This window comes from Coffea arabica, chromosome 9c, assembly GCF_036785885.1.
Source record: "Coffea arabica cultivar ET-39 chromosome 9c, Coffea Arabica ET-39 HiFi, whole genome shotgun sequence".
In the NCBI taxonomy this organism is placed as follows: Eukaryota; Viridiplantae; Streptophyta; class Magnoliopsida; order Gentianales; family Rubiaceae; genus Coffea; species Coffea arabica.
This window is the reverse complement of record NC_092326.1, coordinates 32,046,219-32,117,847: the sequence shown is the minus strand read 5'-3', so window position 1 is coordinate 32,117,847 and position 71,629 is coordinate 32,046,219. Positions and strand designations below refer to the sequence as shown.

Sequence of the window (71,629 nt, the reverse complement as noted above, 5' to 3'; positions counted from 1 at the left end):
AATCTTTCAAGAAATAATATAAAATCTGGGCAGCTTTTTCTTGACGTGCCGCAATGAATGGAAGAAAGGGACTCTTAAGCAACACTCCTCCTTTCTCCTGTCTTGCAATGGTATCAGCAGCACGCGACACCACCAAAGCAAATTTGCTCTGAATCGGATTCTGCCATACAGCTTTCTACTATATCTTTTCCGCTTGAATGAAACTTCCAGAACTCAACTCCCCCTTTTCTGAACAATGAAAGGTATGTCTTCACTACTAAAGGCCGTCTCATGTTGCAGACTGTTCTGAAGGGTATTCAATCACAGAATCAAAAACTAGGATGGAAAATCTTGCGATACCACAGTCCCTCTTTCATCAATGTTGTTCCTACAGACCTGAAGCATTGGGTCTCTGTTTTAACAAGCCTCACTGCTCTTTCTTCCCCTCAGATTCGAAGTCCGTCAAAGCTGCAATTCTCTTGTTTTCAATCTTCTCAAGCTTGGCAAACTTTTCTTGTTGACATCTGCATTCACGTGATTATCAGCACCAATTTACCCTGACAAAGCTCGTTTCTTGTCAATAAATATTTGTCTACTCCAATAGCAACTCGTTCTTTTTCTTCACACCATTAGCTTTACCATGTCTGTCATTGAATGGATCCTCAGGTGAAAAATTGCTAAAATACATAACCAGTTCAATTTCCATATATGGCAAGCAAATTTAGTCAATGAAATTCCATATATACCATTTTCTCGAAGTTGTAGATTTTTAAAAACCAGAAGAAGACACACGGATCAAACACTTTATCCAAAACCAGTGTCCACTTAAAAAGCAAAAAGACAAAAAAAAAAAAAAAAAAAAAAAGGAATTAGCAGAATGGCTGAATCCTATCTCCAGGTTTATTAACTAGCAAGCATAGAGGACAAGAATTCCTGGTTTATCGTTACTATATAAAAAGTATGGTGAATCTTAACAATAGGGAGGGTAGGTGTAAGTATATTTTGATTTTAGTTTTTGTTATGTCTAAATTATCCTCTCGTCTTTTAGCTAAAGTTATTGCATTTCAATTATGAGACTAATAAGAAAATAAAAAGTTTCTATAAATTATATCTTAAAAATGTTAGTAATTAAAATTAAAAACTGCCCATTCACAACTATATTCACATCATTTTCTTCATATCCAATTATTGTATGTGTTAAATTGTCTCCAGTTATTATATTCTTATGCGTGATAACTAAAGCTAACTATATTTTATATACATATTGATTTAGAAGAAAATCACGCTCAATATGAAGACAAAAGGTTATAAATAGTTAATGAGAAAATAAAAGGTTAAATTGATGATTAAATTTATTGTTATATTGACTAAAAAACTTCAAAAAAATTATCGATAATTATAAAAAAAATAACATAAAAGGTTTACAACTACTAAAATTGATAAAAGTTTGTTGTATCCAAATCATAATGTTTTAGTATGTACTTTGCTTAGATTTTGTTGTATACATTAGTTTGACACAACATAGAAAATTTCCTCTATTTACTATCACAATCCAAGTGAAATATGCAATAATTTAATTTAGATATGACAATCTTCCATCTTCAAAATTTAATAAACTTTTGATTGCTTTGTATATAATAAACGCTTTCTACAATTAATAATTATTTAATTTTATTTATTATATGGTTTCTTAGTCAATGTTATACCAACAACTTAGTTTAAATACGATACTCTTTCATCTATAGAGTTTTTGTAACTATAGAATGCATAATAAGTTTTGATTGCTTTATATACAGTGAACAATTTTGTTCAATTACTAATTGTGGTGGGGGAGGGGCTATTTGGGGAAACCGCCATTGCCGGAATGAACGTCCTTGGAGAACTCTTATGACCTGACACTCAAGTCATACATTAATATTTACACTCAAGTTGTACTATTTACGGAAAGCCTTTCTTTTTTTTTTTCCAAACGATAACGGCATTTCATTAACTTGTCAATATTTTTTACACTCAGAGCAATTGCTCAGTTAAATCATCCCTTTGCGGCATTGACTAGCAAGGGGGGAAAGCCTATTGCCACTAAAAAAATTTCGTGATAGCACTTGGATTAGAGCTATAAACGAACCGAATCGAACCGAGTATCTCATGTTTAAACTCTGTTCGTTAAGCAGTTTGAACAACGTTCGTGTTCGTTCGTTAATTTTCGAACTCCAAACCTGTATTCGTGTTCGGTTCGTTAAGTAAAATTCGTGTTCGAGTTCGGCTCGTTTAACATAAACGAGCCGTTCGCAAACATGTTCGAAATGCTCGAATCCAATTTATTGTATGCCTTAAATATGCCGTGTAAATTATTAATCATTCTAAAAAATAATTAAAGCACTAAGTGACTAAATTCTATTATTCAGTAACTATATAACTAACATTAACATAAAAGCAACAAATAAAACAAAGAAATTTGTCCTCCAAATATAAAAGTCCAGCCATAAAATTAATCCTAAAATTTGTCAAATGATAATTATGTCTATGTTCGCGAACGTTCGTTAAAACTCGCAAACATGTTCGTGTTCGCAAACGTTCGTTTAGCATGTTCACGAACGTTCGTTAAAACTCGTGAACATGCTCATATTCGCTCGATTATTAATCGAACAAAAAAATTCGTTCGAACTCGGTTCGTTTAAAATTTCGAACGAGCCTTTCACGAACACGAACGAGCCGAAACGAACCGAGCTACCGAACAGCTCGGTTCGTTTAACAGCTCTAACTTGGATAGGCCATTATTTGGTCATTCTTACATGAATGTTTTAAAAACGGTTAATTGTAGTTTGCACCCCGCAACTAGTTCCAAGCTGGACATTCACCTCCCCCCCCCCCCCCTTCAAAATGTTTAATTTCGACATCAACTTCCTTCAAGTTATAACTTTTTGCAACGTTTAAAAATTAAGCTAATCCTATTCAAAAGAAGAGTAATGTGACAAATAAACCCTTAATTTCATTCTGAACTTTCAAAACTATCTCACAATAGTCAAGTTTCTAGAAAAATGCTCACTCTCATTTCTTAGCAAATTTAACGCTAACTCTCATTTTTCTTAACAAATTTAATGGTATTTTCTTAACAAAGTTAAATTCCTAAAACTTACAAATTTCCTAAGATAGTTAAATTCCTCAAACCCACAAATTTTGTTTAAAACAAAACCTCCTTCAAAAACTACAAATTTATACCTACAAGCTTCAAAAAACCCTAATTATCTAAAATAAAATTAACTCAATCGATATCACATGCCCAAAAATTACGTACCCAACTGCCACACCACCACCACTGCCACCATCACCATAACCTTTAAATCTTCTAAGAACTACCATGGCCATCTCCCACCATCATGACCTTTGAACCTCCCAACAAAACTATATCAAATTGTGTCTTCAGTCAAATACCTAAAACCCACAAATTTCCTTATACACAAATGCCTGTTCAACCAAAGAAAATAGATGAATAAATATCCCATACCCAAACCACACCACTCCTTAATAGCGACACCACTACCGCTATTGAGGGATGTTTTGAATTCAAGTTAATAAATTTTGGTTTTAACCTAAGTTTCAATCACTTTCTATCTTGAAATCACAACGTAACTCATATACAGTCATTTTTAATGTGCAAAAAGGTCATAGTCCACTTTTTTAGTAACAAAACTAAATATGAATTGGATCGGATCCCACTTTTTTAGGAAAAGAATGAATAAGGTTTGGGTCAAATCCTACATTTTTTATGGACCAAAATATATGAATTAGGTCATTTGATTAATTGCAAATAGGATCTAACATTTTGTGTGACAGCCTCACCTCACTCTAAGGCGAACCAAAGGGGTCGGCGGACCGCCTGCCCAACTCTCGCCGGGACTGCGGATCTAGAACAAACGTAAATCCTACCAACCGCTCAAAAGAACTCTGAGGAGATAACAATCATAACCCGTTTAAGCCAAATTAAAAGATACAATAAATCTTTGGTACTACGTGCCCACGAAATTTAAAACGAAATGGGAGTGCCGCTGCCACGTCACCATCCAACCAAGTACAACTAAACTTTGGTTGACATGAGATAATGTACATTCCCAAATACATATGTCACATAAACATGAGAAAACACTTTAAAATATACCTATTAGTAAGTTTACAAATCACAAGGAAACATTGTATTAAGATATATTTAGGGTTTCCAAATTGTCGAGGAGCTATACCAAAAGAACAAAAGAATTTCTAACTAGCTCAACTCATTCTTCAAAACATCGAAGTTCCAAAAGATGGTTCCCTATAAGGAAAACAAGGATAACGGGATGGGGTGAGCCAAAAGCTCAATGAGGTACCAAAAGTATAAACAGTAGAAACAGTAGAACTCATGAGAAATCACTTTCAAGGCATATATTCACATCAAATACGAGAAATGAATGAACACCACAATGTAAAGGATACAGGTGGCTTTCAGGAGCCAAATTCCCCGTTGCAATACTTGATCCAGCCTCGTTGACCCTCCGTCAACGTTCAAATAAAGGAACCGGTCTAGTAGAACACCACTTTAACGCCAAAATCCCGTTCACCAAACATACCCCTTATCGGGCCCGAACGCCAAATAGGAACAGGAATGGTAATACTCGAGTATACCGGAATCAAGGGTCTCAATACTCAAAGATTCCTAGAACAGACTACTGTGGTTCGTTATCTAATCGACATGGCCCTTGCCGGCTCGACTCGAGTAACTAGCCACAAGTATTGAGCTCAAAGATTACAGACTTATACAGAGAACAGGTACAGATGACAGATTCAGAGAGCAAATACAGACTTATACAGTATGCAGGAAACAAAGTAAACAGACGAGAGAAACGAGAGTGATAAAGTACACCCTTGTTTCATACAGAACATACAGAAATCACGGATAGCCAGATAAGCAACAAGTTAGGGAAGTGGTACACTCACCGGTTCAAGTACAGATACTTCAAAAGTTTTCATGCCAAAGTGGCTTTAATCGCCAAGAAACCCTAAAATATTCAAAGTAAAACAATTGAAAGTTCCATATCCAAAATCGAGTAAACGGAATGTACAAGTGAGACCCGACTACTAGTCGTCTGCCTCACCAAATAATTACTAATGCAAGGATGCAAAACATGATTTTTGGGAATGAAAAGGTAACATGAAGACCTAGGGCTCAAACAACTCCAAAACCTTTCTTATATATATCCCAAACCAACCAAACTTGAAGAAATCCCACATTCCCAAAATTTGGACAGTATGTCCCCTACATTTCATTACTTTTCCAGCCATCATGATTTCATTTCTTCCTCAAATCAGTCCCAATGTCACACACAAAATAATCTCATTTCAATAGCAGTTCAATAGGCTCAAAGTCGTACGAGTATAAATTCAAGTTAGGAAAATGTCCGGAAATGAAGTTTAAGTCAGAAAACAAAAGACAGATTTGACGTTGTTTTGTGTAACGGACACAACTGAGGCTATGCTTATCGGATTGGAATGCAATTTATACCATTTTGAAACTAAAACAAAGGCCTACAACTTTGATGAAGACTCGCAGTCCAGTTCGTAGTGTAGCTGGGTCAAAATTGCAATATACGAAACCAGAATCTCACAAATAGGTTAGCTAACCGTACTATGGTTAGACGACAATAACTCTGGCTACCGAAGTCTGATTGAGGTATATCTTATGGCGTTTCGAAGCCAAGACATATACCTACATTTCTCATGAAGGCCTCCAAATCTAAATCATGCGTTTTCAGAGTCAAAAATTGAAATCTCCACGAAGATAGAAAACTGTTCGCGAAACAGGGCTTATGGGCAGTCAAGGGTATTTCGGTCATTTCACATGATACAGTGCTCCGATCGAGGTGAAATTTTACAGGAAACTATAAACATCATTTCCTACAACTTTTATGTTTTGTGCTAAGCCTAATTCGGCTTCTAACATGGTCAAACAGGACCGGGCAGAACAGGGTATCTTCAAAACCGAAAACTAGAATTCATGCAGTCCAATACTAATTTTCTTATTTCTGACCTGATTCACTACCTCAACTTCCTATACAAGATTATAACCATCATATACCATCTAGAAATACAGTTGAAAACCTCAACCCTACTCAAGAACATGCACCATGTCCATCCAAACCATCATAACAGAAATTTAAAACATCAAAACTGGAAATTTGTATCACTTGCTGGAATTTTCTATAACTATTACTAAAATCATGAAATCTACCGAAACAAGCCATAACTTTCATTTGTAAACCAATAAAGAACACCAACATGAACTAATACCAACCTTACCTAGCATTAGAGAAGCACAACAACCCCTTGGAAGCTTGAACCACCAAAACACTCCACCCTAAAATAGCAATCCACTTTCCTAAGCAATTTCTATGGGTTATTTAGTGAAGCTATCGGTTAATTTGCAAGATTGAGCAAGAAATCAAGAATCCAAAGTTGAAACTTTTCTTCTTGAACCTCCCAAGAGCTCTCGGCCCTCTCTCTCTTTTTCCTTCTTAATTTATGGCTTTGTTTTTCATTTACTAACAATAGAAGATATTTAAGCCAATGGTCAACTTAGACTTTTTCTCCACCAATCAAATTTAAGCTTGGGAAGATCCTAGAAGTTTTGATGTTACTAAAGATCATACTTTGCTAATCCTCACACTATGACCCCAACTTCTTTTAATCTTTACAATTAACTCCATAGATCACTAACTTAATGAAATCCACAAGCTTAATTACACCTCATTAATCTACTAACCACCAAACCATTATAATTACCTATAATAAAATATGCATTGTCATACATAAACTCAATTACATAATAACCTTTTAGTTACAAGTAAAACTAGCGTTTTGATTTAAATTTAAAGTGTCCAAATAAAAAAATATAATGTTTGTCAAACAAAACAAAATAAATTGAAATTTTAAAAGAACGAGGGAAAACATTGTCCTAAAATTCGGGGTATCACATTTTGGCCCTAGAAAAATGACTATATGTAGGTCACAGGATGGATTTAGGGTAAAAAAATGGTGAAAAATTTATGTTGGGGCTAAATTTTACTAACTTAATTTTATAAAGGATGTAAAGTTATCATTTTAAAAGTGAAAGGCGAAAAAATTCATTTGGCTAAATGTAAGGAACATTTCGAACTATTTTCCCTTTTGTTTTCCCATTTGAAACCTTTATTAATTTGTAGATTATTTGTGCAAAATTTTGTGTCCTTGTTCTGTGGGATAGAAAAAGGTACTTTTGGAACAAAAGAACAACAAATGTGTAAATGATCTTTTTACTGGCTAAATTTAGTTGATTGGAGTGAATTGTTAAAAATAAAAATTAAAGGTCGTTAATTGTGGAAATTCAAAGTTTAGGGTGCAAAGTCCAATCCAAGAATAGTTGATGGGTGCAAATTTCAATTAATCCTTTTGAATATGAATGTTTACCCATAATAGTACCAATTGAAGAATCATTCAATGTCAATTAGGAAAATTTGCACAAATGAGTTGATGATAAATTTTAGTTTCTCAAACTCAAAATAAGTAATTTTAATTCCTAGTTAATGAAAATGCTCATTTTTTAGTCGCTGGTCACCTTTCTAGCCAAATTTTGGCCGGTTACTATTAGGGATAGCAATGGGGGCGGGTGCCCGCGGGGGGCTCTCGGGGCGGGGGCGGGGGCGGGGGAGAATTTTTTCCCCCCGCTTAGAAACGGGGCGGGGGACGGGGGAGTATACCCCCGCCCCATCCCCCGCCTCGCCACTCGCAAAAAATATATATATAATTATATATAATATGTAAGTTAATTAGTTATAAACTTATGATAATGATATTATTAGTTAGATGTATTATATAATGTATAGTAGTTTATGTAATATAATTGATATTATCAATTATATGAATAATTATACATGTCTACTAATAAAATTTATTAATTAGTTATACTAAATTTACTAATACATTTATACTAAATTTCTAATTACACTTAATAGAATAACACTTTTTTCTCAAAAGAAAAGCACAAACACAATAATGAATTAGTGATTGCATTTGTACTAAAAGTGAAAACTTGACTATTTTAGTTATATTTATTTCATCATATTGGATTGTATTCAAATAACTTCTGTTTGATTGTTTTTATGAGTTTCAATTGTAAAATTACAATGAATAATAATTTGGTGATGTGTTAATATTTTAGTACTTAATTATTTATTAAAATTTAATTATAATAAAATTTTATTAACCCCGCGGGAGAAGCGGGGCAAGGCGGGGCGGGGCGGGGGGAGCGGGAGGCGGGGGGAACTAATAGGCAACAGGGCGGGGGACGGGGGAGGGGTCCCCCGCCCCAACCCCACCCCGTTGCCATCCCTAGTTACTATTTAAAGGGCAAACCCAACAACTCACTTAGTGTTGACCCAATTTCTCATCTAATCTACTATTTTTCCCAATTTTTCACCAAACCCTAATTTCGTAAACCGAAAATGCGTATATCCATTTCCCTCTTCATCACCACCTTCCTAATGCCACCATTCCTACCTTTACTAATGCCACCACAACCATGACCCCTTTCACTCCTACCCCGCTACCCCAAGATTTTAGATTTTTTAATAGTCAAAATAGTTAGAATATAGAATCTATCTAGGAGCAGCTTTAGTTGATTTTGATTATTTTCTATCATTATTTTTCACAATCAGTTTTTGGCAAAATATAAAATAAAAAAGAACATGCCCTTAATTTCACTAACAAAAGCATAATTAATTTTTTCCGAACCAAAACCAAATGTTGAAAGAAAAAGCAAATAAATGCAGAAAGAGGTTGCTTAAATGTCAGAAGGGAAGGGGGTGGGAAGGGAGAGGGAAGGGGGCATTCCAAAAAGTAGAAAATCGCAAAGAAAAATGTAATATATTGGTGGATGGCTGAAATCCATAAGATGTTCCATAAAATTAATTAGCTAGGTTTATAGTATAATTATGCTCAGAGAAAATGACAAATGTGAATTAGATCCCTCATCTGTTGTTTTGTTTTATGAAGTGAAGTCCTAAAGATATCATACAGGCATGCTCTATCCTTTGCTTTCTCCAATCTTTAGCATGAATTTGAATTAATAAAATAGGATTTCATGATAATTATGTGTATTTTTAGTTATTTTTATTGTTTTCCAAAAGTTCAGTGAAAGGCGTGGGGCGTGTATATAAAAACAATCTCTATCTCAAGTTTTAAAATTGTAACTTCCTTAAGTTTAAATATAGGGTATTAAGGGTCAATCCCATAGGGAATATTGATCAATTACCGACGCTATTCGAACTCCTTTATTATTTAGATACTCATAAATGCAAGTCAAGTAAATCTAAGCTACAAACATAGGAAAATATGAAGTGAAAACTATAATAGAAAGCTCCCAAGGAATGGAATTCCTAACCACTCTTAGTTAGCAAGATTACTTGGGTAATTGAACACTACTACCTCAGTTAGTTATGGCGTAATTTCCTTATGTATGTAAAACCTACTCTCGTTGTGAATCAACTATACTTATAGCTAATCCATACATGCTCTCGTGGTTATGAAATTAGCTACAAGTTCATGAATGCGAGAACCCGAAAATTTTCTTAATTTCTAGGCATTATTTTCTTTCTTTGTACACGTTTTCTATATTTTCGTTATTATATTAATTTCATAGATATTTTTATAAGTAAATATAATTTTAAATTTTTTTTAGTATAAGTTAGTTCATGAGATATTAGGAGTGTATATTGGACGTGGGACCTGCTAGTGCGTTAAGTGAGATAAATTCGGCCAATTAGGTTAAGTTTTGCATAAAGGGATTAAATTACTAGGTGTTAGGAGATAATTAGAGATTACCTAGATGGATTAACCATGGGGAGACAAGAAGATAGCTTTAAGCATAAAAGATGTGGCGTGTCACTTTCCTATTTAAAGTTGGACTGTGACTACCTTTTTTACCTTTACTAAAATATCAATTTTGACCCAAAATCATCTTTATTTTCACCCTTCTTGGCCGAACTCCATAAGAGAAAAGAAGAGAGCAAGCTTCAACTTTTGGCTTCCATTTCTTGCTTATATCTTGAAATCCAACCGATTAAATCTTAAATTTGTCCACAAAAGTGACTTGTTAAGGAAGATTAAAGGTTTTGGTGGAATTGTTTCGGAGGAGGAAACCCTAAGCTACTATCTTTCTTGAGGTGTCAAGGTATTTTACTTAGAAACTCATTCTTTGTTCCTAATAATGGTAAATTGGTGGCTAAATAGGTTGTTTTATGGAAGATTTCATGGATGACAGTGGAGTTAGCTAAATTTCAGATTTTAATGGTGATTTTTCTGTTTTCATATGATGATTATAGTTGGCCATGGAATGATAGCTTTATATTGTCTAAAATGGAGCCTTCGGGTGTTAATTGTAGTTGTTTGCAGAAAATTTCAGTTTTGTGCAGAAAATTCCTGCTTTAGGGTTTCTATTTTGAGCTACCACTTGGTTGTATTTGAAGGGTGTTGTGGCCCTAATTAAAGGTGTTTGATAGCTTGTGATTTGTGGGTGCAATTGTAGTGGAATTGAGAAGTGATTAGTGTTGAGGTTTGGATGGAAAAGTAAAGAAAAACAAAAGAGGTGCTGTCAAAATTTTCATAGGAACCTCTGTGCAGTCTGGGGAAATCTACTATAACTTGATGTAGGAATATCATAATCGAGTTTTGTTTGCTGCGTTTGAAACTAGATTCAGAGTACTTCCTACCATTCAAATTTTATGATTTTTCTTGATTTTTATGAATATCGGTGATTTTTCAAAATTGACTGAAATTGCATACTTGTTCTGTCTTGTGCTGGTTGAAGCAGCAACTTGAGGCTCGAATTTGACTGACTTGTGTTTTGAATCTTACAATGATTTTTCTAGAAATAGCTCTTTGAATGTATTTTCCAACGGTATAAATTTTATCAATTTTGGACTTAAGAAGCTTGAGATATGAATTTTCACATAGGGTTGCGCAAAACTAGAAAATCCTGTTTTCCTAGAATTGTTCTTACTCTCATTTTTCCACTTCAAATTTGGAGATGGTAAATCATTATAGGTATGGCTTTTGGGTAGAGGCGAAGGGCTTTGAGGTCATTCATGCTTTTAGGACTGATTGTTATCTTTTCACTCCAAAGCCACATTTTTGTTTTGCACTAATGGTTCATGTGGATAGACACATGACTCGTAACCGAGTCTCACCTACAAATTCCATTCACTAAGTCTTGGAGTCGAGTCTTAAGTGTTTTTCCTTGATTGTTCTAGGAAGTGCCGGCGGTTAAAGCCATACTTGGGAAGAAAACTTTTGAAGTTATCCTTGCTTGAACTGGTGAGTGTACCACTTCCCTGAATTGTTGTTTACTTGGTTAATCTATACTTGAAATTTGTGACATGAATAACTATGAACTCTGATTATTCTGAATGAGACAAGCGTGTATTTTATCACACTCGTTCTCTCGCCTGTACTGTATAAACTGGAATCTATTATTTTAGCCTGTTATGAACTTGAACCTGTTACTTGTGCCTGTTATGATGTAGCTCGAAAGTGTATCCAATGACCTTCTTGTTAAGCCTGAGCTCAATCTTATGGAGAGTTAATTAAATCGAGCCAGCAAGGGCTTGGTCGAGGAAATTGACAATCCATGGGTGCCTGTTCTTGGGAAATCTTTGGGTATTGAGACTCTTGATTCTGGTATACTCGAGTATTACCATTCCTGTTCCTGTTTGGCGTTCGGGCCCAATAAGGGGTATGTTGGGTGAACGGGATTTGGTGTAAGAAAGGTTTACGGTCATGTTACTTCTTCGAGCGTTGACAGAGAGTCAACGAGTTGGGATCAAGTATTGCAAATGGGAAATTTGGCTCCTGAGAGCCACCTGTATCCTTACTATCTGAAGTGTTTGTTTGTTTCCTTATTTAGTATGCCAATGTGAATGATTGAAAATGGAGTTCCGTGATTCTTGACTGTTAGTATTGTGGTATCTCATTGAGCGTAAGCTTACCCTTTTTCCCGTTACCTTTTGTTTTCCTTACAGGGAACAACACTTTTGAACCGTGATTTTGAAGAAAGGAGTAGAGCAAGCTCTAGCTATTCTTTTGTATAGCTCCTCTGTGGTTGAAAACCCTAATTGTATTTTCACATGTTGACTTGTAAAGTTCCAACATATGTATAAAAGTGTTTATTCATGTTTCTTTCGTGTATTTGTTAGTGAATGTACGTTCCATGGGTCTACATAAACTTTACTTGTATCCAGTGGGGATTTGAGTGAGAGTGGGATTTGATCGGAAAAGAAAAAAAATTTGGCAGGAAACTGTTCAGGGGAATCCGACCAGCTATCCGGCCAAATCTTGGCCGGATTGTGACGTGGCCGAGTTTCGTTCTATTTTTTTTTTTCGTTTCGTTTTTGTTTTCGTTAGAGTGTTTTATCGAAGTCCCATTTTACCGTATGGAATGGTAAATCATGTTTTGGTTTTGTGGTCCCCAATTGTTTGTTTTCTTTAGGTTCTATCGCGCGTTTTGTAGGGTTTTAAGTGATTTGATTCTGTAGTCCTAGCGAGAGTTGGGCAGGCGGTCCGCTAACCCCTTTGGTTCGCTTTAGGGGAAGGTGGGGCCGTCACAATAAACTTCTATGAAATTGCTATAAAACAAGCCACAAAAGGTGCACATCCACTATCGTGAGTGTACTACTTAAGTTTAGCACTTCCTTGAACTAATATTGACCTGCAACTATCATTGATAATCCAATATCTTCGAATAAACACGACTAATGGCCAGTTAATCGTGATTGTAAGAACAAAAGTGCTAAATAACCAACTCAAAGCAATAGCATCATCCTTCCAAGCAAATCTCACAAACAAATCATAGCAAGTTCATCCAACCCAAGGCATGATACTTTAGCTAAACATAAAGCAAATGAAAATACAATCCAATTTTGTATTAAAACTAACAAAGGAATCAAATACAAGAGTTAAAGTGTTAAGATCAAACCCTTGTCACTAGAGCTCAACTTCTCCATTTTCATCTCTCTTTGCTTCATTGTTGAGCTAATACAAGAACTGAAGAACAACCCACTTATAGTTTTGATGGTGTTTTTCTCCCCCTTTTTTCTCTGAAAATTCGTCAGGAGTCCCTTTTATAGGGAAAAGGAAAGGCTCAATTATTGTGCAAGTTGCACAAGTTACGTTACTATTCTGACTTGAATACGGCCGACAATCTGTGCGTGGATTGTTGGCCAGATTTCTCCCCTGTTTCTGTTGAATTTTCTCTTATGAAAAACGCAAAAGTTGTAGCCCTTCGAGATAGCTTTCCAATGACTCAAGAATCAAGTCATTTCGAATCTATGAACTGAGTTATAGCCAAAATACTAATGACTGGTTAGAAAGCATTGTCGAAGAAAAGTGCTTCAGTAATTTGGACTTTTAGCTATGAAAACGTAAGAACTGGATTTTGTTGCCTTCATAAGAATTGTAGTCCTTCCTCTTAGCTTTAAAATGGTTAAGAATCATCTCAATCCAAGCTTTGTAGCTCAAGTTATAGCCAATGTACCACAATATATCATTGCTACCAATGCTTTTCTTTTTGTTTCTTGCTTGCATTTCATCCTTTGGTCCTTCATGTCATATGATTTCCACTTCAAATCATCAAAAATCATGCAAGTATCTTCTCATTTCCCTTCAAGTGATGATTGAATTATCAAAACCTATAAAAAAAAACATGAAATTTGGGCACTTTAAGTCCATAGAAATGCAAATTTTCTTACTTAACCACACAATGCAAAACTTAACTAACAACCTAATTATTTGTCTCAAATTTAAATGAAAACATACTAAAATACACATAAACAACCGTACACAAATATGAAAAATAAGCACTTATCACACCCCCCCACACTTGAATCATTGCTTGTTCTCAAGCAATTGGCAAAAATAAACCAAAGCTAATGATCCAAAGTAGTGGAATTGCACACAATAGAGACTCATGTGTTAAGGTACAAAAGAAATGATCACCATGTGAACTTCGAATCCCAATTCTAGTACTCAAAAACATCAAACAAAGGAAAACTTATCATACCATCCTTTGATTGAGTCCAATACCATGTATCATCCCTAATCTAATCATGCTTGTCATGCAGCTAGCATAATCAACAAATACAAAGACTAAACTTGTAACCTCCCCTTAAAACTAAAGCAAACAAGGACAAGAACCAAGAAAATTTTCACAATTTAATCATATATTTTGTTCTTTTTATTTTTTTATTTTATTTTATTTTTCTTTTTCTTGCTCTTATTCAGCTTTACTCGAGTAGTGAGGTTTTCTTTTGACGTGAAAGCAAACATTGGTAGATGAATGCCCCTAGTTACTCGATCAAGTCACAAACTCTCGCTACATTACATACTTTTAATTTTAATACCGTTTTCCGTGAAAGTCGGTATTTTTAAATGAAAACCCCCGGTTACTAAGTACTTCGAATTATTGGAGTAGATTTTGTATGATCAATAATCAAGCAATCTTTCTCTTTGTCTCTTTTGTGAAAGACAAAAACAATATTACTTGATCCTTGCAAAAACTACAACGAAGGGGAAAATCACAAGAAAAGCTTCACATTCATCAATCACACCAATCACACTACTAACACAAACAAAGTAAGAATAATATACTTCATGAACTTAAAGAAATTTTGGCATGATAAACTCCACTTTATAAGATATTACTTTTCCTAAAATCAAAAGTCTAAGCTAACACAATAACAATCTCAAAGTCCTTTCATACAAGCTCATGTCAAAAAGTATGAAAGCATCAATTCAAATTTAAATTTCCTTCCCCCACACTTAAATTTCCTTCCTCCATTACAAGAGTTGTTTCTTCTTTAAGAGTTGGAGTCATTATAAATTTGGGATTTAAATGCGAAAATAGAGGTCTATAATATATTCTGTATATTACTGCAAAATTCTTTGTGTGTTTTTCAAATTCATTTCCTTGTAGATGAATATCTAATATGACTGAATTCAAAATATGTGGGTCTGTTAGGTCTATTCAAAAATTTGGAGCACAGTTAAAACATATGGGTCCATTACAGACATTTGTTTGAATCATAGAAAGTAAAGAAGTTTTATATCTTTTGAGTCTAGTATCTCTTAATGCTAAATATATTGGAGCATCGACTCCTAGATGGAATAAAGGTTTTACTGCAATTTGTATTTAATCTATATGAATATATCTGTATCCTTTGCTTAAATATTTTTGAATTGTACTATGATTTAATAATGGAATAGATTGATATTCTTCTTGAATAGATATTGTTTCTTCATGTGTTTTAACTGATAATGCTGTTTTAAAATCTAAAGGGCCTATTCTGTAAATATGTTCTATTTTTTATTCTGGAATAGTCCAATCTGAATTATTAACAGGCATATGATATTCATGACTTTGTACTATATTATCTTGCTTTGAATTAGATCATATTTTTAATTGTCTAAGAAATGCAGCCATGTTGTATATTCAATTAAAGTTTTACCTAATCAGGAACAACTGAGCACTATGCCGGAAACATTCTATCCTGGACTTACCAACGGTCTAACAAGGCATCAAAGTCTTACCAATGATTTCAGTAATAGTTTAATAAAATATGTAAACATGAATGCATGAATTAACCAAGTCAAAATAGAAACGTAATTCAAATAAAGAAATAGTAGTTCAAAATCTTAAATATGCATTTGCATGTATAATTCTATGTGGCTCTGATACCACTTCTACCCAGACAATAAAAACTCGTAATGATCATAAATAGTTGAACTTACAAAATGTTGAGTTGCAAACGGAAGCTGTTGAATGTATAATCCTTGAATCTTCTTATTAAAACTTTATTTGGAGAATGTTATACAATAGTTTGAGTACAAGAGTAGTTGGGAGTAGTTCAGAGTGGGTTGAGAGTGGTTGAGAGTGGTTGAGAGGTTTTCACCAAAGGATTTCACTGATTTTTTCTCCGATGCTTCTTCTTCTGATATTGAATCTATTTATAGAGTTCTTCGAGCTTGCATTTCATCTTCATTTGAATTTCATTTGCTTTTTCTTTGCAATGTGGCCGACATCTTTTTCAAAAGTCATTTGGATCTTGTCCGCATGGTCCTCCGAAAGGATCAAAAGTAGATTCGGATGATCCTGCTGACTCCTCAATTTTGTCGGTTTCTTCATTCTTATCCTGCTTTTGCAAATAGTCCAAATATTCTTTGAGCATCTTGGGGTCCTGCATCATCTTTTTCATTAAAAAGTCGTTTGTAATGGCTTCGGATACCATATTAACTACTTTTTCTTTTTCTTTCTTTATTGGAGTGGTTGGCATAGTTGAAGTAGTTGGCAAAGTTGTTGTAGTGGTTGGCATAGTTGTTGGAGTAGGTGATTGATTTGTCCATTTGAGTTTGTCCCCTGTAGCTAGGAATCTTATCACGTTTGTTTGGTCTCCGAACTGTTGATTGAATCCTGTCCACCATTTGATCTTGAATTCTCTGACCAATGACATTGCATGATTTATATTTTTTACAATTATGAAATTATGTTTAATACAATATTCATTGTTACATATTGATCCTTTTGTAAATTTATATTTTACTTGTAAATTTTCTCTATTTGCTGCCATTAATGTTTCTTTTGTCCTTTCACAATATTTAGTAGGGATTATTCATTCTTTAATATAACTTGCATCAGCTCCACTATCTATTAGAGCTACATAGGTTTCTTTGAAGTCTTCTACTGTAATGGTTACTAAAGCAAACCATTTTTGAAATGTCATTTTTTCTATAGTATTTAAATATTGAGCTTCTTCTACTGGGTTTTCTGATATTAATATTTCTTCTGTTTTAGAATTAGAGGTTGAGGGCTGATTATTTATTAATGCTATTTTTGCTTCTATTTCTAAATCTTTTGTTTTTAATTCTATAATTTCTTGTTGTAATTGTTTTACTTGTATCTTTAGATTATTAATTTCTGATTGAAGATCTTTAGTAGTTTCTTTCTTCATCATATTTATATTTGGATATTTGTCTATTAGTTTGGAAATGCTAAAAGGTTCTATTATCCTTGGCATTTTATCTTCTTGAATGATTAAGCTTTTTAATCTTTCTAAATATTCTTTTTTAGCTATTGGATCATTAATTTTTTCTATAATGTCTAATAAAAATTCTTTATCTTCTTTTTTAGTTATAACATTTATATATTTGGGAATATTAGAACAATTACAATTTTCTTCACTTTCTAAACTAGAAATATCATCATAACATTCTTCATCGTAACTTTGTTCTTTTTCATTTATTAATAGATTTATTAATTGACTTTTCATCTCTTCATCTTCTGCACAGATTTCATTAATTTTTTCTTTTAGAGTACATTTGTTTGCTTTATGGCTTATTTTTCCACATTTATAACAAACAATTTTTTTTTCATAAATTTTCTTGTTCTTTCGGGTTTATTTTCTTCAGGTCTTTTATATTTTTGTCTCTTTTGAGTATTATATTTTTTAATTTTCTTTTTATATGCAGATGGGGATTTTATTCTTTTAATTCCGAATGCATCACAAAATAAACCTACTTCTTTTGTTTTTGAACCATATTTTATTTGAAGTTTTAATTCTGAGCATAACATTAATCCTTCCTTTTTTACAAAAGCGAATAATTGTCCAAAAGTAATATTTTCAAATGAAATAACATCTGTTCCCATTTCTTTTGTAAATTATCCATTATTTTTTGTGAAAATAGACTTGGTAATCCTATTATGAATCTTTCTTTCCAAAATGAAGCATTACAATCTAGTTTTCTTAATACATTAGTTAAAAACATATCTTTGTACCATCTAAAATCTGATAAGGTTGGGCATCTTAATTTTGTTAAGAATGTTTTATTAGAGTTTAATTCTTCTTTCAGATTTCCTATAAAATACATTACTATGGTTACAATTAAAAATTCTGCAGCATCTGACTGTATTTGAATATTTCCTTGATCATTTTCAATTTCTTGTGTATGATCTAATATTGATAATTTATCTTGAAGTGTTAGAGCATTATCCCACCAATTTTTTAATTGTCCAGTAAATCCTGAAACTAATAATGTTGCAATATTTCTTTCTTGAATGTTTTTAATTTTATAAGCTAATCTAGCCATTCCCATTTCTTGCAAATTATTTAATACTTCATATTCTGCTTTACCATCTATATTCCATTCATAAATTGAATCTCCATCATATTTAGTAGTACGAAATTTAAATCTTTCTTCATATTGAATATTTGGAGGGCTAGGTCGTGGATAATAATTTCTAGTACTAATTATTTTCCAATCTTTGGTATTTCCTTTATTATAAATTCTCTTTCTTCTTATTTTATTTATTTGATTGTCTTTGTTTTCTTCAAATTGATCTTCTAAGGGTAAAATCATATCTTCTTCATTTTCTGAATTTATTGATTCTTCAGATGACTTTTCAGATGCATTTTCTTCTTCTATTATTTTTTCTAATGTATTTATTTTTAAAGTTTGGGGTGTAGTTAGATTTTGTAATGATTGAGATATTCTATTTAATATATTATCTGTATTATTTGTTTTCTGATTGTTAATATTTTGGATTAACTCTTGTTCTTTTTCTCTTGTTAAACTTCTAGGTTGAAAATGAGGTGTTGAGATATCATTAGGGAATTTTGATTCTGGTTTCTTTAATGTATCAATTTTTGTATTTAATACCTCTATATGTTGGGAAATTGTATGAAAAATTTGATTTGTATAATTATTTTGCTGATAGATTTTTTTAATATCTTCTAAATTTATAGTGTTATTTGTACTTGATTCAACTTCTCTGTCGAGTATAAGATATTACTTTTCCTAAAATAAAAAATCTAAGCTAACACAATAACAATCTCAAAGTCCTTTCATACAAGCTCATGTCAAAAAGTATGAAAGCATCAAATTCAAATTTAAATTTCCTTCCCCCACACTTAAATTTGACATTATACATGATAAGAAAGGAGATAAAAAAGAATTAGAAATGATAGTCTTTATGTACTTTTGACATGATTCGGCTAAAACACAACCACAAAACACTATTGGCAACAAATTTTTGAAAAAATTTCGGCAGGGTTTCCCCTTATAACTGGATGAAACTCCCTGCCAATAATCCCAAATTTCAACAAATAATACATACCAACATTACCATCTATCCAAATTTTCAATAAATACATCAATTTTTGCATGAATACTAAGGAATGCATTCAATTTCAACCATTCACCCCCACACTTCAATTATACAATATCCTCAATGTGAAAAGGTAAAGGGAAAGAAAAAGGAATACTCCCCTAGCGTAATAGGTGATTTGTTGTGGTTGCATACCAAGTCTCCATTGAAAGTGCTCCTTTTGCCTTTATTTTTCAAACCTATAAAATAGAGACAAACACATTTAAAACACACCAAAGACATGAAACTAAAGATACTGTTGGATTGCTTCCCAACAAGCATTTGTTTATAGTCATTAGCTTGACTATATTGCTTCTTTCTCAAGGAGGCTTTGTCTAAGAATAATCCAGCAACTCAGGTCGTGGTGGATCAACAAATGCTGGCTCAATTGCATGAGCCATGTATCCGAATGATAAGAGAGATGGAAGGGGTTTACTTATCTCAAGTGTTTAATGGGTATTACCTTGTCCATATGTCACTTGAGAACTTACCAAAGGATATGCCACAGGAATTCCTTGCTCAATCATGTCTTTGGAACCTATAGGCACTAAACAATCCTCAAGAGGGGTGATATATACATCATTCAAAGTTACCTCTTGAGTTTCAATGTTAGATCCAAAAACATTATCACAAGAGTTGGAAGTAACATCATGATCACATTCTAAACACAAATCACTTCCACATGTAATACCCGTACCATTATCTTTAGATGCAAATTGCATAGAATTAGATGAAATCACTTCACACAATTCATGTAGTTGTTCTTGTATTTTACCAAAGTACAAAGTTAATTGATCTATTCTAGATTCAATACCAGCAAAACGATCAAAAATTACATTAGCTAGCCTTTCCAAGTTTTTGCCAAATTCATTAGTTAATCTTTCTATAGTTTCCTCCCAAGATGGTTTAGACCCGTTAGCTAATCTTTCAATTGCTAGCTCCCAAGATGATTTAGCTTCGAGTTGGACACTAAGTTGGAAATCATGATAACATTGAGAATCACTATAAGCACATTGATTATCCCAAGTCCCAACCATAATCATAAGAATTATGCCAATTAGGTTTACATTGACTAAAATAAGGATTGCAATATTGAAATTGACCAAATTGATCCACATTTCATGTTTGCATAAATTGGTAATTAGCATGGTATCTATTAGGCAAAACATGATTCACAAAATTAGAATTACAAGCACTAGCCATCTTTTTTTTTTCTTTCTAAATTGCCTGCTTCACATTGTCCAATTTAATATTTAGCATAATACAATCAAGTTTAGCATTTAACCTCCTTATACCATCTTCAAAAGACATACCTATGGCTGTCCCTTGATCATCACCACTATACATTGTACATTGAGAGGGTTGTGGATTCATGCCCCAACTTCCTTCTCCTAAGCATTGATCACCCATATGACCTATTCTCCTTATTACCTAAAAATGTTTTTAAACAATCTTAAGAGCAAGATTAGTAAGAAGAATAGGTAATAAAACACACAAACAAACTAAACTAAAAAACAAGAGACAATAACATACAAAACTCACAAGACTCAACACACGAACAAGCAACTAGACTCGACTTAGATAAATTATCAAACACAAGATATGCAACTAATACAACTAAAATGTTTAAACTAATAAAGTTACTCTTAGCACCGATATTGAACCAAATCTTTCTCGACAACAGTGCCAAAAACTTGATAGGCATGGGGCGTGTATATAAAAACAATCTCTGCCTCAAGTTTTAAATTTGTAACTTCCTAAATACCCCACACACAACTGCGAGTATACAGGTCATGTTCAAGTATAGGGTATTAAGGATCGATCCCACAGGAAAAGCTTGATCAATTACCGACGCTATTCGAACTCATTTATTATTTAGACGCTCATAAATGCAAGTCAAGTAAATCTAAGCTACAAACATAGGAACATATGAAGTAAAAACTATAATAGAAAACTTCTAAGGAATGGAATTCGTAACACTCTTAGCTAGCAAGATTACTTGGGTAATTGAACACTACTACCTCAGTTAGTTATGGCGTAATTTCATTATGTATGTGAAATTTGCTCTCGTAGTAAATCAACTATACTTATAACTAATCCATACCTACTCTCGTGATTATAAAATTAGCTACAAGTTTATAAACTTCTATGAAATTGCTATAAAACAAGCCACAAAAGATGCACTTCCACTTTCGTGAGTGTACTACCTAAGCTTAGCACTTCTTTGAACTAATATTGACTTGCAACGATCATTGATAATCCAATATGTTCGAATAATTTCAACTAATGGCCAGTTAATCATGATTGTAAGAACAAAAGTTCTAAATAACTAACTCAAAGCAATAGCATCATCCTCCCAAGCAAATCTCACAAACAAATCATAGCAAGTTCATCCAACCCAAGGCATGATACTTTAGCTAAACATAAAGCAAATGAAAATACAATCCAATTTTGTATTAAAACTAACAAAGGAATCAAATACAAGAGTTAGAGTGTTAAGAGAGATCAAACCCTTGTCACTAGAGCTCAACTTCTCCGCCTTCATCTCTCTTTGCTTCCTTGTTGAGCTAATACAAGAACTGAAGAACAACCCACTAATTCTAAACTAATCCTACACTAATCTAACCTAGACTAGAAAAACTAAGGATTTCTAGTTTTAGATCTACATTTTGATGGTGTTTTTCTCCCCCTTTTTTCTCTGAAAAATTCGTCAGGAGTCCCTTTTATAGGGAAAAGGAAAGGCTCAATTATTGTACAAGTTGCACAAGTTACGCTGCTATTCTGACTCGATTACTATTCTGCTGAATTTGCTCTTATGCAAATCACAAAAGTTGTAGCCATTTGAGATAGCTTTCCAATGGCTCAAGAATCAAGTCATTTCGAGATCTGTGGACTAAGTTATGGCCAAAATACTAATGACCGGTCAGAAAGCATTGTTGAAGAAAAATGCTTCAATAATTTGGACTTTTGGCTATGAAAACGTAAGAACTGGATTTTGGTGCCTTCATAAGAATTGTAGTCCTTCCTCTTAGCTTTAAAATGGTTTAAGAATCATCTCAATCAAGCCTTGTAGCTCAAGTTATAGCCAATGTACCAAAATATATCATTGCTACCAAAGCTTCTCTTCTTGTTTTTTGCTTGCATTTCATCCTTTGGTCCTTCATGTGACATGATTTCCACTTCAAATCATCAAAAATCATGCAAGTATCTTCTCACTTCCCTTCAAGTGATGATTGAATTATCAAAACTTATAAAAAAAAACATAAAATTTGAGCACTTAAGTCCATAAAAATGCAAATTTTCTTACTTAACCACAAAATGCAAAACTTAACTGAAAACCTAATTATTTGACTCAAATTTAAATGAAAACACACTAAAATACACATAAACAGCCATACACGAATATGCAAAACAAGCACTTATCATTCAACACCACATAACTTTTGGTATAGAGGGACGGGAACATTGTAACTAACAAGCTTATAATGTTTTTAACGCATTGTAAATCGAGAAAATCTTATAGTTCTTTTTGGTACCATTGCTTCAAATTGAACCTCTCGATGAACATAATTATTTGAAGTTTAAATCTTTGAAATTGTTATTATCTAAGGACCAATAATACTTTTTTCACCATCTAGCAGTGAATTTAACTGAGGGATGTAATACTCAAAAGGACCAATGTTTGGATTGTAAGTTATTTGGGATTATTTGGGATATTTTTACTGTAGCACTTTTTGTGATGTGATGTATGTGAGATAAAAAGATATTGGGAAGATAAAAAGGTGTATTGGAAATAGTAAAGATGATGTAAGCAAATAAAATTGGAGAAATATGAAGCAATCCAAACAATCTTGTACAATGTGTAAGACACTAAAGGTACATTTGACAAAATTGAAGTTTGAAAACTAAAATCTGAAACTTGGAATATAAAATCTGAAATCTGAATCTGTTAAGTTATTGAATTATTTAGTGCTAAATCTGATACATTTAAGTGTATATCACATTAAGTGATAAGTGTATAACTTATCATTTATTATTTGGAGCAAGTTTTACCTAGAAAATTTAGTGTTATTTAATTAATTTAAATATTTTATTTTTTGTTATCAAATACGTTTAAACATGTTAAGAACTGATCCATTAAATTTAAGGCCCAAATTGGATTATTAAACAAAGCCTAGTTGTGAGTTCCATGCACCATATATAAAACGAGATACAAGTTCCTATCACCATTGTGCATTTAAAAAAAAATTAAACAAAATGTTTTAACTGCTTGAAATGGTTGGAGGCGCAGCCATTTTTGCTCCTTCTATTTAACTTTTGCTACTAAAAATAATGGTCATGATATACTGGTACAACTTTTGTGGCGTATGAATGGATCTAACATATTCTTTGTGGCTTCTGATGTTAAATCCCAATTGTGTTATACTCATATATTACCATTCCCTTAAAATATTCCTAGACAGAATGGAATAATCCCACCTACCAATTAAAATGCAATTTAATGCTAGAGCAGTTACAAAGCTCGCTGAAAAACTTACAATTTTCTTTTTCTTCATTCACATTTAAAAATAAAAATGGAGACGCATTTCATCAGAGGATTCTAAGTTACAAACATATGTAAAACTACTTTTATGGTCAGTTTATATTGTTTGGGATTTTAAAAACACTCAGTGTTACAGACGTCTGTTGCAACCAGTATTTCTGCTACTTGTTTTATTTAATATTTCAATAAGTGTCTTCTAATATTATAATTTACAAAGAATCCAAAATTAGTATCAAGTATTAGCCTAAAACTAGCTACCAACAGCTGTTCATTGTCTAAAATAAAACAACATCAGCTTTGTATATAACCTTCCACGTTGATTCAGTTTGATCCAAAAAATTGTGATTGCCTTCCAAGAAATTTAAACAAGGGCCTAATGCAAGAAGTATCAACAAGCAAATCGAAATTGTGATTCTCTTCCAAGCAATTGAAACAACAACCCACCCAAGAAATATCACAAAGCTGCATATTGTAAGTTTTTTTTCTCCTTAAATCTTTTTTTTGGTAATTGATTTCTCAAAGAATTCTTTTGGAAGGCGCGTAATATGATGTCAATATAGAATAAATACAAATGGTGGATAAAGGAATTTATTATAAAGAATCTATACTTCTGAACATATTTATTTGTACAAGTTCATGGAATGGTTTTTGTGTTGTATGCTTGGTGAAGATAATAGAGTGTAAATTGTAATTTATATGAACTTCCTGTATGCTTTGAGTTTAATCAAGATTTCCCTGAGCACTTTCTTACAGTCTTACATACACAAACAGTCAAACACTGACGGGATTACACCTGGCAGCTTCAGCCATAAAAATCTTAAAAATAGTATTCAATTGTACATAGAGGAGGTTAAGTGTGTCGTCCAGTCTTTTCAAGTCTTGAACATTAATCTGTGTTGTCATCTCAACTACCATCATGTTCATCCATAGAAACTTATACTCAAAGATTTGTTTCTTGGGATAATTACAGAAACCTCCACCACTGAGGTTTCTGACAATTTTACTAGTCTCCCCTAAAGTTTAAAAAATTATACAAACCTCCCTCAGATTAAGGTCTTGATAATAAAATTAGTCCAATTAGAAAAAAAGAACATTAAAAAAATACTTTAAAAAGAGAGATGAAACTTTGATTCCATAAATACCTCTTGTACATGTATATAAGTTATATTATTAAAAGAATAAAAGTAATTAAAAAATAAAAATAATTAATACACACATTTCACCACTTAAAAAATCCGTATTTAATAAATTAAATAACACAAATAAGCAATAAAACTACACTAATGATCACAAGATTCAACAAAACAAAATAGTCATCTCTTTTAACATGATGTTTGCTATGATTTTTGTGATTTTGAATAGAAAATTTTTCAAATTTCACCTTTCTTTTCCCTTCTTCCTCCATTAGGTGTATCAAGTGATGCTATTTTATAAATACAAGTCATCATTCATCATTAAAGAAATTTTCAACAGTTATTTTCGTTAATTAGTAACTAGTAGTTAATTAGTACTCTAATTATTTAATCATTAGATATTAGTAAAGGAGAGTGGAGAGAAAAGAAAGGTAAAATTTCAAAATTTTTTCTGATCAAAATCACAAGAATCATAGCAAACATTTTATCCAAAGAGATGACTAGTCTGTTTTGTTGAATTTTATGATCATTAGTGTTGTTTTGTTACTTATTTATATTATCTAATTTATTAAATATAAACTTTTTGAGTGATTTAATGTATGATTAATTATTTCTAATTTTTAATTATCTTTATTCTTTTACTAATACAACTTATATACATACATAAGGGGTATTTATGGAATCAAAGATTCATTTCTCTCCATAAAGTATTTTTTAATGTTGCTTTTTCTAATTGGGCTAATTTTGTTATCAAAACCTTAACTTCAGGGGAGGTTTATGTAATTTTACAAACTTTAGGGACAAGCTAGTGAATTATTAGAAACCTCAGGGGAGGTTTCTGAAATTATCCCTTGTTTCTTTACTGGTTAGTAAAATTATAAGATATTCAATTTGATAGTCACTCGAGTTCACTTAAATTGACCACACTGTAAATGGAAAATTGACATAATGATTTTGGTTTTATTTATTGAGCAGGATAGTTGCTCCCCAAAGCAATCAACTCGTAATAACAAAGAGAATTGCTACTGAACCTCTTTTAGGTATGAAGATTAGCTTTTCTTAGATTAATTTTGGATAGTTTATGTGGTTGTGACTCATTTGTTTTGAGTTTGTCTTCTCCCTCGAACAATCTTATTACATTCAATCATTTTTAACTCAAATGAAAAGTAAATATAGCTGCTACTTTGACAAACAGGTTTGTAGAAGTGGTGGACGAAGTGCATATACATTTGGAAAAGATGATCCAGAAAATCGGTTGAGAAGATGCAAAATCAAGAATCTTTTGTAGAGATTTATTTATGTCTTCCATACAACTTTTGGAATGAACTCTTAGTTGGGAGTGCAGCTTTAAGTTCTTATAAATTAATTCACCTGATAAAGCACAATTTTTTCTTAATTTAATTTTAAATGAGAAATAGAAGCACAATTTTTTTCTTAATTCACTCGGCAAAGCACAATAAATTTCTAATTATACAGTGTTTGTTATGTGGTATTGGTGCTACTTAAATATTTTGTACACGTCCAAAGTGAATAGTTTTGGAGAAGTTGAACATAAGTGGGATATACATGTCATAGGTTAGTCAATGGAATAAAAATTGCTTGTTAATTTTGATACTACCTGGTGGAATATGAAAATAAAAGATGTCCCAAAGGTTTCAAAGGGGAAAAAGTAGACCATTACTGAGATATAAAAATAAATTCAAATTCTAATGCAATTTTGTAAATTTAATTTTTAAGCATTTCAATCCTTTCCCAAGTCCGAAAAATCCATTTTAAGACCTATTGGATTTTGAGAGTTTTCTTCCAATGTCTTTCTTCAGTTGCCCTTCAAATTTTTGACAAAATTTGATCAAGCCATCGTCCACCTAGGTTTTGCCTATGAAAAATGTCACTTTTAGTGCTTCTATATATTTTTAGTTTTGCATTTACCTGCCATCTAAAATTTCTAGAAAAATTTTCATAAATAGTAACATTTATGACTAAGCTACTTAAAAGTTTTTAATTCAACTTGGAAATGTGGTTATGCTAGAATGTCTGGCAACAGAAAGTCATCCACAGCTAGTTTCCCCCTTTTTTTTGGTATAAGAAAAATAAGATAGAGGAATGAATACTTTTTTATTACGATATCCATATAACATATATTTGAATCATTAATTTAAGATTTATTTTCTCTACTAAACTTTTAGCACCATACTATTATTGTTTATATAATTAAGATGGCAAATAACTCTTTTGTTACAAAAAAGTTAACTTAAAAAATAATTTTCTTACAAATTATGTTCCATGTTTTGAATGCAGTTCAAGAAAAAATGTAAATTTTTACTTTAAATTACAGTTTCATTATCTCATTTTCCTCAATACAAATATTTTGCACTATTGAGTTTGTGAGGAAAATAATCAATGATAATTTTGTATGATCTGCTATGAAAGTAAAAGCATTTCAGATTTTTTTTAATGGTAAAAAGTATCAGCTTTGATTTTTAAAAAAACAAAATGTAATAAAAAGTACCAAAAGTCTGTTAATAAATCATCATTAAATTTTGAGCACATGCATAACTGATGGTAGATTGAAGTATTGAAACAACTAAACAGAAGCTACTATTTCCAAAAAATAAAAATGAATAGAAAAGAAGAAATTAAAAGGGAAATTTAAAAAATAAAAAAAAATGCCATGAATAAGAGATGGAAACTACAAGATGAGATGAGTTAGCAGTTAAGCCAACATTATGGTAAGGAGCATTGAGAGGGCCCTTGTTTAAGACAATGAGAATTGAGTGTATATATATTTCAAATGTCATATTTTTGAAATGTAAAATTAATTAGGAAAAGTAAATAAATATAAGGAAGGGTAAATAAGATTAAATAAGTAAGTATATAAATGTAAGGGAGGATAATAATTGTTAATATGTGTATACACGTACTCTGTTATGTAAATTTTAGATATATTAACGATTACTGACACCCATTAGAAAAATCCGAAAAAAGAAATCGAGGGCCAAGATACCTAAAACATAAGGATTCAATAACAAAAGTTTTAAAAAACTACTAGATAAAAACAATTTGCGTAGCACCATACGTCATGCATGCCCTACTAGTCATGTGTGTTACTGCATGCGTAAATAGTAGCATGGCTATGATATTGAAAGCATTAATCATATTTTGCCCCCGTCAACTTTAGAGTTAGTTGCATTTTACCACTTTTAATCTTAAAAAAGTATATTTTACCCATATGAAAAAGTAGTCAAAACTAAAATGCATAAAAAAGTGAGTGCAATAACATTATTGTCTTTTTTTTATGAGATTCTCTCTTTTATGTCTAAAAAATGTTTATATTTAGTTAGGAAAAATAATTTAAAACGTCCCTCACATTTTATAAAATAACTTTTTTTGTTCCTCACTTTTAAAAGTGTATTTTTTCATCCCTTACAAATTCATATTAGTCAAATTTGGTCCTTATCCTTAAAATTTTATATTGGATTAATATTCGTTCAAACAATAAGCATAAATAATATAGTAATAAAAATAAGGCAATATTACAATCCAATATTGGTCCATATTTCTCTGTATCCAGGTGGTGATGGGACAGCAAAAGACATGGATAAATTAAAATCTAGTTAAAGTCAACCAATTAGAAGGATTTTGGTAAGTGATTAACACCTTGAGAATATTTGTTGATCAGTTATAAGGAAGTCAAGAAATTTTTTCAAGAAGAATGTTTTAATACATGATATAATTTAAGTTGCATTGAAAATTAAAATAATCTCTTTATATGCATGGTTTGTCATATAAATCCTACTTAAATAATTATATAAATAAGTCAATATTTAAAAAATTAATCAAAAAAAGATCTAATGACCAAATATATATCTAGGAATATCCTTTTTTTTTTTTTGTTAAAATGCCATTTGTTATACTAGATAATAGTTATTGTATATCTACAAAATTACTTGTTATTGCATTTATACTTGCTCATATTTTCATATTTTTACTTTTTAACCTTATTTTACTTTTTATTGTTGTTGTAAGCTTCATAAGTAGGATAACATAAGGATCATATTGGAACAAAACATTTATCTTTCTTGCATTTCCTCCAAAGGGACTGAAATGTTACAAAAATGTTAATTTAAGAAAGGTAAGTGAGATTTTGAAAACCTAAGAGATGTTAAATGATATCATGAGAAACATCAAGGGAGGTTTCTGAATCCTTTTTAAAATTGAATATAATAAAGTGTGTTTGTTCCCAAGGTTTTGCTCTCTCCGGAGTATCAGAGAGTAAATGACAGACATCCTCATTTTTTTTTTTTTGAAACCAATGACAGATCCCTAAAAAAAAAGCCGATGACAGACATCCTCATCCTCAATTCTCAAATGACGCTAGATCCCCGCATTAATAGGCACACGCATTCCCAGCAATCCATATGTTATCGTGGCCAATGTTCTCCAGAGACAAAACTTGTCTTGCGGGGGTTGGATTCACACTTCTCTAGTGAATCTTTCGAGATAGGAAATGGGGCAGGAATGGTTGTCAGAAAATTTGGTCAAAAATTTTCAACAACCATTCCTGACAGTTGACGGCTATGATTTAGTCAAAAATTTTATACGGCTCAAATCACATCTTATAACTCGATTTTCATGTCATGTGTGGGACTCACAAAAATTTGTTCTAAAGGTACATTGTATGCAAAGAAAGTTACATCATATGCAATCAAAATTACGTACAGTAAAAAATGCGCACAACCGACAGGAACGGTTGTACCTGCCACCGTTTGTACCCCTTGTCCTTCAAGACAAGCATCAGTTTTTACTGTTTTTTACTTTGTCAAATTATTATACCATAAATTTTCGTTACTGCTGGACTCAAACAATCAGATTAATCCAAAAAGATTTAGGGATATTTCAGTAGCCTCCCTCCAGGTTTCATAAATTTCACTAATCTACTCTAAGATTGATTATCTTGTAACATATTAGTCCTACCAATAATAAAAAAATGATACCGGGAGACAGAAGATAATATGATTCTATAAATGCCCCTTGCCTACTACATTAGTTAATCTAGTATGAAAAGTGAATAAATATTTTTTTCAAACTAAAACTTAAAGAAGTGTAAGTACAATTTAATGAAATTGTAAGATAGTAATCAAACGTTAGCAACAGCTTTATAACGTTTCTTTGGAATTGCTATTTACATGAGACTGCATATAACAGCAAGAACATAGAACTTGAAAGGAAATTTTATTGCATTTTTGTTGTTCAAAATGCAAATTCTTTAAATGGTATGAAGGCGCTATTGATATAAAGGTGAATTTCAACAAGGAGGAATATAATCAACAATTAAATGGAAGAACAACATTTAAAGGCAAGACCAAGTATAGTAGCCCCAAGTAGAAAAATTCAATAATTTAGTGTTTTATAATTATGGTTAAATTTAGTTAATAACAATTAAGTATGATTTAGCTGATTATGCCAGCATAATTGCATAATATCCGATAAGTTGCGAGGCTAATAGAGTATTTGTGTCATGACTAAAGTAAGCAACGTGCCCCAAATTTCTAATATTAGAGGTCAATAAAATTTATGAAATCTAGAGGGAAGCTAGTAAAATAGTCAGATACGTTGAGAGAGGTTTATAAAATTATTCCAAAGAGTCAAGATAGTTACTCCTAAGGGTCGACCCTCATTATTAACAAGTTCTAGAATGTATCGTTTCAAAAAAAATTTTAGGGATTTAAACCTCATTTGGATAGCTCTTTTTTTTTAAAAAAAAAAAAGAAGAAATTTACGTTTCTTGTGAACATATTTATTAATCACCTTTTACCTCATATACCTCAAAATATTACAATACATTTTTTACGAAAACTAATTAGAGGGTCTTGACACTTTAGTCCGGTCACTAATTAACTAATGTCATTTTGGTGCAAGAAATAATTTTTTAGTCTGCGAATCTTAAGATTCCCGTGGGAAAACCTCCTAAATCTGTCAGAGCCTTGTTTAGAGTTATTAGACGACAAGAAGTTTGCTTTATATTGACTCCTTAGCATCTGTTCGACGGCTATTGGAATTTAATGATTTTTACGTGTTTTGGACGCTAGAGGCTGGAGATAGAATATATTTATTAGCGTACATACTGGAGTCACTATCCATGGCCTGGTTGTTGGTGTAAACCCGCGATTGCCGACGAAACAGCAGCTACAATAAAGAATACCCAAAACCGACAAAACAAAATAAAGAACAAATGATTAAATTGAGACGAATCAGTGTTTGTATATATTATTAGCATTAAATGAAAGATAATTATATAAAATTTAATTTTTGTACATATGTTACAAATCCAACAACGATAGTAATATATACATGATTTATATCTTGAAATTATTAAACGCGCACCATTTTCTTTCGAGAAATTATTTAAATAGTCATCTCTCTCTCTCCTCTTTTTGTTTAATAATAAATTGCGTTTTATCATTCGATTTTAATAATTTGTAGGGAGCGGAGGGAGTTTGTAGGCAGCGGGGCGGGGGATGGGGGAGGGGTCCCCCGCCCCAATCCCGCCCCGTTGCCGTCCCTAACATTAAATGAATGATAATTATATAAAATTTAAATTTAAAATTTAATTTTTGTACATATGCTACAAATCCAACGATAATAATATATATATGATTTATATCTTGAAATTATTAAACACGCACCGTTTTCTTTCGAGAAATGATTTAAATAGTCATCTCTCTCTCTCTTCTCTTTTTGTTTAATAATAAATTGCGTTTTATCATTCGATTTTAATTTGTGACAGGGCTGTCTTTTAACTTTTATTATTAGGCCAACTTGGTGCCTTCACTTCAATTTGAGACGACGTCTTCCCTTAATTTTCATTATCGACCAACTTGTCCTTCAATTCTTTAATGACCAGTTTAATGCCTGCTGATTCATGTCTTAACATTTTTTTTTATACACTCCCATCCTATTCCACACATTTTCACTCTCAATTATCAAACGCAGAATTCGAAATCGAAACGCGATGATAGTGAGAAAAACTCTAATAGTTCTCCTCTATCCATTAAGCTAACTCCAGTGGTTAATCCAAATCTTAAAATTGATGAATATCAAAGAAACATAAACCAAAACTTAGAAAAAATACAGATCAGAGAAGAAGAAAAATGCTTTCAATAAAAGAATAACCCAGCTCAAAATTTTCTTTTCTTTTTTTTTGGTCAAACGGCATCTTTATACACTAATACTGTATTTTCATACAAATTCTAGTAGGGAGAGGGCCCAACTGCATCTCGAGAATCTACAGCAATCATCTTTCTTGTTTATTATAAGTAGTTGAGTTGGGCAAAAATCTTTCCTTGAGAGCATTTTCCCCCTTCCCAGAATTGCAGAGTTTTGGTCTATTTTTATTGTCTACGACCAAAAATATGAATTGATGATTTTACTCCTTCTTAAACTGAGGTTTTAAAAAGTTAGAGACTTAAATTGTCCCTATAATATAAGTTAAGAGACGACGCCATACCAAATTAAAGTGGAGGAACCAAATTAGCTCAATAATAAAAATTTTAAAAAACAACATTGTCCCAAATTAAAGTTGGAGGACTAGGGTTCAAGACGTTCCGCTTATCAAATATATATATATATATATATACGCGAGGATTAAAAGTGGTTCAGCAAAAAAATTGAAGGACTATTTGGGTCCTTCTCTTTCTTTCTTCTTCATTTTTTTTTCGGTTGAAATCCTTACCAATGTGAAAGACCGGGGAATTTTGAAGAAAGCCACTTGAAGCACTTACCTAAGTTGTTTAACGCATATAAAATCTTCTCGTATATTAACCAAAAAAAAAAAAGAAAAAAGAAAAAAGAAAAGGGGGGAGAGAGAAATCTCTCCCGGCATTGGTAAACGTACAGAAATTGATAAAATCATTGAGCAATTATATAAATAGATTGATGGTCCCAAGACTTGTTTCCTCAAATGAAAGGGACAAAAAGAGCCAAAAGTCTACTTTGAACTTCCCTGGACTCATTAATGATCAGGGCAATGCAGCGAAATTTATTGGCCTTATACTGTGTCGTTGAAATTAGTGAAAGTTTTGTATCTGAATGGTTTGAACTGGTCCAAAGTTTTCTGCAATCTTCATACGTACATGGATTACATCCAAAATAAAAGAAACTTGTATACATTTGCATTCTGCATCCTTTTTATTTTTTTTTGGTGTAATTCTACATCCAAATTTGCCCCTCTAACTATCACTTATCTTTATTTATTTTTAACCCTCAAAATTCAAATCTAAGTGAGCGTTGGTTTTTTTTTTTTTTTTTTTTTTTAATAAGTGAGCATTTGTTTTATAAGCCATGAAATTAATTCTACAGAAACTGGACAACACATAGGAGATTTGATTGGTATATGTGAACTTATATTGGTTAATTGCAAATCATGTTTCATCATCACATAAGTAATTATATACACCAGAGAGAGAGAGAGAGGGCTTCCCTATTCTTTGTCAAGGTCTAGGGCTCCATTTCCCATTTGTTGACGTAGTCATGTAGGTACTGTAAGTGATCACATTTCTTGAAGCCCAGTTATGTGGAAAACCCCATGTTAAGTAAGTCTTTTTAGCTCTCATTTTCTATGAGAACTGTCCAGATTTGATCAGTCTTAATGCTTTCCTTTGTAAAAATGATCCACAAATCCAAAACCTGATATAGAAAAAGGCAAAAGCAAAAGGCCACAGGAAATATACCATAAGATAGATGGAGGGAAGTGGGGATGTTGAATGCTCCAAGACATGCCCTTCTTCTGGGGAAACTGAGGCTGATGAGGACGAGAACGAGCATGAAGGGAAGATTGATGATGATCATAAGCAGAAAGATGGAGGAACCTCAAGCAACAGCAGTACTGTTGAAGAGAATGAGATCAACAAGCCCCCTGTAAGGCCTTATGTCCGATCCAAGATGCCTAGACTCCGTTGGACACCTGATCTTCATCTTCGCTTCCTTCATGCAGTTGAGAGACTTGGTGGACAAGAAAGTAAGCTCTCATTCATGGACTTGTAAAGTAATTATAGCCTTGAAATCTGATAAACGATATTGAGTTAGTGTTTTGTTTTGGTGCAGGGGCAACACCAAAGTCAGTTCTTCAATTGATGAACACAAAAGGGCTAAACATTACTCATGTGAAGAGTCATTTGCAGGTAATTTTCAAGGGTCTCTTTGAGTCAGTGTATTTTTTACAGATCAAATGGCATTGACTGACTATATATTCTCCTTTTGGTATTTTTTATATACTGTTCTTTTGGTTGTGTCTGATAGATGTATAGGAGCAAGAAGATTGATGACCCCAGTCAAGGTATGATGTTTCTGGCTCTCCCTCACCGTCTTTTAGCTTTAGGCCGTTTTAAAGGTTTTTGTATCACTGGTAAAACAGTATTAGTTCAGAAGGCATCTTATAAATCCAAGAAATCCTTTTCTGGATACAGGGATAACAGATCATAGACAGGTTTTTGAAGGTGTGGATCCAAATATTTTCAACCTGAGCCAAATTCCCATGTTTCCAGGCTTTCATCATAACCACAAGTCCACCTTCAGGTATGCAAAATTTTCAGTGAACATATATGTATTAATAAAAAAAAGAAGAAGTCTTTCAAATACCATACAACATCTCGTAGTATGTGAAAATATACATTATATAGTCAGGCTCGGGGGTAGGGTAGTAGTTTTGGTTGTGGCATCTAATCTCACTTCTGAATGCGTATATATTAAACTTAAGATATGGAGAAGCAACTTGGGATCGTCTTGCGACTTTAATGCAAATCTCTACAATGAGACAGAACATGATTAACAAGATTAGGCCAGGATTTTATGATATATGGACCGGAAGGAACATTGGCTCAAGGAGCAGTGAAGTTTATTCCAGGATCCTGAACTCAAATCAGCTATCATCTTGGCACACTGATGAATTACAATCCACAATGCAATCATTTCATGACCAGCAAGAATACCAGCAAGATCGGTTAAAATCCTCAAAGCAGGTGCAATCGAAAACTGTCTACTTCAGTTCAGGCAGAAGTAAAATTCTGGGCGTGGAGGAAGGTATGATTCTCGAAAAGCAAGCAGGAGTGAAGAGGAAGGCATCGAACTGCAATGTCCACTTGAATCTATCCCTTGGCTTAGGGCCAGTTAGGGATGGCTACCATGAAGGTTTGGAGGATGATGATGGCCATTTATCATTGTCGCTGTGCTCACCATCTTCCTACAAGATTAGAAGGTTGATAGATGATAGTAGTACTGAGAATGCATGCGGGGCAAGTACTCTGGATCTGACTCTATGAATGACACATTCTAAGTGAGATCTTGAAGTACTTGCTTCTCTCATTATATTGTACCATGTTATATAAGGTAATAGCACAACTACTTGTGTTTCTTTGTTCGTGGAGGATCAGAGGCCTCACAGGTTGAAATCTGTTTAGTTTAAACTGGTTGGTGTAACTTTTGTTACATTTAGTATAAACTCGTATAGTTTTGATAGAAAAGCCAACTTTGTTGTGTGAGTTAATAAATTCAAGTTTACACCCAAATTTTATGAATTTACACAAAAAAAATATAAGAATTACACTAACCAGTTTGAACTAGACAAAATTCAGTTTTTGAGGCTCTTGATCTATTGATGTTACACTTAAATCATATGAACTGGGAATAAACTTTAACTTTTCTACATTTATTGTCCCAAGAGAGATAAATAGAGAGCAACTTCTCTTGGAAGTGATAATTCGTAGCATTCCATTCTAAATCCACATTTTAAACAAGTCTTGATGTTAACTATTGGGATTAGCCCAATGGTCAGAGAAGGACTTTTAGAATCTTTCTCAGTACTGCTAGATTCAAGATTCAAGTCACATGCTTGATAGTTGGGAGATGGAAGGGTATCAGAGAGGGTGAGAGGATAAAAAAAAAAAAGAAGAAAAAGAACAAGTCTTGATGTTAATGAGTGATTTATAAAATGAAAGCATTTCATTCCCTCTTGAAATGTAAAAAGGTGGAAAAGAAGTTCCATTTTGGAGGAAAATTTTTTAGGTGATGTTTGAATTGCTATTTTAGGAAAAAATATTGGGAATACACTTGACACATATTTTGAATCATCTTTTTTACTTTCCGTACACCAAATCACTACAATATATTTTCTATAAAAATTTCAAAAAAGAAATAGCAATCCAAACGGGATTTTCGATTTCTAGCAGTGTACCAAAGCTGAACAGAGAGGAAAATTGACTATCGTATATGTAGGATTTGTTATTAATTTTGAAGATTGAAATGATCTAACTCTAGCGGTGCTGCGTGCTTTTCTAGTACTTGTGGGATGGCTTGACACGCATTAGGCAAGAAAGACAATATACTTAGCTCAATTGAGTTGGATGCTAGTGTAGTTTAAGCTATTAATTTATTAGTATTATTATTATCTTTTGGTCATGATTGGTTTTTTCTATTATAAGGTGAGCATCCATGATATAGAAATTTCACTCCACTTGAATAAGACTGGTTTACGTCTACTTTTGACATCTAATATCTTTTGTTACTAGGTTCTGTCTAACCAGTGGATTAGTTTAGTGTGGCTGTGGGTGTCATTATTTTGTGAGAATGTACCCAAAACTGTTTATGAATACGAGTGTATCTAACAAGAATATGTTAATCATTGGTTAGAGAAATCATCGTTAAAAAAGTTGGTTCAGTACATTTCTTTCCTACAGCAAGGACAACAATACTGACTTGTTCTTACGCTAATCCTAAAACACAACCAACTAGGTATTAGGAGGAAAGAAATTTTGGAGTGTCGAACGAAGAGTATTTTAATTTTTTATTGTTGGTCAGTAGAAAGATTCCAAATCTTACAAGGGAGAAGCGGGAAAGGGAAGGATTTGAGAGTCGATCGAGAGACTAATATCTCTATCGACTAAGTTGGGTCTTGGGAATACCTAGATTAATGTTAAACGCTTTTCCAAAACACAATCAGGTCGAGTGGCAGTCAGCCAGCTCGAAAATGACTTGATATGATTAAGGCTAGAAGCATTGATTTTAAGTTCGCCCACATTAGACTAATTTAGACTCAAATTGGCACCTTAACAGGTTTTTTTTTTTTTTAAAAAAAAAAAAAGACCCAAGCCCAGATTGTAATGGTTATAGATATCTAATTAATGGGTATCCAATAATCTTTTTTATGGTGTGTAATTACAAATTAGAAATGTAAAAGTTATATGAAAATAGCCTTAAAAATAGTGGAATAGAAAGAAAGCAAAGAGTCCTAAAGGGTTGCTTTTCTAGGGGGACGATGTGAAGCAAGCTCATTCCCATTCCGACCAGGAGCTGCTCAAAAATAATAGTAATAGATGAATTCAAAGATGCTAACAGAGTGATCTATGCACTTGTACCCGTCTGTCCAGAGGCGGTTTAGTACACTTTAGGGTTCCAATAACTTAGTTCGATCTGTCTCTTTCCCCCTAATACAGAAATAGTTGTAAACAATTGTCATTTGACCCAAAAAAAATCATCACTATGCTAATTAAGAATAATAATTGAATGTCATTTATACCAAAAAAAAAATGTTAGAAGTTTCAAAGTTCTTTAGATTGGAATACTCTTTAAACAATAAACTGACATAGGACGCTGATACACTAGAGTTTTTGAATTAATTCTTGATGGGTGGTTTACGTGCTTGTGAAATTGTGTATACACATAGATTATGGGTTATGGCAGAGTTTATTCGAGATTATGATCTTGACACAGATCTAACTTAAGACTTATGCAGAGTCTGGTTTGGGTAGGATTTGAATCTATAGTCCATACTAATACAAAGGATGTAAATTGAATTTCAATAAGACTTGACCCATTAACATTCTTATTAGGATCAGAAGAAAAAATTGCCAAAAGTGCTTCCCCACCCACCTCTTTCTTCGTAGAAAATAAAATAAATGAGTCTTGTTTATGCTATTTTCTGATATAGTAAAAGACCTTGGTAAGTAAAACTGAAAAGTACAAAATATCAAATCTAAAATTGAAATATTTGTTTGCTAGAATTATAAAGTCATATTCGCTCAATAATAAGTTGAATTTGAGTACTGAATAACAATAATCTATTTCATGTGTATCTCATGAAGTTATATGTCAATAACATGTTCTATTATTATATTAAATTAATTTTTAAATATTAGTTTTTAATTCTAATAAATTTGTATAATAATAAATGCGCCTTTGGAGAGAAAGTATGTGTTTATATGTTGTAGAGATTAAGACGTGTACATCAAGAGAATAGTCATTTGCTGATGTTTAGGAATGCCAATTAACTCATACTTTACTGGCATTTTTATGTAATGTAATTAGTGGCACTTCGACGGAGTGTAGGGGACACTGATGCCTTTTAGAACTTAAAAAATGCTATTAAGAGAAACTAAAGTAACACTATAAGTAATTATCCGTACTTTTCTTAGACAATTAGTGAGAATTTTTTTGTTTGAGTAATAAGAATAACAATGGTCAATGATTCCCACGACTATAAGTTCAAGTAAATAACTACAAGACTGCATTTTGTCAAGTAAAATAATAAAAGGCTTTACTAAAATATAATCAAAGTTTTCTTTGAAAATCTTGTGTTTTAATTGTTTATTAAAGGAAAATGTGTTTTAAAGATAATTTGCATGTTTCTGAGTAATTAGTGTGCAAAAATATGGTTTCAAAATATAAACATTTCAGAAAAATAATATTTACAAGGTGGTGAAATTTGATTTTTCCCAGTCAAAATATTTCTATGCTTATCTAAAAATATTTTTTATTTAACATGCAAATGATTTTCTTAGGTAGAAAAGAATTATTTTTGTATCAATATTTTAGCTAGTGTTTTAAAACAATTAGGAAATGATGTTTCCAGATGAAGGGAAAAATGGAAGTCCATGTTGGTTTTGGATTTTAGACGACTGATTCTTAAAAAAAAAAAAAAAAGGAATTTCAATTGGTGAGGAAAAGGAAATTTAGTCAAGGTAGCTTGATTAGGAAAAAGGGAAAAAGAACAAGGGGACTTAGGTCGGCTAGTAAGTGGAATAAGGGTGATAAGTGAATATTTAACATACATTTTGTACAAGTTTGGCATGAACTTTTGGTATGTTTTCAGAAGATCAAAGCCATATTTGAACTTTTTTAGTGATAATTGCTTAAATATTGTTTAAGTGTTCAAAATTTGACAAATGAGTGGATTAACTGTTAATTTTGTGAAAATGTGAAGGATATTGATATATGGAATTCATGAACGAGATGACGAAAAAAATGTAATGATCATCTGGAGGATAAAGTATAAGGATACTAGGAGCAAAAATGAAGAAAAAGGAAGAGAAGTAAAAAAACTGGAAATTAACCAGCACGGATCCGAGCTCGAATCCGTGTGAATAGATGGAGATCCGAGCCCTCATCTGTATTTCTGGAGCAGTGCATCTGAGGTCAAACGATCCGACCTCGGATCTATAAGAGAAAGGCCTCGGATCAGCCTTGATCCGAGCTCGGATCGTTCTCCACCCCTCAGATTCGAGGCCCGGATCTGCCTCTCTCTTCTGCAAGTGGCACAACCATTTTTTCTCACATTTTACACAACTTTCCAGCTATTTTGGGAGAGAGAATTCGGTAGCACATGCTTCTGCAACAAAAGGGAAGACAAAATGAGTTATTGACAAGTCAAAACAACATATCTTTTGACTTCTTTTACAAAATCTGAGTAATTAAAATCATGAAGAAGAAAAAAAGTGCCTTTCTACCACTTTTTATGCAGAAACTCAAGGGAGAAGCCAGGGCAGAGCATATGTAGCTAGTTTTTCTCCTTGCAAGGGTTGCTCTCTAGTTAGGAGTTCTTGGAGAAGCATTTGGATTTTTCACTTGTAATCATTTTGTACAAGAACATAGCAGAAATTTGAGGGTTTCACCATCAATTGGCTAAGCTTTCTTTTATCTTTCTTGTACTTGTACTTTATGATGTTTTGCATGAATAAACTTGTGAGTTTGATTGGTATATCATTCATGAGTAGCTAAACTTCTTTATCTAGGGAGTAGATGAAACTTATGGCTAAATGATATGAATTGAATATGATTTACACTTGTTGTATCTTGTATTGACTTGTCTATTTGTGTTGTTGTAATTGTTTGTTATTGTTTGATCACCAATAGCATATTTATAGTTGTTATTATTCAATGAGAATTGGTAGTAACAATGAAAAAATATGAGTAGAGCTTGAGTTGTATGTTCATGAAAATAGAGATACACTTAAGTGGATTATCTAGCATTTCATGAAGGAAAACAGAGTAGAACTAGTATTTCACCATGAAAATAGGGAAAACTGGACTGCTTTAGGCCATTTTATCATGAAAATGAGACTTGGTAAAATTGGAAATGAATCCCTGGTTAAACAAGAATAATAACAAGAGGTAAATCTGTTCATTTGTGTTGTTTATGCCATAAGTGGAATCTACATCCCTAGATTCATCTTTGAGTAAAATTTCTCCAATTGCATTTAGCATTTGTTAAATTAAATTTGTAGATCAGATTTGTAGACAATAGCAATATATTTTCTCTGCTCAAATTTATTCATAAGTCTAAATAAAAGAGAAAACAAGGACCTAGTAATTGGTTAATTTGTTCCTTGTGGGATCGACCCGATACATACCCTACATTATAATTTTGGCCTGTATACTTGCAGTTTAACGGGTATAAAATCGGATTTAAACTTGTATTGATATAAAAATCCCGTCAAAGGGAAGGAAAAGGAAATTACTTTTGAAGAAGGATTTGGAAATTGTGTCCAGCTATTGTTATCTATGAATACCACTAGCCCTAAGGCTTGAAACTTGAGAGCATGTGTTCACTTTGAAATCAGAAAATTCTAATAAGGAAGAGTACACTCTCGGACAAGGCTGGTGAGAAGAGATAGACGGAATGTGACCTAGAAAATGAAAAGAGTTAACCTTAGCTGAGGTATTTTCTAGCCTTCTTAGAAATTCAAGAATTTCAAAATTGTTAGATCTCAAACGATAAGACCTGGTACAAGAATCTTTTTTGAATCATTTAAAGATCAAGAACACTTGAAACAAGTGAAGTTATGTATGAAAGAAAATCAAGAAATCGGAATTAGGGTTTCTAGTTCTTTAGGCATATTTCTGAAATTTGTTTCAAATACTAGGCATCTTTTTATTGAGTGAAAATTTTCAGGTTGTTAGGGCTATGTGTCTAATGTTTGTCTATAAAATTTCATGTATAAAATTAAATGTTTAACCCTAGTTTTGGGATTTTGTTTTTGTCCCAAGTCCAATTTGATAGAATAGGATATTAAATGAATTTTTGTCAAGAAAAGAATTTGGATAAATTTTTTGTCCAAGAGACTTCCACGAGAATGTTTAAAAGTTATTTTTGAGTCAAATTATGAACATGCTATGATTTTACAAATGTTACAAATCTAGTTCTTGAATTAAAAAAATTAGTTTCCTAATCTATCAAAACCTTGTTGATTTAGGTAGTCAAAATTTTTGTTGTAAAGTCATGATTTTTGAAGTAATTTTTTAGAATCAAAACCATGATTTGAAGGTATCATGATTGTACTATAAATCTGGAGGCTTTGTGAATTTCTTAATGAGTTTAACATTTGTTTCTTTAAAAATATTAAATTTTTTGTAAATCTGGAAATTCATCTATGAAGGCTGATTTGGGATGTTTGAAGAATCATAATTCTTGATAGGGATCCTTGTTTTTTTGTGGTGAAACTTAGCATGTTTGAAGCCAGAAATAAAGTAGTCTATGCAGTACAAAATTCACAAGTTGTTAATCATTGTGTGAGTAACTACAGTTTTACAAATTTGGATAAAAGATCAACCTGTGACAATTACTGTTTGAGGATCAAGTCAGATTTTGAAAATAAATTTGAGTCTAGTTTCTAATAGTGTCTTTTCTTTTCTAATTTGATTACTGGATTGTGAGATATAGTTGTTTTTCTAAAGTGAGCTCAGTCTGGAAATCTGTTTTGAACTTGCAGTGTTATAAGAAACCAATGACAAAGTCAATAGGACTCAAGTGAACCTATAATGATTTAATAAAGTTTAGAATAATGTCTTATGTATTAATTAGATAATTTAGCCTCAGGTTGAAAGTTGAAAAAAAAAGGATCGAGGAAAAGATATTGTTGTGAAGTTGAAGTGAGTGATCTCACTGCCTTTGTGTTGAAAAGCAACGTTTCATGAAGTTTAAATGCTATTTTTCTATGTGAAAATCGGATCATATGTGGCTTTATTTCAATGGTATTTGAAGAGTAAAAATTTGAACTATGTAGGTATAATGTTTATGAAATAAGCATTGGTAAACGATATGATCAAATCTCATTTTAATCATAACTATACTCGGTAAGGCTTGGTCCAACCTTATGAATATAAATATGAATTCAAATTCGAACTATGTGATGGTTCTCAATTTAAGTGCAAGTTAAATTCATAATATACCCGTTTGATTGTGAATATACAAATCAAATAGTAGTTTAGAGCATGTATCGGGTTAATCCCATCAGGAATTCTATTACAAGTACTAAGTCTTTTACTTGCTCTATTATTTAGACTATCTATCAAATAAAGATAATAGAAATAATAATACTTGCTAGTTAACTAGTTTAACTAAATAACCTGCAAGATAACAATGGCAAATGTCACTAAATACTTGAGTCTAGGGAAATAGAATCAACTTATGATACAAAAGATGCAAGTGAATAGATTTATCTCTTATTACTACTTTTGTTTAATTAGAGATTCATTTTCAAATTTACCAAAACTCACTCTCATGATGTAGTGGTGTAGAATAGTCTAGTTTTTCCTATTCTCATAATGAATAACTAGATCTACTCTTTTGTTCATCATGAAATACAAAACTAATCCCCTTAAGTGTACTTCTATTCTCATGAGTTTACTTATTAAACTTCATTTATGTTGTTCCTATTATAAAACTAATAAAATGAAGATACTACAATAGGAATTGAAGAAGTATTAGAGAAAGGGAGAATGGTATCCTTATATTTCAACAAGATACAAAAGTACTCCCAAAGGGTCTCAATGTACCTCTATATATAGGCACTACAAGATTAAAAGTATATAAATCTTATTAAACATCCACTACTACAATAATATGAAGAAACCTATGAAACGGTTTCTCCACTACATGAATGGATTTATGAATTGTAACTTCTATACATAAGTAGCCATAAAATCATGAATTAATCCCCTTGGGAATACAAAGGGACATCCACATTTTTGTTATTTCATAACACTCCCCCTTGGATGTCCATTACACAAAAAATATGCCTCGTTAAAACCTTACTAGGAAAAAATCCAGTGGGACCAAAAACCCTAGTGAAGGAAAAAGAGTACACTATTCTTGTGTAATAATTTCTCCCCCTGATGCAAACATCATTTGAGATTTTTTAATCGTTGCATTCCAATACTTTTCACCAATTTCTCAAATGTCGCAGTTGGTAATGCCTTGGTAAATAAATCGGCCAGATTATTATCTGATCGGATTTATTGCACATCAATTTCACCATTCTTTTGCAAATCATGAGTAAAAAAGAATTTTGGTGAAATATGTTTCGTCCTATCTCCTTTAATATATCCTCCTTTCAATTGAACTATACAAGCTGCATTATCTTCATATAATATAGTTGGAAGATTTTCTTTTCCGGAGGATAACCCACAATTCTTTCGGATATAGTGGGTCATTGATCTTAACCAAACACATTCTCGACTGGCTTCATGAATTGCTATTATTTCAGCATGATTCGATGAAATGGCGGCTAGTGATTGCTTTGTAGATCGCCAAGAAATGGCTATGCCTCCATATGTAAATAAATAACCAGTCTGAGACATTGTTTTATGCGGGTCGGATAAATACCCAACATTAGCATAACCAACCAATTCAGGTTTGGATTTATTTGAATAAAATAAACTAAGATCTATTGTTCCTCGGAGATAGCGAAAAATATGTTTAATACCATTCCAATATCGTCTTGTGGGCGAGGAACTAAATCTTGCTAATAAATTTACTGCAAATGATATATCAGATCTTGTACAATTAGCAAGATACATTAGTGCACAAATTGCACTGAGATATGGTACTTCAGGACCAAATATCTCTTCATTTTCCTCTCGTGGTTTAAAAGGATCTTTATTAGGATCTAATGATCTGACAACCATTGGGGTACTCAATGTATGTGTTTTGTCCATATAAAATCGCTTTAATACCTTCCGGGTATAAGCAGTTTGGTGGACAAAAATTTCACCTTTCAAATGCTCAATTTGTAAACCAAGGTAGAATTTTGTCTTTCCAAAATCTTTGATCTCAAATTCTTTCTTCAAATATTCAACATTATTTTGAATCTCTTCAGGAGTTCCAATTAAATTTAGATCATCAACATATACCGCAATTATCACAAAATTTGATCCATTTTTCTTGATAAAAACACATGGACATATTGGATCATTGGTATAACCTTCTTTTATCAGACATTCATTGAGACGGTTATACCACATACGTCCAGATTGTTTGAACCCATACAGAGACCTTTGTAATTTAATAGAATAAATATTTTTAGGATTTGATTTGCATGCTTCAGGCATGTTGAATCCTTCAGGAATTCTTATATAAATATCATTTTCAAGATTCTCATATAAATATGCAGTAACGACGTCCATTAGACGCATATCTAATTTTTCATGTACTGCAAAACTCACAAGATATCTAAATGTGATAGCATCCACTACAGGTGAATACGTTTCATCATAATCAAATCTAGGCCTTTGTGAAAATCCTTGGGCTACAAGTCTTGCTTTATATCTCACAATTTCATTTTTCTCATTTCTTTTTCTCACAAATACCTATTTATATCCTACTGGCTTTACACCTTCAGGTGTTTGGACTACAGGTCCAAAAACTTTTCTTTTAGCCAGTGAGTCAAATTCAGATTGGATCGCATCTTTCCATTTTGGTCAATCATTTCTACCTCGACATTCATCAACCGATCTAGGCTCATGATTCTCGTCCTCTACCATAATATCAAGTGCTATATTATATGCAAAAATATTATCAATAATTATTTCTTTTCGGTTCCAACTTTTTCTTGAAGTGACAAAATTTATTGAATTTTCTATAATTTCATTCTCTTCAAGAATTGGCTCTTTAGGAGCGACCTCTTCAGGAGGTTGAATTTTGTCACTAATTGTTGATTCATCTACTCCTCTTTTCTTTCGAGGATTTTTATCTTTGGAACCAAGAGATCTCCCACGCTTCAGGCGTGCTTTAGACTCATTAGCACTTGTGATTTGTCTTTCAGGGACATCAATTTTAATCGGAGCATTTTCAGCAGGAATATGTGATTTAGTAACTCTTTTGGAGTCATTAAATGCATTCGGTAATTGATTTGCAATTTTTGGCAAATGTATAATTTTTTGAACTTCTAATTCACATTCTTTAGTACGAGAATCAAGGAAATTCAATGATATTTTTCAAGTGATTTCCTTTTTCGGTTGATTTTTATCTCCCCCTAATGTCGGAAAATGTGATTCGTCAAAATGACAATATGCAAATCTCGCAGTAAATAAATCACCTGTTAATAGTTCCATATACTTAATGATTGAAGGTGATTCATATCCGACATATATCCCCAATCTTCTTTGTGGGCCCAATTTACGACGTTGGGCCGGTGCAATTGGAACATACACCGCACAACCAAATATTCGTAAATGAGAAATATTTGGTTCATAACCAAAAGTTAATTGTATGGGAGAATAAGTGTGATAATTTGTCGGTCTAATTCTCACAAGTGTTGCTGCATGTAAAATAGCATGTCCCCAAGCAGATGAAGGAAGCTTAGACCTCATCAACAATGGTCTAACAATTAATTGTAGCCGTTTAATAAGTGATTCGGCTAGACCATTTTGTGTGTGAATATAGGCTACAGGATGTTCAACAGTTATTCCAATGGACATACAATAATCGTCAAAAGCATATGACGAATATTCACCAGCATTATCTAGACGAATTTTCTTTATTGGAAAATCTGGAAATTGTGCTCGCAATTTAATTATTTAAGCAAGCAATCTCGCAAATGCCAAGTTGCGAGTAGATAATAAACATACATGTGACCATCTAGTTGATGCATCAATTAGCACCATAAACTATCAAAATGGTCCACATGGTGGATCTACAGGCCCACATATATCACCATGAATTCGTTCTAGAAATGCAGGGGATTCAGCCCCAACTTTAACTTGTGATGGTCTAATAATTAATTTCCCTTGAGAACAAGCAACACAAGAGAATTCATTGGCTTTTAATACTTTTTTATTTTTCAATGAGTGGTCATGTGAATTCTCAATTATTCGTCTCATCATTATAGATCCAGGATGTCCGAGACGATCATGCCAAATCATAAAATCATCGGGATGAGTAGACTTCTGGTCTACTAGGTGATGAATTTCAATTGCACTAATTTGTGCATAATATAACCCAGAAGAAAAAGAAGGTAATTTTTCTATTTCGCATTTTTTCCCATAAATGATACTTGTGATTAATAAAAATTCACCATTTGTTTCAGTCATTGTCTCGATATAATTTCCATTTTCGCGGATATCTTTAAAACTCAATAAGTTTCTTCGAGATTTGTGATAGAATAGTGCATTATTTACAATAATTTTAGTCCCTTCAGGGAGAAATATAGTGGCTCTTCCAGAGCCTTCAATCAATTTTGCACTACCACTGATGGTATTAACATTTGTCTCTCCCATTTTCAAACAAGAAAATTATTTTTTATTTTTCAATATGGTGTGCATAGTAGCACTATTAATGAGACAAATATCATCATCACCATTATTTAATCCCAAATATTTGACATCCATTTCTTCTTCAGGAAGAAAATTTCAAACAAAAATAAATATTAATAAAGATGCGAAAATAAATATTCAATGGAAAGAAAATTACATGAAAGATATAAAGTATCATAAAAATATCTAAATAATCATGGGATATTTGTTGACATCTTCAGGATGTTCAAAAAAATCAGCAACATCGAGGTGTGTCATGTTAGCATCATCACCATCATCATAGTCATTCTTTTGATCAATGAAATTTGTCTCAACACCTTTGTTTTTCTTTTTCAATGATGCTTGATAGAGGTCAACAAGATGTTCGGCCGTACGACAGGTACGAGACCAATGACCTTCCATACCACACCGGTAGCATTTTTCTTCATAAACTTTCTTTTCTCCATTTTTCTGATCGTAGTTATTTTCCCTCTTTTGGGAAACATTTTGTTGCTTGCCATGGTTAAAATTTTCACGGGGCACAAATTTACTGCGATCACGTCCATGGCCATGACCACGTCCGCGGCCTCCTCCATGGCCACCTCTACGGCCACGTCCACGACCTCGACCAGAATTTTGAAATTGAGTCGCATTCGCTTCAGGGAATGGACTTGCACCAGTTGGTCGGGACTCATGATTTTTCAGCAACAATTCATTGTTTTGTTCAGCCAAGAGAAGACATGCAATAAGTTCAGAATATTTTTTAAACCCCTTCTCTCGATATTGCTGCTGCAGGAGCATGTTAGAGACATGAAAAGTAGAAAATATTTTCTCTAACATATCTTCATCAGTGATTTTTTTGCCACATAATGATAATTGAGAAGTGATTCTGAACATAGCTGAATTATATTCGTTGACAGATTTAAAATCTTGCAGCCATAAGTGAAGCCAATCATATCGGACTTTTGGAAGAACGACCAACTTTAAGTGGTCGAATCTTTCTTTCAAATCTCGCCAAAGGACAAGAGGATCTTTAACAGTAAGATATTCTGATTTTAATCCTTCATCTAAATGATGACGAAGAAAAATCATAGATTTGGCACGGTCTTGGTTTGAGAATTCATTTTTTTCCACAATAGTATTACCAAGACCTATTGCCTCAAGATGGATTTCAACATCCAATACCCATGATAAATAATTTTTTCCAAAAATATCAAGAGGTACAAACTCTTGTTTTGTAAGATTAGCCATAAGAAATTGAAATAAGATTTTGACTTAGAAATTTACCTCAAAAGTCACTTGAAGAAATATGGGCAGAATTTCGGCAAAATCTTGTGCTTCACTTTTGTTCAAAGTAGCGCCTCCGTTTTCACCTTTTTGCTCAAAAGTAAAGCTTTCGTACTGATAACGTGTTATAAAATTAATAAAATGAAGATACTACAATAGGAATTAAAGAAGGAGTAGAGAAAGGGAGAATGATATCCTTATATTTCAACAAGATACAAAAGTACTCCCAAAGGGTCTCAATGTACCTCTATATATAGGCACTACAAGATTAAATGTACATAAATCTTATTAAACATCCACTACTATAATAATATGAAGAAACCTATGAAACGGTTTCTCCACTACATGAATGGATTTATGAATTGTAACTTCTATACATAAGTAGCCATAAAATCATGAATTAATCCCCTTGAGAATACAAAGGGACATCCACATTTTTGTTATTTCATAGCAGTTCCATCATTATTACCAATTTTTATTAAATAATAACAACTAAAAACTTGTTATTGGTGATCAAGCAATAACAAGTAATAAGCATGAATAAATTGACAACTTAATAAAAGAGATAACAAGTGTACATCATATTCAACTTATATCAAGTAACCATAAGTTTCGTCCACTCTCTAGATCTAGAAAGTTAGCTACTCATGTGATATAAGACAATAAAGAAAATAACTTCATTGCATGCAAATATAATGAATCACAAGTAAAGAGAAAGATGGAGAAATCTTAGCCAAGGTAATGAACAAGATCCCAATATTCTATTTCTTCAACAAAATAAGTGATACAATGAATTCTCCAAATTTTTCTGACAAGTTTCCAGTTAGAGAGAAGAAGAAAAAACTACAACTAATTTCTACCAAGAACTAGCAAAAATTTCCAAGAACTCCCTCTCTCTTCAATGATTCTTACATATATAATGTTAAGAGAGTCAAAAAGTGAAAAATGATATGACATAAAGCTTTTCTTTTCTTCCCTAAAGAATCTTGAGCATGTGCAGTCGAAATTCTAAAATAAAATTGAGTTGAAAAGCAGTATGAAAATAGAACAAGTTGCAAAACAATAAGGCACAATACGCGATCCTACTATACGCGACCTAAGCCCACGTATTCGAGGTCGTGTATTGGCTTCTGGTACGTTTTCTTGCTTCTTTTCTGCACCAATTGATCAAAAACTTCCTATTCAAGTGTTTGCCCATGTAGTTCACCAATAATACTTGTATTTGATGCTTTTCTACTTTCCGAATTACTGTTGAATCAAGCGCTAATGAGTTCAAATTGAATCCATCTCGATCCAACGTTGATAATTCACCTCAATTCCTGCAATTTTAACCAACTTTGCACATTAAGTTGCTCAATTGAAACTCACAAAATTTAGAAACTTAGAGAGTAAGTTACATGTTAAAACATCCTAATTTGTACAAAAAATAGACACAAAATACTACTTAGAAACACTCATAATAAACACTTATTAAAATTTTCCACACTTAAATCATTGTTTGTCCTCAAACAGTAAGAAAAATGATTCAACAATGATTTAAGAAGTGAAACAAATCAAGTGAATTTGAACATCAATCACTCTCAACTCGACAAACTTTCATTGAGCAACCATTCATATCACCCTCAATACTCATCATATTATGCAAAAAAGAAATAATAATACCCAAAATTCAATCTAACAAAGTCAATATCTCTATCTCATCTAGTGTTACAAATAACTAACCAGTATAGTTACCTTAGAGTTTCATCCTTTGAAATGAAATGTTAACTTTATGAACCTAAAAAGGTAACTATTCACTTTATTTCTTTTTTATTCAGTCTTAAAAGGGTGAAAGTGTCTTTTTAAACAAAAATCGATATTTTTAGATGAAAATCCCCGGTTACTCAACACTTCACTTATTTCTCCTTAATTCAAATACCTTTTTACGAAAAAATTGACATTTATATATGAAAACTCCAGATTACTCAGTACAAGAATTTATTAGAGTTTTTTTTTGTTTTGAACAATTCCCTCAATAATGTAGATACAAGGAAGAAAACATTTTAGCAACTATATAAATCAATTACATGTAAAATCAAGTAAGCTGAGAGTTTCATTTATCATACAAAATTGTAGGCATAATTTTTCCTATTTTACAAGATATACTTTCTCACATGCAATAGTAGTAATCACACAATAATTGCTTTTCAAGTCAAGTGAATATTGACTTTTCAAATTACTTATTTCATCTCACTAATTTAGGAAAAATTGAAACAAAAGGGACTTAATTTTCATGCATTTGTGGACTACTCAAATGAACGACTTATAAAAAATTTTGGCACAAATTTTGAATTATGGACAAGATTTTGAAAAAATTTTGACAGAATGTTTCCTTAAAACTGGACAAAACTCCCTACCAATAATACTCAAAAATCAACAATTTAAATCACAAAATAATTTTTCAATAACATGTCCAAACATTTAAATGCAAAAGTAACCTCTATTTAAGACATTTAAGACATTCTTCTCCCTACACTTAACATACATATTGTTCGTAATGTGTAGGGAAAGAAAATAAAGAAAATAAGAACAAGTTACTCCCCAATTCAATGGCTACGGTCCAATTCAACCTTGAGTCACGAACCATCGACGACCAAAATCAATTAAAACTGTCACAAATTTCAAGTGCAAAATGATAAGTGAAAATTAAATATTCTATAAAGAAAAGATGAAAAGAAAACTACTAAGAAACATGGAAGCAAAAGCAAAAGGCACCAAGAGGCCAGTGCGTCTTCAATCATCTGCGGTTTTATCATCGTGAGGAGATGATATGTCCAAATGCTCTTCAATGCGCCACATGCAAATATCCATTGACCCGGTTGATATTCAATTGTATCCAATCGACTAAAAAATCTCTGCCAATTGGATTGAGGTGGTGGAGGAGATAGAGTAGCAGTGAAGGGTCCAATTTCGTTTTGGCCATGACATGTCTTCTATCGCCGCTCTTGAGTAGGCAAAGGAATATGCTCTATAGCAATTTCCATGCCATGAAGTGAAGAAACTAATAATTCTATACTGGGGCGAATAGCTACTCGAAGAACTCTATTCAAATTCACTCTCACCCACTTGTACACTAACGATAGGAGATGGGGAAATGCAAGCTTGAAAGAAGTAGTGCGCTGTCTCGCCATCGACCTTATGTAACTGATGATGATGTTGGCAGCGGAATGCAAGCATAGGTAGATTCCCGGTTGCAGAACATATAGTCCAAAAAGTAGATATCACTTTTTTGGACCTCCCCGTGACCACTCTTTTTTGGGATCATGTTATGTGCTATCATATAGATAATGAGTATAAAAAACGCTAGCAACCATGTCTCTTTCCTTGAGTATCGATAAGGTTGATACTCGAGACCAAATCAAGACATGGCGTGTGATGGATCCCATCTCTTATTGCAAGCGACGAACCTTTTCTTCAAATCAACAACTGGACTAGTATTATTAAAACTCAAAATGCGCGCAAGGAGATCACGAGTCAAGTAGATTCAAGTACTACGCACCCAAGAGTCCACCAACTCTCTACTGTGACTTGCCTTGTTGATAATGTTGGCATAGAACTCACGCACCAAGTCCGAGTAGTAATGAGTTGGCAAAGTGAGAATCGACACCCAATCAAATTGGGTAAATGTCTCAAAAATATGATAAACTGTCTCAATCTTCAAACTAATATGTTTTTCAAAGATAAACTCCAAATTAGCATGAGTTTTGTGCCACTCTTGATTCCTTCGAATTGAAAACCTGACACTATCATAAACATCGGCCTCGGAGCGTCTAGATGTACTCTCTCGTTGACACCTCATCACAGGTTGAGGCGAAAGAGATCTCTCTTCTTCACTTTCTTCTATCTCCTCGCTCATCTCCATCTCTTCACTTTCTTCACTATTCTCGGTGCTAGAGGAGGAAGGCTCACGAATAATAGGTCCTTTTCCTCTTGTCATGATATCTCAATCACATAAAATGATGTTTGAAGAAAAAGATTATGCCAAAAGCCTTATGAAAATCACCTCAATTGACCTCCAATTAAAAATTTTAAGAACTAATAACCCTAACCCTCATTCTCTTAAAAACTGAATTTTTGGATGTTTTTCTTGGATTTCAATTAATTAAAGTGGCTCTATGAGGGATAAAAGGTGTTGGGTTGATGATTTTTAACAAAGAAATGGAGTAAAATTGAGTGTTTGTGAATTGTGTGAGTGTTGGTTGGGAGAAAACGCGAGAAGAAGAAGAAGAAAGGGAATGAAAGAAACCTATGTTTTTTGTTATTAAAAGAAGCTTGAAAATGCAGGAATGAATATGTAGGCTTAGACCTAAGGTCGCATGTTAGAGACCGCATTTTCTATTGAAATGTTGTAGAAAGGAATACGCGGCAGCAGAAAATGTGACTTTTTGTTGCGTATTGAGCCGTGTTTTCTCTGTTTTGCAATTTTTCTGCAGAATTTTCTAACTTTTCAAAAAATTATACTTGTTGCCCCAATTGGTCAAGTTAAAAAATTTATACTTGTTGCACCAATTTAGCAAGTTAAAAAACTTTACAAAATACTACCCTCTTTTTTGTATAATAGAAACAATAAAAAATTTGGAGTGACTCTTCTCCTTTTTATTATCAAGAAAAAAGTCAAAACATTAATATCTTTCTTCTTGGCAATTTTATTAATATTGAAAAAAAGAAAAATAGGGGGGAGAGAGTGAGAGAGAGAGAGCTCAACTCCTTTTTTTAATACAAATAAGAATGAATTCAATATTTTTATTATCTTAAAATTACTTTTACGTTTCTGTTTACTACTCAATTCCAATCGTAATCTTGAGAACATTAAAGTAATACAATAATATTAGCTTTTCCCTTTATTTTCTTTCTTTGTAAAATCTAGTTTTTTGTCTCCTTCTATCCAATCTCCTTTTCTTTTCCTAGTATTAATAAGTATGAAAAAAAAAATTTGAGAAAACCCTTTTATTTTTATGTTTTTGGAATCTTACAGTGGAAAAAAAGATAAATAATTATTCCAACTTTTTTTATTTTTAATTATATAGAAAAAAGTAAATACATTTAAAAATTTTGTACATACTTTTTAGATTAACGATAGGGTAAAATATCTAGAAAATAAAGTCAGAGAATAAACCGATTATATCACTATAATTTAAAGAAATAAAGTGATAATAACAATGTAGTAATGCTATACAATAAAAGACTATTTTTGTCAAAATTTTATTAACATGCTGAGTTGATTTATTTATGGGGTAAACTGACTAAAAAATAACATTAAGGGACAAACTGATAGTAGTGATATAGTTTAATGGAGTAAAGTGATAATAACCCTTGTTTTTATTATACAAAAGAGCGGGTACTATTTTATGAAGTTTTTTAACTTGCTAAGTTGGTTTAATGATTGGATAAATTGTCTATAATTAATTTTAGGGGGTAAATTGATAATAAAGTTATAGTTTATGGGGATAAATTGATAATAATTTTAAAGGTTAAACATGTCTTATTACAGGAATTAATAAACTCCGTTAACTTTGATTATTAGTTTTGGGGATAAAATTACTATAAAAAATAACGTTAGGAAGAAAATTAATAGTGACACGTAACGTTAAGGATGTAAAGTGATAATAACCCTCTTAATTACCACATAAATATAATCAATCATGGTCTTCACTCCAAACTCCCTCAAAATCTCCCCGCATTTTCCTTTTTGTCGAAGAGGATAATTTAATCGACTTTGACCCCACCGGAAAAAAATTTATTTATCTCCTACATAATGCCGTCGTGTCATACCCTGTGAAATCTTGGAATTATTTTTCCCCTCAAACCATCCCTGCAACTCCTATTCAATGGCTGACAAAATTGCATACAATTCATCCCCATAGGCAAAGCCATCCCTATCAAAATTATGAGTACAACTATCTAAATCCAGCCTATTCATTAATCATATTTTCAGTTCCTTCCATCTCATCCTAACGCTATAAATAGCCTTCAGCAGCCTGCTTTTTCTATATCCATATCTACATCTCCAGTTCTCGTCTTCAAAGGTGTGCTATCTAATCCATCACTGTAATGTCATCCTTGTCTTCTTGTTCATCTTATCAGTGTTCATGAAAAGTTTTTATATTTGTTCCTGGGTTTTCTTTCTTTTCTTTTCTTCTGGGATTTTGGGCTTGACTGAGTTTCTGCAGCTTTTGTTGAGTTGGGGTTTTGGCATTTTCTTGTATTAGAGATTGAGAACTTAGCAGTTTGGATAATTAGAAAGATGACCTTACATTGGTATATGTGTAATTTATGAATTTATTAGAAAATTGCTACCTATTCACTTATTCTACAGTATTGAGTGCAAAGCTACCGTTAATGAATATTTCTGGTTCCAAGTTTAAGAATGCAACCTTATTGAGTATGTCCTGGGTTTTTGTTTCATCCTAGTCGTGTGATGTCTTGATTTCATGTTCTTTGTCTTTTCATCCTAGTTGTTTGATGTTTTAAGTTCATCCTAGACAATTGGAGCTGTCCTGAACTGTTTCAACAGATGTCTCAGTTGACAGTGACATGGTTCTTACCTTGAAGAATAGCACGGTTAATGTTAATCATTGATCTGGTTTTAATTTCTTCTATTGATATTTGTTCATTTGCTTGTTTTTAATTGATTGGTTGTGTTCTGCTAATCTACAAATGGACTTGATGAATGTGTTAAATGAGAAAATTTTAAATACAAATGACTTCAAGCTTCTTTCGGTAATTTAGTAGGCTCTTTCGGCCTTAATTTTAGTAGTTGGGGACATTTTTCTTTGTTTTTATGGGGTTTTGTTTTGGTAATCAAGGAATTGAGAACTTATGTTATGTAAAAAATTCGAATAACCGATAGACTTCTGGCTTCTTGGGTTGCCTTAATCCCTTTCTTACTTTCTGCATCACTTCTCAGTCCTCACAGACTCCACACCCACAGATTTCATTTCCTTAGTCCTCATGTGCAGTCTTATTGCACCCTTATTCCTCTTACATTCTCCGTCTTCTAGGTTTTCTCTGGGCAACATATCATGAACCAAGAGCTAGAGGTGCATCATATGTTCCTTTCTAGGATCTAGATCATTTGAATTTTGTTGATGGCCAATGTGCTGGTCAAGTCGTTTTAACAAATAAACATACTGCAAGGACCTTTTAAGCCCTGTATTGAATGTTTCTTTCTCAAATTTGATTTTCCCCCTACTTTTCTTTGAAGAATTGACTTATTCTTCCTCTCTATAAATATTTGTAGAGCTTGATTCATTGAAATGCTTCCCTTGTCTATCAAGTTATAATGCTTTTTCTTTGTTTTCAATTATCATTAGTGATGAGACTACACCATTCAGTGTCAATTCAAGTTTCCCACTTATTCCAACATCATTAAAGGACATATTGGTTCTTGTCTTCTTATTAGCTTGATGTCTAATGGTTTGGCAAAGAAAAATTTGAATATAATGGTTTGCAATATAATGGTTTTTTGCATTGTTAGACAAAAATTTGATCTTTAACATCAAATATTAATACAATCATGCCTTTTTTTGGGTCTCTGTTGAATGCAAATTATTTAAAAGATAAAAAAGAATTCCTGTAGGAGTAACAGTGTTGGGATAGCTCATCTTTCAACATTTTGTCCTACAGTCAATAGCCATTGTAGATCAATTTTTGGAGAGTCATATTAGCATAAACTGTTTTTGGTAATTTTATCAAATTTGTAACTGCAAGTGAAAATGAACCGTCAGAGTATGATCATTTTAAAATTGGCTCAAAGCTCAAAATCTTTTGGACCCAACGAAAAGTAACCCCTAATCTAACATTCTATTATTTTAACAATATATTGTAGATGTTGATCCAGCAAATGTCCTTTTTTTTAGCATCATTCTTCGCTTGTAGTAATGGATAGGTTCTTGTGTTATTTGCTTCTTGGCTAACTGTATTTGAACTGTTTCAGTAGTGGTTATGTGAGATGGATCCAGCATAGAGTATTGGGCAAGTGTATTTTGATTTTTCCCTCATTATATTTTGTACGATCATATAGAATTAATCATGGACATGATTTCCTTAAGTTCTTACAAGTTGCTGGTTTCTCATTGTCATCAGTCATACTTTAACATTGCCAAAATATGATAGCCAAGTATAGGTCTGTAAATTATTATTTTTTTTTTTTGGGTCTGAGAGAATGATCTTTAATCTCTTCTTTGGTTGTTTCCATAATTGGAGAGACCATTTTAGAAATGGGCTTTTGAGATGTAATTTTCTTCATTCTTTCCCTTACTTTTGGTTGTTGTGAATGTGAAGCTTTTAACTATGCTGCACCATTTCTAATCAATTTCTTCTCTCTTTAACTGGTTTGGGACTTGAATCCAGTGATTTTATCTTTCTTCTTTCTTTAACCGGTTTCCTGCCATTATTAGAATATTACCTTTCATGAGTTGGAGAATATGAAACTTCTACGAATTCTTTAATCAAATGATTTGTATGACTGCAACAATTACCATATCTTTATTGGTTATTGTTGTAGGTTTTGGTTGTAGTTGCTGGAACATTCCTACTTTTGAGCGTTTGACAATGGGAAGCGTTGCCAGAGAGAAACTTAGGTTCTGCATTGACAGAGGTGGGACATTCACTGATGTTTATGCAGAAATTCCTGGACACTCTGAAGGCCGAGTTATGAAATTGTTGTCGGTTGATCCATCTAACTATGATGATGCTCCTGTTGAAGGAATTAGGAGGATACTGGAAGAATATACTGGGGAAAAACTTTCACGAAGCTCAAAAGTTCCCACAGATAAGATAGAGTGGATAAGAATGGGAACCACTGTAGCAACAAATGCTTTGTTGGAGAGAAAAGGGGAACGAATTGCGCTATGTGTCACTCAGGGCTTTCGGGATCTGCTGCAGATTGGCAACCAGGCCCGTCCCAATATCTTTGACCTCACTGTATCAAAACCTTCAAATCTTTATGAAGAGGTCATAGAAGTTGATGAGAGAGTTGAACTTGTGCCTGACGATCAGAAAATAACTCCAGATTCTTCTGCATATATAATTAAAGGCATTTCAGGCGAGCTTGTCAAGGTTACGAAGCCCCTAAATGAGGAAGCTCTAAGGCCTTTGCTCGAAAGTTTGTTGAAGAAAGGCATCAGTTGCTTAGCTGTTGTTTTAATGCATTCTTACACTTACCCTGACCATGAAGTTTTTGTGGAGCGGTTGGCTTTGAGTTTGGGTTTCAGGCATGTTTCCTTGTCATCTGCTTTGACTCCTATGGTTCGAGCTGTTCCTCGGGGTCTCACTGCCAGTGTGGATGCCTATCTTACTCCTGTTATTAAAGAGTATTTATCAGGATTTATGTCCAAATTTGATGAGGGTCTGGGGAAGTTGAATGTTTTGTTCATGCAATCAGATGGAGGACTTGCACCTGAAAGTAGATTTTCAGGCCACAAAGCACTTTTGTCAGGTCCTGCAGGTGGTGTAGTTGGCTACACACAAACTCTTTATGGGCTTGAAACAGATAAGCCGCTCATTGGTTTTGATATGGGTGGTACATCCACTGATGTAAGCCGATATGCTGGTAATTATGAGCAAGTCATCGAAACACAGATTGCTGGAGCAATAATCCAAGCACCTCAGCTTGACATAAACACTGTTGCTGCTGGCGGGGGATCTAAACTGAAGTTCCAATTTGGAGCTTTCAGAGTAGGACCAGAATCTGTGGGTGCACATCCAGGACCTGTTTGCTACAGGAAAGGTGGGGAGTTAGCTGTGACAGATGCAAATCTTATTCTGGGGTATGTGATTCCCAATTATTTCCCATCAATTTTTGGTCCAAATGAAGATCAGCCATTAGATATTAATGCAACTAGAGCTGCATTTGAGAAACTTGCAAAACAAATTAACTCGTACCGCAAGAGCCAGGATTCATCAGCAAAGGATATGACAGTGGAGGAGATTGCACTGGGATTTGTTAAGGTTGCCAATGAAACCATGTGCCGTCCAATACGGCAATTGACTGAGATGAAGGGCCATGAGACAAGTAACCATGCTCTTGCTTGTTTTGGAGGTGCTGGACCCCAGCATGCGTGTGCAATTGCTAGATCACTGGGTATGAAGGAAGTGCTTATTCACCGTTTCTGTGGGATTTTGAGTGCATATGGGATGGGGTTGGCAGATGTTGTAGAGGAGGCACAGGAGCCCTATTCTGCTGTTTATGGCCCTGAGTCCTTGCTGGAGGTCTCTAGCCGAGAAGCTAATTTGTTGAAGCAGGTAAAACAGAAATTGCAAGAGCAAGGATTTAGAGAGGGAAATATAAAAACAGAAGAATATCTCAATTTAAGGTATGAAGGGACCGATACTGCGATCATGGTAAAGAGCCCTGTTAATGAAGATGGATCGAGAGGTGATTATGCTGTTGAATTTGTTAAGTTATTCCAACGAGAATATGGATTTAAACTTCAAAACAGAAATATCCATATATGTGATGTAAGAGTTCGTGGTATTGGAGTCACCAATATATTGAAGCCACGGGCCCTGGATGCTGCCATGAGGACCCCTCAAGTTGGAGGTTACTACAAGGTTTATTTTGGTGATGGTTGGCAGGATACACCCTTGTTGAAACTTGAGGAGCTAGGCTGTGGCCATGTCATTCCTGGCCCAGCAATCATTATAAATGGCAATAGCACTGTGATTGTGGAGCCCAAGTGCAAGGCACTGATTACAAAGTATGGCAACATCAAAATTGAGATAGAATCAACTTCAGCTGGGAATAAAGCATCCGGAAATGTTGCAGATGTTGTGCAGCTGTCAATCTTCAATAACAGGTTTATGGGGATAGCTGAACAGATGGGACGGACACTACAGAGAACTTCCATCTCAACAAATATTAAGGAACGTCTAGATTTCTCCTGTGCTCTATTTGGTCCTGACGGGGGTCTTGTTGCGAACGCCCCTCATGTCCCTGTCCATTTGGGAGCTATGTCCAGCAGTGTCCGGTGGCAGTTGAAGTACTGGGGCAATGATTTGCACGAAGGAGATGTTCTGGTTACTAACCATCCTTCTGCTGGTGGTAGCCACCTACCTGATATTACTGTTATCACGCCTGTTTTTGACAAAGAGAAGTTGGTATTCTTTGTGGCAAGCAGAGGGCATCACGCTGAGATTGGAGGTATAACTCCTGGAAGTATGCCTCCTTTTTCCAAGGCTATATGGGAAGAAGGAGCAGCAATAAAGGCATTTAAGCTTGTAGAGAAGGGAATTTTCCAGGAAGAAGGAATCAACAAACTTCTCAAGTTCCCAGGCACTGATGGTTCAGCTTACAACATACCTGGAACACGAAGACTTCAAGATAATCTATCAGATCTTCATGCTCAAGTTGCTGCAAATCAAAGGGGAATATCCCTTATTAAGGAGCTCATTGAGCAGTATGGCTTGGAGACTGTCCAGGCTTATATGAGTTATGTGCAGCATAATGCAGAGGAAGCAGTGAGAGAAATGCTCAAGTCTATTGCATCCAGTGTCGTCTCCGAGTCAACCAAGTCTAAGGAGGGAGATTCAGTGACCATTGAAGAGGAAGATTACATGGATGATGGGTCTGTTATACACCTAAAACTCACTATTGATGGTAAGAAAGGTGAAGCGTTTTTTGATTTTTCTGGGACAAGCCCAGAAGTTTGTGGTAATTGGAATGCACCAGAAGCAGTCACTGCTGCAGCAGTCATTTACTGCCTACGCTGTTTGGTGAATGTTGACATTCCTCTTAATCAAGGCTGCTTGGCACCTGTGAAAATATACATTCCTCCTGGTTCATTTCTGTCTCCAAGTGACAAAGCTGCGGTTGTGGGTGGGAATGTCCTAACATCTCAAAGAGTAACTGATGTTATACTTGCTGCATTTCAGGCATGTGCTTGTTCTCAAGGTTGTATGAACAACTTAACCTTTGGGGATGATACTTTCGGCTACTATGAGACAATTGGAGGTGGAAGTGGAGCTGGCGCCAGTTGGGATGGAACCAGTGGAGTCCAGTGTCATATGACCAATACTCGCATGACTGATCCGGAGATTTTTGAGCAAAGATATCCAGTTTTTCTGCATCAGTTTGGATTGAGAGAAAATAGCGGTGGTGCAGGATTGCATAGAGGAGGTGATGGTCTCGTCAGGGAGATTGAATTTCGACGTCCTGTTGTCATGAGCATCCTTTCAGAAAGGCGTGTACATGCCCCTAGGGGTTTGAAGGGAGGAAAAGATGGGGCTCGGGGTGCAAACTTCCTCGTTACAAAAGATAAACGGAGGGTATTTCTTGGAGGGAAAAATACAGTCCAGGTTCATGCTGGCGAAATTCTTCAGATTTTTACTCCTGGCGGTGGTGGATGGGGTTCAGTTTGATCCATCACAGCAATTGTCTTGGTGGAATCGAAAACCTTCATTTTTGTACTCCCCCTTTTACTTTTCGATACTTTAGATCCTTCTTTCTGACGTCTCTTAGAAGAATGGTGAATATGGCTGGCATATTTTCCTAAGGGTCCTGGATACTGTTACTGTTGTCATCAATATGGGATATTCGATGTTTGATTATACATGTACAAGTTCTTCTCTTTTTACAATGAATAAACATCATTTTCTTACTTAATCGGTTTTTTGTCCTTGGTGAGGTATATTAAAATGTCGAAAACAATTTAACACACTTTATTGGACATGCAGAGAATGTAAACCTTAAATTTATCATACTAGAGTTTAAACACCATGATTGGCCACACTAGTGATCTTTCCGTCACTTTTTGCTCATTCTGAGCTTGACTGGCTTAGATACTTGTCTTGGCAATGAACCTTGAACATGACTTGGGAGGAAACAGAGGTTGGAGATTTTCATCCCCAGATCAGATTGAGCATGAGTTCAAGAAAATTGGGGCAGAAGGTTTTCTTTCTGAAGATCAGACTTTGCTGTATTAACTTCATTCATCTTTTACTAAAGCACCTAAAGTAAGCCAAAGAGTTCTATATTCAAGTTTTTTTTTTTTATTTTTTTTCTAAGCAAGGGAAGTGTGGGTTTTAAGAAGTAAGGATGGAGTAGGGGGATTAGAGAGCTTTAAGACTTGAGAGATCTTTAAAACTTTACTTGGGTATAGGTAAGTGATCAAATTTCTTGGTCTACATTCTAATATCCAGGTTTTCCTGAAAATGTTTCGCCAACAGATACGTAGGTACCTGTCTGGACTGGTAGTGATTCACTGAATTCTCCTTGACTTTTTTAGGTCCCCTCTCCCTAGTGTAGAGTAGTTGTGGTATAGAATTTATCGTGTTGACAAAAAAAAAAGAGATTAGAATCCAAGACTTATAATTCTTGGGTCTCAATTTTATCCATTTGATCAATGTCTTCTTGGCTATTTTCAAGTTCTCTAAAGCTGCAGGGGACTTCAATATTTGTGGGTTAAGAGTGTTGATCTTTAGGTGTTTCTTTTTTAAAGGAACTTAATATCGCGTATTGAAAATAATCGTGAATATAATTGTCCAAATTACACAAAAAGATTTAAAAAAGGAGCAAAGCAAGCTATTTAATTTTACTATAATCTCACACAAGACTTTTTTTTTTTTTTTTTTTTTTTTTTTTACCTTAATGGCAATATCCCGTACATGGGGAAAGGATGCCAACTCCAGCTTTTATTAATAAACAAGAGTAGGGGCCAAGCATCTCCCTTCTAAAGTTGGTAGAACTGGGCTAATTGATTAAAATATAGATACTTGCCAAAAAGTTCCGTCAAATGTGGTCCATTAGCTCTGTTGTATCATTCTATACCCGTCGCTCCTACATGGCGCGACGGGCAGCAAATTTTTTTTTTTTTTTAAAGTTGTTCTAGCCGTCGCGCCATGTTGGAGCGACGGTCAGAGCTGTCAGATATTTCTGACCGTCGCGCCATATCGGTCTCCTATATGGCGCGACGGTCCGGAATATTTTTTTTTTTAAATCTTTTGACCATCGGTCCAACATGGCGCGACGGTCAGAAATATATTTTTTTTTAAATCCTCCTCCTCAGTAAAAAAGAAAAATTTTTCTTAGGGTTACATTTACGGTCAGGGTTAGGGTTAGGGTTTACGGTTACAGATAATTTAGAATTTGTTTTAATAAAAAATCCTTCGGCCCGGCGATTTAGAAATGCTTTTTTAAAAAAAATATCTTTGTCCAATTCAATTGGGAATTCGGCAAAAATTTTTCTGTAAAAATTATTTAAAATGAAAAGTTTTAAAAACAATGCATTCAGTTTGACAAAATTTTAAAAACAAACATTGGGCTCGCAAGAATTTTAGCATTTTAAAGGAGATTAGATTTAAAAAATTTGATCCATTTGTTAAAGGATTTAGGGAATTCTTAAAGAATTAATGTTTACCATTTTATCAAGTTTAAGTTATATAACATGTGTAACTGTTATGATTTGTTAAATTTAAAAAATAATTTAATAATATGATTTAAATTGAAGTGATTGCGTAATGGATGAAAGTATTGCTTAATATTATTATGATTTGTTAATTTTAACTTTATTATGTATCATGCACACAGAATGTTAAAGGAACCGTAATTGTGTCAAAAAATGAAAAATTATAATATGAATTACGATTTATATATTTGAATTTTCATATAAAATGTAATCGTATAAAAAGATTAATAACATATTTGTAGAAATGAAGAATTATTTGCGTGTCATTATTTGATATACGATAATTAGTTTTAATAATTTAATCTATTAAAATAGCTGTAAAACGACTAGTATTTATTTGTTTTGTAGGTATTATCGTATAGGGAACCTTCTATCCAATTATAGGGTTTAATAAAATAACTTGTACTTCTTTATTTTGAAAATGTTTAACGTTATTCAAATTAAAAGTGATTGGATTAAACAGAAAAAGTAGACAACAAAATTAAATTAAATGTCATGTGAAATGCATTAAATGGATGAGATATAAAACATCGTCGAAGACAAAATAATACAATGTCTCGCAGTTTTCTTGCCTTTACCCTTAGCCTTGCCCTTAGCCTTCTCCTGAGATATCGTCGGGGGACAACAATATCTAGTAGCAGGCCTTCTCTGACGATTACGTTGCACTCATTCTCCGATAACTAGAGCAGGCACTTGTGGAACAGCAGTAGATGGGCCATAATCTTCATCTGCGTTATCAGAGACAAGGGTATCCTCGCCTGTCGACTCAGCTGTCCCATCACTGTCATCAGTGTCTTTGGAACGATAGTCGTGAAAATTTCCTGGAACAGTATGTCCTGACATGCCCATTGGTTGGATCTGAGTAGGCATGAACATAGTCTGACCAAAAGTGCAATAATCCGGAAGATCTACAGTAGTAGAACCACCTCCCGTGGCACCAAGCAAATCATATATTTGGCTAAAGTCTGCATGTAAGGAACCCCCAGATGTAGTGGCATCGTACCCAAATACAGGTATATGCGGCGAAGGCGTGAATGGTGAACCAAACGCAGGTACGTGTGGGGAAGGAGTGAATTGTGTACCATAAATAGGAAAGTGTGGCAATTGTGTAAATTGTGGCAAAGTCGAAACCGGTGTATGTAGTGATGTAGAAAAATGTGTACCGGTCGACCTAGTGCAATTTTGAGGGTCCACTTCAGGGTTACGATGCTCTGCCTCGTTGTTGTCCTCGTCATGCAAGCCATGCCTATGTCGTCTAACTCCACTGGTAGATGCTCGAGCTTGACGAGGGACACGTTCAATTGGCCTCTGATAGAGAACATGCTGAGACTGTGTTTGGGTCTCAAATGGGTCCCAATCACCAATTTTCATACAATCGTATTGTTGAAGGTGCTGCATAGATCCAAATGCACCATCCATGATCGTCAAAAGACGCGGGTGAAGAGCATGTCGTTGCTCATGAACATTGAGGGTTTCATGCGATTGATGTCCAATGCGCTACATGGTATCCATCTGATATAAAGAAAATAGACAAATTAATATAGTGTACAAGATTGATTAAGAAATGCTAGCACAAAACATACATAGTGACGGAGTAAAAATTGTAGGAGTAGTAATTACCAGATATTCAAGTTGTCCTGATACCCCGTAGAGCATGTGCCCGAACTGCGTCTGTTGATGGATAGGAGACGTAATGTACAAGATGGTGTGATGGTGGTACCATCTGAGATACTCTTCTGAAGGTCTGAATGTATCTGTAGGCTGTCCCGGGACCTCAGCTTCGTAGCATCGATCCCAATAACCTATCCAACTCCTATGAAACTGAGCCCAATTTCTTCCCGGAAAACCAGCTAGACCAAGTTGGTGCAAACCCTTATGATCAGTGTCAATTTGTTCAGGAATTTTTTGTGCCATGCCGAACTGACGCATCACCCGATCTGGACAATGAAACTCAACTATGTGCCAAAATATCAACGGGACCTTTGCTCGCCATATACGCTCTCCCCGTCTGCAATACACAGGTAGAGATGGCAGTATGTCACCACTATATGGCATCCAGATGAACTGATAGAACAGGAAAAATGGATACTCAATCCTCATTTGCTTTGAATAGAAATTCAAAAAAATGTAAATAATAATTATTCACAAAATAATAACATACCTGATCCATTCTTAGTAACCCTATCTGCTCTCGATAATAAACAGCAGGCCGACCAGGAGGCTCATAATCTAAACGATCATCTGCCCATCTCCCACCTCTTAGGTAATCTCCAATCTCATGTCGAGGATATTTATCAGGACGAATACAAAACACTCCCCTAACGGGATCATACACTCTAACGGAGTGTGCTCGCCCATTTTCTTCATTCGCCAAATATTTTTTCCAACTTTTTTTTTGGGAGTGGGTACACCTGATCCTTTGTGATCTTTAAGTTCTCGACAAACAGATCAACTGTCTGATTCAGTGTAAACCGAATACAAGCTGTGATCGGCAACATCCGAGCATCCCTCATTAAGTTGTTAAAACATTCGGCCATATTTGTAGATGTGTGTCCCTACCGATAGCCCCCATCTTTGCATAAGGCTCACTGTACGGGTCTGACTGAACCTCCTATCAACCATGCATATGCCTCTGCATTTAATGTGAATATTTGTTGCATGTATTTCTCGTACTTTTGATGTTGATTTGCTGATCCAGCAGCCCACACAAGATCTTTAAGCCTACGCATTGGTGGTTATAAAAGGCGTTAAAAATATTTCATTTCCTATGAACAAAACTAAACCCTAAACAAGTTGAGAAATAATGTTACCTTTGATTCTTGAATTTCGGCGTAAAATTGCTCCGCACATGAACCAAACAAAATCGATGAACTGCTAGTGGTTCTTTCCATTCTGGGAGCGTCCTCATTGCGTTAATTATTCCATGGTGGCGATATGAAATTACGCATATATTTTGAATATCACCACACACGTGAATACGCAATAGTCTCATGAACCAACTCCAACTGCGATTATTCTCCTCACCTACTAATGCGAAAGCCAGAGGAAATAAATGATTGTCAGCATCGAAAGCAACAACACTTAGTATCTTTCCACGGTACGGGCCTTTAAGAAATGTACCATCCACACAAATGACAGGTTTTAAAAGGACGAAATCCTTCAATGGCAGGAGCAAATGCCCAAAAGATATAGTCAAATATCGGACTGCTCGAAATACTCAGTGGATGATGATCCCACACAACCACCGTACCCAGATTGGTATATTGTAATTCCTGGACATACGTTGGGAGCTGTGCAACGGACGTAGGCCAATCGCCATAGACAATATCTATAGCCCTACGCCTGCCATACCAGGCTTTTTTGTATGAAATGTCAACGTGAAATTCTTTTTTCACTGACGTTTGTATTTCTTTGATCCTATACACCGGCCCATTCATTATGTGGGGGATAATGTGCTCAGCTATTATGTCGCCACTCAGTTGCCTATGATCGTTGTTGCCACATACACGGACACATGTATGCTTTTCAGCAAGTGTAACGATCATCCACATCTTGTGAGATTTCCGTATGGTTGCCCTAAGTTGCAAATTGCATGGAGGTACAGAGGTGCGAGCCCGACATCCGACATACCAAGTTGTAGGAGTGCTTTCACGGACTTTAAACTCCCTATTTTCCTTTATAGACCACAATTTAACTGCTCGCTTTGCATGGTCTTTGGTTTCAAATAGCTGGCCAAGCTCTAACTCTTTCGTGCGTTCATTCCACAATTTTAGCTTCTCAACCCCACATGCATCCAGTGGATCAAACGTTAATGCAGCATCAACACCGGCTTTATATCGCAGTTGTGGTCCTTCATCAAAGGTCTATTGAGTATTATGATCCGGATGATCCCCTGTGTACTGACTTTCACTTAAATTTTCATTATGGGGAAATGAACCATAAACAGGGTTGTCATCATCGGAATCATCATCTGGTTCGGGTTCGGAGTCAACATCAACATCAGCATCAACATCAACAAATTCAATGTCGTTATCTTTCCCGAATCCCCCAACTGTACACGTATCAATGTCCACACCATAACTTATAATGGGTTCCGTGTCCATTACTGGGTGACTACTACTGGGACGATTAACCTCCATGCGGCGTCCATTACCCTTTCTCCTAGATCTTCGAGCCGATAGAACATTTTCACAATCTATTTGGGTCAATTGACTCTCATATAAGCCAATTGTCCCTACCACATCCATATGTTCCGATCCATATATGTTTGGGTCTTGATTACCATGCAAACTTGTAATATGCAAATTTTGCATATCATCATGTTTGAAATCTAGAATCGATTCAACCTCGATATATATCTCTGTCCCATGACCACTATTAGCTTTCAAAAAATACATTCCGTCAACTCCATTATCATCTACCAAGGGCGTGGCACCGAACACACCATTTTGCATGCAATTCCGAAATATCAAATTAATTTTATGAGTATTTCGGTTTAACTCCATCATATTATATACAATATCCACCAATCCATCAAAATTCACCCTTTCTGTGAGGAACATGACCTTTTTGGGCAACGGTGGATCATATGATATTGACCCGCCAGCATACACAATTTTTCCTCCCCAATAGAATTGCATCATCAAACAATTACCGCTTGACATGTTTCACCTAATCTACTAAAGATGTTAATATAATATATGGAGTAAATTATATAATTTTATATTATTTTAACATAATTATTATACCTAATCAATGCATAGAATTTACAACTTTTTGTATTTTTATTTAAATTACGTAAGCAGTCGAGTGATATATCTATGTTAAGTTCAACCCTAATTAATATATTTATGTTAAGTTAATTACGTTTAACGCTAATTAATATATTTGTATTACGAACCAGTTCAACCGCATGTATTTAACATGCTACAACACTAATATGGAGTCTAAAAGTTTATTGATAAATTAATCATAAAAATTTTCTCTCCAAATAATTTAAAATATTAAGATATATTTGTAACTTTACCTTAGTTTTGTAAAATATCTACACTAATTACCTTTAATTCGATATACATGTAATATTAAAAAATTTAATAGCATCTATTAACATATCCATATGTCTGCACTTGTTGTTTAAAATATTAATCACGTGGTAAAACTATATTAATTTATTATTAACTTTAATCATGTATCAAAAGTATATTAATTGGTAACAACACTTAAATTTATCCTTTTTTAATAGAATGATTAGTGATGTGGTTAATTAATATCTAATCAAATAATTTACCTTACTAATTAATTAAGCTAATCACTAACTAACTATTCTACTGGGTTATCACATATTTTTCCACATACCTAGTATTATACAATTCATTAATACTACATTCATTAATTTCAACTAATCACCATGCTACAACAAAAAAAATACTCTAATTTACCATGTCAATTAAAAAACACTAATACGGAATAAAATATAAATAATGTCATGTCATATTTAGATTTTACAAATAATATATAATATAACACAAAAATAGAATTCATATTAAAACATAACAAACAATATTATATAATTAATAATCATGAATGACATGTTCCAAATTATAGTAAACGATATTTATGAATAACAATTAAAAAAATAGATAAGTATTTTACTTACTTGATTATTGTTGTTTTTCCCTAGTCAATGATGGAGTTTCTGCGAGAATTTCGCCTGTCGAGACTTGCAAACACGACTGTTCAAATCAAAGGCCCTCTACTGACCGAATCCCAAGCCCTCTATCTCCGTTCAAATATTATAGCTTCAGACTTCACAAAGTTAAGCTCCTCCAGAATGTAGCTAAGTTTCAAGGATCTCTGTCTCCGTCCAAATATTGTTTGTAACTTCAAACAATATTTATTTCACTTCACATAGCCAAGCTTGAACAGAATGTAGAAGCTTTACAGACATGAGAAATGGAGATGCGGAGCTCCATTTATGAATAGAGGGAAGAGGGAGAAACGAAAGTCTCAGAAGAAAAAGAAGAAACGACTGAAGTTGTGGTTATGAAGTTGGGAGTTGCTCTGAATAACAATTTATAAGCGAAGGAATTGTGCATTTCTCTAGCCCATTGCTCCATGTTGAAGTGACTAAAGTGTCATTGAGAAATAAAAAAAAAAAGCTGTCTATGCCTGTTCCTGACACAAAACAAGCCAAAAAAATAAAGCTGCAGTCCCAGGCGGTCAAAGGCTGCAGGTTTCTGGCCAATAAATTTTGTATATGTCTGGCAGATGTCTTGCCAGACATGTCTAAAAGGAGAGGCCATACTAAATCAGGACAATCAATAATCGAGCTCATTTGTCTTTTTATTGCATGCATGAACCTAACAATGATGAACGAATGGCAACATAGGTTTCACGGAAAGGTTTCACGTGAAAAAAGCTATCAATAAAGCCACGGTCAAAGGCTATATATATTCTAATTATCTGGCTGGACGCGTGAGAAAATTTATTTTTTTAAAATAAGCAGGAGGATTTAAAACAAAAAACATTTCTGACCGTCGCGCCATGTTGGACCGACGGTCAGAAGATCTAAAAAAAAAAAATTCCTAATCGTCAGAAATTTCTGACAGCTCTGACCGTCGCTCCAACATGGCGCGACGGCCAGAACAACTTTAAAAAAAAAAATTTTGCTGCCCCGTCGCGCCATGTAGGAGCGACGGGCATAGAATGATACCACGGAGCTGATGGACCACATTTGACGGAGTTTTTTTGGCAAGTATCTATATTTCAATCAATTAGCCCTAGAACTGATGCATGGAGCACAAAAGTGGTATATTTCAAATCTGTAAGGTGTATATGAAACAATTTTTCATTTCTTAAAGGGCACATATGCTTTTATAACTATGATGTTCCCTGTTCTCTTTTCAGTGCCCAAGTTGTACAAAAATCTCAACTTCCTGTGAATTTTCTTAGGCTATATTTGGTACACAATCAAAATGATATTTTCTTTTTGGAATTTTTTTCCTTTGTATTTTAATAGAAACCATCAAAATGATATTCCCCTATATCAAACTTGCAATTAAGAATAGAAAAAATCGTTCAAAATGTCCTTTATATTTTGTAAAATGACTTTTTTGACCCTCATTTTTAAAAGTATAATTTTACGTCCCTTACAAATTCATATTGGTCAAATTTGAATCATATTTATGTTTTTAACTAATTTTTGACTGGAATTCATTACGTGCCTTGCACGTATGCACGTGATCATGTTGGAGGGATAAAGTTGTCAAATCACATTTCACATAATCCGATTCATAGTCCCTTACATTTCATAAAATGAATTTTTTTGTTTATCGCATTCCATAAAATGAAATTTTCCATTCTTCACAATTTACAAAATGAATTTTTTCATCTCTTATTGATCATGTGTATGAATATTTTTTTTAAACTCACATATATTTCAATTTGATTTTACTTGAACAGTATGAATAACATGTAATATATATATATATATATATATATATATATATATATATATATATCTATTTGATTTCACCTATAACTAGAATTAGCTTGTTCAAGTGAAATCAAATAGACATATACATGAGTTTTCAAAAAACAAAAGAAAAACTATTCAAACCCATAATCAATGAGGGATGATAAAAATTTATTTTGTGAAATGTGAGGAACTATGAATCAAATTATGTAAAATGTGATTTGATAATTTTGTCCATAAAAAATGATCACGTGCAAGGCACGTGATGGATTCGGCAAAAAACTAGTTGAAAACTTAGGTAGAGATCAAATTTGACCAATGTAATTTTGTAAAGGATGTAAAATTACACTTTTAAAAGTGAGGGATGATAAAAGTTATATTACAAAATATGAGAGATGTTTTGAATAATTTTTTCTTAAGAATATACCCTTGAAATTGGAAATTTGGTAAGAAGATTAATCGCAGTCTTAATTGCCTTAAGCATAGTACTTCCCAGAGGCACCTCAAGCTAGCTAATTTTTTTCTTTAATAAGGTCAGGGAAAATAAATAAATAAATGAGTACATTATTGTCCCCCTCTCCCCAAAAAAAAAAAAAAAACAAGGGAATATCCTCATGATTTTTTTTTCAAATGACTTTATCTTAAATAGTTCCTTAATTTGCTTTTGGGGTGGAAACTTCTCAAAACAATCATCACCGAATATGCTGTCCACCATTCTTACCACAACAATCAGGAAATTCCCTAACTTTAAAAAATTACACATAGTTAGTGTGTTTAGATAAGAGGTTATTTGAAATATTATTTAAAATAATTACAGTAACACTTTTATAATGTGATATGTGAGATAAAAAGATAGTTAGTAAGATAAAAAATTGATTGAAAATTGCGTTCGTAATGTAAATATGGAGGTTGATTTGTGTCTATGGACATGCAAGAAACCAATTCCTTTTTGTTTGTCTCGCGTCTGGAGACAAATGATATCCAAATTTGTTAACCATGTACTCTCTTGGCACAAAATATATTTCACTTAATGTAATATCATCGAATTCATATCACATTAAAAAATAGTATATCATTCTATATGTTTCACTTAATGTAATATCTAATTTACTCTTTCCAATTACAGATTCGTTGTCAAACATAATCAACAACAAATAATGAAAAAAAGTTTGTAACCAAAACATTACAAAGAAGGAACTTTAATACTATAAAAATCTCAATAACTAATCTTAATATTTTGACAAGGATATTTATGATGTTAAAGTTCGCTCTCTATAATGTTTTGGTTGCAAATTTTTTGATTATTCATTATTGATCATGTTTGACAATAGATATATAACAAAAAAGAGTAATTTGGATCTTGCATTAAATGAAAAATATAAAATGATATACTATATTTTGATATTATATGTGATTTGATCTCTAATGATAAACAACAAATTTTAGTATTTTTCTTTAATATGTCGATTGGTATTAAATTAACTAAATCATATAGTATATGAGGAACAATAGTGGAATCATGTTATTTTCTCTCTTCTAGTATCACTTTTTAATTATTGGTTGGGTGTAAATATTACAAGACAATTAAGGTCAAGAGAGGCTAGTGAAATAGTTAGAAATCTGAGGAGAGGTCTTTGAAATCATCCCTAAAAAACAAGTAGTATAAATTTGAAGAAAGAT

The 71,629-nt window shown here is 33.4% G+C and overlaps 2 protein-coding genes across 6 annotated transcripts; both read left to right on the top strand.

Annotated features, from left to right (window-relative positions):
- Positions 1-33,382: 33,382 nt before the first annotated feature.
- On the top strand, positions 33,383-35,424 carry LOC113708094 (uncharacterized). The gene is made up of 5 exons (XM_027230566.2): positions 33,383-33,923; positions 34,010-34,086; positions 34,205-34,241; positions 34,372-34,480; positions 34,662-35,424. The coding sequence occupies exons 1-5, from the start codon at positions 33,647-33,649 to the stop codon at positions 35,221-35,223; spliced, it is 1,062 nt and encodes a 353-aa protein (XP_027086367.2). The 5' UTR covers positions 33,383-33,646; the 3' UTR covers positions 35,224-35,424.
- An 18,369-nt stretch (positions 35,425-53,793) lies between these two features.
- On the top strand, positions 53,794-60,674 carry LOC113708654 (5-oxoprolinase 1). 5 transcript variants are annotated; one of them, XM_027231207.2, is made up of 2 exons: positions 53,794-54,096; positions 56,577-60,674. In XM_027231207.2, the coding sequence occupies exon 2, from the start codon at positions 56,624-56,626 to the stop codon at positions 60,428-60,430; it is 3,807 nt and encodes a 1,268-aa protein (XP_027087008.1). In that variant the 5' UTR covers positions 53,794-54,096; positions 56,577-56,623; the 3' UTR covers positions 60,431-60,674. The 5 variants fall into 5 exon arrangements, with proteins under 5 accessions (XP_027087008.1, XP_071920355.1, XP_071920356.1 ...); XM_072064254.1 differs by having other exon boundaries at positions 53,843-54,118; XM_072064255.1 differs by lacking the exon at positions 53,794-54,096 and adding an exon at positions 54,125-54,328.
- Positions 60,675-71,629: the final 10,955 nt, after the last annotated feature.

What these genes read in the sequence shown, in the direction of transcription:
- LOC113708094 (XM_027230566.2), top strand. Translation starts at nt 33,647, where the DNA reads ATGGAGGGAAGTGGGGATGTTGAATGCTCCAAGACATGCCCTTCTTCT. An exon ending in ATGTGAAGAGTCATTTGCAG is followed by an intron (nt 34,087 to 34,204) that starts GTAATTTTCAAG and finishes TGTGTCTGATAG; the next exon opens with ATGTATAGGAGCAAGAAGAT. An exon ending in AACCACAAGTCCACCTTCAG is followed by an intron (nt 34,481 to 34,661) that starts GTATGCAAAATT and finishes ATTAAACTTAAG; the next exon opens with ATATGGAGAAGCAACTTGGG.
- LOC113708654 (XM_072064251.1), top strand. Translation starts at nt 54,344, where the DNA reads ATGAATTTATTAGAAAATTGCTACCTATTCACTTATTCTACAGTATTG. An exon ending in TAAGAATGCAACCTTATTGA is followed by an intron (nt 54,453 to 56,576) that starts GTATGTCCTGGG and finishes TTATTGTTGTAG; the next exon opens with GTTTTGGTTGTAGTTGCTGG.